Consider the following 60,948-nt stretch of genomic DNA (forward strand, 5'->3'; position numbering starts at 1 on the left):
CACTCATAATATCCTTAAACAATGTAGCAAACGCAAATGTCTTCATGTTTGGCTTTGTTGTATTCTGTGGTTTGTAAAATTATATGAGGTGCTACTTTGGGCTTTTTTAAATCACTTTTCAGACATTTGCAATGTCATACAGATTGCATTTTATCACTATCCATTTTTTCTGAAATTTTTTTGAATATTAAATCATTTCAACAAACTTAGATGCTTGTACAACAATTGATTGGTCAAATTTGCCTAATTTGACCAATCAATAGCTGAATGAACAAGTTTGCTGATAAACATAAAAACAGTGGTCTTGGATGTGGCTATACTTCATCAGAGTTGTGAGAAATAATTCTTATTGTAGCTAGACTATTGTGCTATTCTGTTTGCTAAGTACCTTGCTCTTGTCTTAAATTCCTCCAATGGTTCTTACAATGGCTGAGTTCAGACTCGGTACTAACATACATCATGAGCACCTGATCATTGCAGCAAACAAGCCCTACGTTTTTGGATCCAAGTTACCAACACTAAATAGGCTGTTTGATAAGCAATCAGCTATAGTTTTCTGTAGCAACCAATACACAACACACGCCATCTGAACTGGGTTATCATTCAAAGAATAACATCCCTGAGTTAATTAAGTGAATTTATACTTACCACTCAAAGTGAGTTTACACAGTCTCATTCACCCAGCCTTAATTAGAAAGCCATACACAAATTAATCATAAGAAACAGGAAAGAAACTGTTAGTAACAATATTGGATTCAATCAACTAGAGAAATCAAGAATAAACTGTGACTTGGTTTTTCAACTGGGGAGAAATCTAACTTTAAAGCTACAGTGTGTAACTTTTAGCGACATCTAGTGGTCAGACTGTAGACTGCAGCAACATGAACATCTCCCCCCACCGCTTCTCCCCCCCAACAGTACGGCGAGTGTTACAGGACAAAATGTCTTCCACGACGTCCGCATCACCTACCTTCTCAAGTGATGAGGTTTGTTTACATAGATAATTTTACAGATAGTATTTCATTAGTCTGTGTAGGGTATAGATTTCATGTAGACTTAAGATAATAAATATACCCGTTATTTTTTCTACATCGTTGTGACATTTTGGCGATCTCGCAATCACTAGTTTGTTGGCTCTGCGCTGCCGTAGCGCAAAGATGTCTGCCTCCATGGCTGCGAGACCCGCTCCTATGTAATTATAAATAACGAATTCTAAGGCAACGCAAATATTAAGGTTAAGAGGCTGAGCTCGTAGATGATGATAAAATAACATAGTTATGTATAATATATTACATTTCTGACTGTATATCCCTGTAATTATTACACACTGTAGCTTTAAGCATTCAAACAGAAAAGCCTGTATTTAGAGAATTCTAGACCACTGTATAACTATGTAATCAGTCACAATTCTGCTTGAATAGCATACATGTAACTAAAATTAAATCTTCAGCTCATTAAGGTTTAATGTAAATGTGCAGGCTTTCAAATCTAAAATACATTCAAAACTTACATATTTTTCACTGAATGATTTGACAAGATGCAGACCACCCACACTTCTTATTGTGTTGTTTGTGCTAAACTCCATAAGAACATCGAGCTGCTCTACTTAGATGACATAGATGGAAAACATCAACCAGCTCAGTTTCTCTCCTGGAAATACCTTAATGTCAGGAACAAATACATCACATCTCAAAGTATTTTTTTTTTTATATTTTAAGATATATTTTCCTCTTTTGATTATGTGCCTATAATCCTGCTCCTTTGTTCATTTGATCATTCACTTATTCCTCTGATCATTTCTCCCTGGGCTATCAATCTGTATGTTGCTCTCTCTCACTGTCGTTTCTCCTGCTCTGTGTGCTGTGCTTTTAGAATGAGGGGGCGAGAAACCCCAAAGCATGAATCATTAAAAGATATGAAGAGAAAATACATCACTGCAGATGCACCTGCAAAATAACAGTCCCATAAAGGGAAAGAGAGGGAGGGGGATGGGCTGGGGGAGGGGAACATTTGCCTGCTTCCTAACACAGCAACACAAATATCTGCCCAAATCATCGCTGTGCCAATTTAGGAAGGAATTCAAGATAATCTAAAAACTGTATGTGGATTTATAGTATGGCAGTTCTGTTCCTTTTCTAGTTTGAAACGTACACCTGATTGGTCAAACTAATGCAAATATTCCTGACACAATAACATCCCAGCAAAAAAAAATTATTATAAAATCCACAGTACAGGTGCTGGTCATAAAATTAGAATATCATGAAAAAGTAGATTGATTTCAGTAATTCCATTTAAAAAGTGAAACTTGTATATTATATTCATACATTACATACAAACTCATATATTTCAGATGTTTATTTTGTTTAATTTTGATGATTACAAATGACAACAAATGAAAATCTCAAATTCATCATATCAGAAAATTAGAATATTGTGAAAAGGTTCAAAATTGATGGCCCCTGGTGCCACACTCTAATCAGCTAATTAACTCAAACCACCTGCAAAAGCCTTTAAATGGTCTTTCAGTCTAGTTCTATAGGCTACACAATCATGGGGAAGACTGCTGACTTGACAGTTGTCCAAAAGACGACCATCGACACCTTGCACAAGGAGGGCAAGACACAAAAGGTCATCGCTAAAGAGGCTGGCTGTTCACAGAGCTCAGTGTCCAAGCACATTAATAGAGAGACGAAGGGAAGGAAAAGATGTGGTCGAAAAAAGTGTACAAGCAAGAGAGATAACCGCACCCTGGAGAGGATTGTGAAACAAAACCCCTTCAAAAATGTGGGGGAGATTCACAAAGAGTGGACTGCAGCTGGAGTGAGTGCTTCAAGAACCACCACACACAGACGTATGAAAGACATGGGTTTCTGCTGTCGCATTCCTTGTGTCAAGCCACTCTTGAACCACAGACAGCGTCAGAAGCGTCTTGCCTGGGCTAAAGAGAAACAGGACTGGACTGCTGGTGAGTGGTCCAAAGTCATGTTCTCTGATGAAAGTAAATTTTGCATTTCCTTTGGAAATCAAGGTCCCAGAGTCTGGAGGAAAAGAAGAGAGGCACTTCATCCACGTTGCTTGAAGTCCAGTGTAAAGTTTCCACAGTCAGTGATGGTTTGGGGTGCCATGTCATCTGCTGGTGTTGGTCCATTGTGTTTTTTGAGGTCCAGGGTCAACGCAGCCACATACCAGGAAGTTTTAGAGCACTTCATGCTTCCTGCAGCTGACCAACTTTTTGGAGATGCAGATTTCATTTTCCAACAGGACTTGGCACCTGCACACAGTGCCAAAGCTACCAGTACCTGGTTGAAGGACCATGGTATCCCTGTTCTTAATTGGCCAGCAAACTCTCCTGACCTTAACCCCATAGAAAATCTATGGGGTATTGTGAAGAAGAAGATGCAATACACCAGACCCAACAATTCAGAAGAGCTAAAAGCCACTATTAGAGCAACCTGGGCTATCATAACACCTGAGCAGTGCCACAGACTGATCGACTCCATGCCACGCCGCATTGCTGCAGTAATACAGGCCAAAGGAGGCCCAACTAAATACTGAGTGCTGTACATGCTCATACTTTTCATGTTCATACTTTTCAGTTGGCCAACATTTCTATAAATCCTTTGTTTTTATTGGTCTTCAGTAATATTCTAATTTTCTGATATGATGAATTTGAGATTTTCATTTGTTGTCATTTGTAATCATCAAAATTAAACAAAATAAACATCTGAAATATATGAGTTTGTATGTAATGTATGAATATAATATACAAGTTTCACTTTTTAAATGGAATTACTGAAATCAATCTACTTTTTCATGATATTCTAATTTTATGACCAGCACCTGTATATAATCAATTTAGGAACATCTACTTCAATCCTTGGAGAACATTTGATGCAGTCGGTACCAAGTGTGCAATTTCAGTGGAAGATGTGCCAGAAAGTTTACAGGTTTAACCTCTCACTCGTTTACTGGGAGCTTTATCTTTAATAGACACTTCCCCCACCATCAAATGTCATATATAAACCTACATCCGCAACATGTGTTTCTATACATATAGGGCTTTGCATTGCCTTGATGGGGGCTCAAAAAGTGGGCGTACACTCTACAAATTTTTGCCATTTTGGGACGATTTTCCAGAAAATGTTTCGCTTTGGGATGAGTTTCAGCTTCATCTGGCTTCCTGCGTTGTGTAGTATAAGGGCGGGATAAAAGGGGCAATTAGCTTGTCATGACAACCTCCTGATTGCGAATCATACAGTCCAATAGAATTCATTCCGTACTTGTTAGGTGATTCTGATCTAACCCTGCTGTTCAAGCACAACTACAAGCTAATTTACCTTAACCTTGAGTGCTATACATGTGAATCAAGGGAATTATTTGTCTGTGACTTTCCTTTCGGTGAATAGGTCCAACAAGTGCCATCCCTTTATAGCACTGATTCTCATGTGTGGTTTCTCAATAGACAGTGTGTGCAGTCAGATCGCAACACAGCATCAAGCCATACAGTGCAAGAACATATGAGCTTTGAACTTTTAAACCCTCTGATTTCTTTGTACAGTTTGAGCTGTAGCTGATTACAACAATTCAAAATATTGTACAGTGTATACATGCCCTAAGGAAAAACTATAAGTAAAAACTATTTTCCATTCATTTCCTTAAACTGGACCTAAACCCAGTACATCAAAAAATAAAAAAAGAGTTTTCAAGTGTCCATAATTCAAAAAAATATGGTTTAAGCTTGTTGTAAAACAAAACAAGACAGACAAAAAAGAAACATTGATAATTAAACATTTTAAACGTCACTTCAGCGGCAGTGCAATGTAATTAGATCCATCACTGATATGGATAACAGCGATCCCACAGTGAATAAGAATTTCAGTTGCACTCATGCACGTAACCTTGCTTGTCAACTACTATAAAACAGAAGAAGAAGAAGCAGAAGAACAGCAAGTGGATGAGTTTAGGTACTGCACGAATAGTGCATTGCAGCTGATTGTTTAAATTTGCCATAAAAAACCTTGAGTTTCATTCTTCCTCTTCACGAATGATAAAAGACTTTGACAGACTTAGACAAATCAGCTACCACCAAGAAGTTGCTATCCAAATTTAGATCACTGCTTGTATAGCGACTATTTTAAAGAGGAATTCTTGAAATCTTTTAAAATTTGAGTCAATTTGACACATATTAAAAATGCAGAAGCTTTTTCCAAGAGCTGTCCTGACGGTTTTGTATACAAAAGAAAGACAAATAAAGAGCAGAATGGGAAGAGGAGGATGGGTCCATAATAATAATATTAAGATAAAAAGAAGGGTAGGACACCTCCTGTGTAAATGTGCTTGGAACATACTCTAATGATGATAGGGGAGCACTTATATAGATGTATAGCATTACAAATTCTTGTATAAAAATTGAAAAATATAACAATAAGAGTTCTTGTTTCCAAGTCATATACATAAACATATCTTTTAGGGCACCATGCTAAACAAGTCTGTCCACTAAATCCACACATTGAATGGAATCTCTCTGTTCCATAGTTCCTACTCTGTCATTGGCCTCATGCTCTTGTCAGTCCTAATAATTAGATTCTAAATCTGAATCCTTTTTTGGTTCCAGAGATCCAGTCAATTCAGCTTTGTACCGTTATAGTATTACATCCATTACATTTACAAAAATGTTTTGTATTTGTTTTCCTTTTGTAGAAAAGCTTCCTCTCCCAGTAAAACTAAGCCATTGGAAAATGAGGTCTTTTGGCTATTTTCTCGATGTATGTATGTATGTATGTATGTATGTATGTATGTATGTGTGTGTGTGTGTGTGTGTGTGTGTGTGTGTGTGTGGGTGTGTGCGTGCGTGCGTGTGTGCGTGCGTGCATGCGTTATGGTCATTTGAAGGAACATTCCTTCCCAACAAGTCTTTACTTTGTTGACTCTAAATGCCTTCTGTTCAGAGTGTGTCATTTAGAGAGAACATTTGCTGCCCCCGCAGCTTCCATCCACCTCCTCAGAATTAAAGCCATAAAGCAATTGGCTTGCTGCATGTATTTAAAGGTAAATGAAGCCCTTCCTAAAGGGAAAACAAATGCTTTATTAAAAACTAATTTTCATAGAGTAAGTTTTGTGCAAGTCTGCATGAAGAATCAGGAGGTCAAGAATGCCTTAGATAACAATGAGAAATGTTACTGAAAAGACAGTTTTGAATGACTAACTAACAAATCTTAAACTGGCCTATTTTGTAACAATCAGTAACATGAGCATTATAGCACTTTAAAATTTGAAAAGGTTCTTGCCCAAAAGCTATTTCCTGCATATTTCATCAGATTATTTTCATGTTTCTCTAAAATATTCTGCTCCGCTATGTCGGCACCTTCAAGAGAGTCTGCCATTTATCAGTTTTGACCAGGCAGAATACATACTCATTAAAATGAACTTTAAAGGGATAGAAGATACAGCTGGATTATATGGTTCTGCCATTGCATCACCTTGAGTCCTCTACATTCAGCTGCCTAATTAGTGCTAATGCGCCGAGTGTCATTTAACTGGTTTTGGTGCAAATTTAGTCATCTATGAATGGCGAGTCCAATTCAGTCTTCGGTCCTTTGGTTTAATAAGTTATTCTATCACATGTCCCTGGAAAACGATGACAGAAAGTTGTCAGATACAGCCTTAACACTTCTCTTCCTTGCCTGTGCAGGCTAAATAGTCTTCAATTTTCCTGCAATGGACTTTATATGAATGACTTCTGTCTGTTGGTTGCAATTCCTACTTTCCAGAACCTTTAGTGCGTGTTTATTACTGAAAGTCCCAATGGAGGGTTGCTAAAGAAATACTTGCACACCATGAGTAAAATCAAAACAACTCGCTCCAAGTTGTAGGAGTCCATATTAATGAAGCAAATCCAATTTTATCTCCCATTTTTTGTTCATGAGGTGAATGCAATATAAACAATAACTCTATATAAAAAATATAATTATAAATTGCTGAAAAACGCCTGTTTTGAATATTATTAAAAATTTACTTATTTTCTGATTCCTTAATTTAAGTGAGAGATCTTTTTTTTAGCACACTTGATTAAATCTCATTGAAGAAAATAAGTAATCTGGCATGCAAATGAGGGTAGATGTTTATCTCACCCGCAGCAGTCCTTTTCTCGTTAATTCTTTATCTCTACTTAAATAAGGTAATCCATTTATGCAGATTAGGTTAACTTTTCAAGCTTTAAAGATTTCATTCTTTTCATTTATATATGATAACGGTTATGTTTTCTTTTTTAACTAATGCTGACATAATGGCATGACCAATCCAAAACGACAGCATTCATGATTTATTATGTATTGCCTGAAAAAAAGAATGTCACAAAGCCATGAAATTGGGCACAGATTTTTCATGTTGCAATGTCATCTGACAAGGATGGTGTGATTATTTGTGAAGAATCTCTATTCCTTTCTGTCCCTACTTGACGATATGTCTCACCAGCAGGTGCTTTTCCAACTTGTCATGCAAGGCTGTCAGCTGTTGTGACATTCAATTACTCTTTCAGTACCTGCCATCATGAAGGTGCCTCAACTGGGGCAAAGGAGGTCATTTAATTCCTCTGCCGATTGGCTGATTTGGCCTGGTCAAGGGAGCAAGTTTTGCAGCCTGAAATGAAAAGCTGAGCACATCTGACAGGGATTACGAATACAGTGGAGCAGGACATGCTCTTTTCTATCCATCCATCCATTTTCTGTCATGCTTATCCCAAGCACGGTCGCCAGGGGTGCCTTTGCCTATCTCCAGCGAGAGGTGGGATACACCCTGGACAGGTTGCCAGTCCATCGCAGGCCAACACAGAAACAAACAGGATAAACCATTCACACAAGCACTCACACATGGGAATTTAGAGAAGCCAATTAAACAGTCATGTTTTTGGACTGTGGGATGAACATACCAACTCCATGCAAAAAGGGAATTGATCCTGGAACCATCCTGCTGCAAGGCAGCAGTGCTAACCACTTCAACACTTTTTTTTTTTTGACCCATTGAAGAAATCGAAGCTATGGAAATGTGTGAAATCTTGTTTATGTTGGTCTACTAACAATTTTCCTCAGTCACAAAGAAAACCCAGCTGGATATCTATCTACATATATTTTTTTCTTCAGTGATGACCTCAGCAAGTGCAAAATCCTCTCTTACTGCCAGTTTTAAGTATTAAAGTATCCTGGTGGTGAGACACTGACATTCAATTATAAAAGTTAACCACACAGTCTCAAGAACTGCACCAATACCTGTGTGTTTTCACCTCATCTTTTGCATGATTGCCCAAAATTTATGACCCATATTATCATAGCTGTTAAGTTGGCTGTATAGAAAGGTTGGACAATATTTTTCAACTATTATTTGTATGTTTGTCTGAATTTCCTAAAAAATCTGAAAATATTATTACAGTGTGTCTGTCAAACTTCACTTAATGTAGAAAGAAGTGTGTCTTTGCTTTAATTAAACTATCTAAGCTGCAAATGATGCTGACAAAGCTAAATACAGACATAGAGCTATGTTGAAGTGAATCAACAAAATAAGAGGACTTCAGAATACCATTACTGAGAAATAGCTTAACCACATGACATTCATTTCCAAGGATCTTTTTACTATGCTATCCTAAATGTCGGCCTGAAGTTCAGACTTTGCTCACATCCTCTTTCTTTTATAATGTATATCTTCAACTGAACTTGTTGTTTTCTTCATGTTTAATTGTATCTTTTCCTCTGAATATAATATTTTAGAGTTGATAGTTACAATATTTGCAATTTTATTACAAATGTAATTTCACTGAAGTGTTAGTATACATTGTAAACACATGGAAATAAAAGCTGCAGACAACCAGAGATTTCAGTAGAAGACTAGTAGAGTGTAATGACCGTCATCTTAACAGCTTCTCTGCCTGTACCACCAACGCTAGATGTGGATGAAGATGGATGAAGAGTGCAAATAAGGTAGCAATAACAAAACACCATCTGCAAATAGATAAGTAACAACCAAACCCAGTATTTATATGTCTTTAAACAAGATAATACAGTTATATACCATGTTCAAATTCAGACAGTAAGTAAAGGAAAAAAGATGCTTAAAAAAAAGTCACTTCCAGATAAGAACTGCATCTGTGTGGAAGATTTTGTCAAGAAGAATAAAGAACAACATAGGGATTGAATGAACCTCTATTAGCAGCTTGGAGTATAGAAAATTTGCATAAATTGATAACTAAAATAAATTACATAATTAAGCTTCTATAGAAATTAAACAACATAAGATACATTAAGGGAATAATATTAAAGCTGTTCACAGCGTTGATTTATTGGTATTGGTAAATGTTTTATTAGTGATCTAAGAATGGGTACATTCTACTTAAATTTTGAAGAAAGTTAAAATAAAGAAAAATAAATCAAATTTTTACATAAAAAATATAAATAACATATTCCACTCTGAGTGATCCCATTTATGATAAGAGAGATACAGAAATTGTACGGATAATGAAAATGTATGGAAAGGCATTAGATTTATCAAGAAAAAATGTGTTCTTAATTTATACTTACAAGATCAGGATCTTAAAGATGAGATAAGGTGTTAGATATACAAAATAAAAAATGTGATACTGACAGGAGAAGGTGCCATAGTTCCAAAATAGGATGAAAGAAATTCTAGACATTCAAAGAAAATATGTAATTAATGTCAATTATCAGAATCTCATAATCAAAAGTTAACTACAGTCAAACCTTACCAAGGCTTTCAACACAGAAAAAATCTACAAAATGACAGCACTCTTGGATTTGAAATGCTTTTATATCCTCTTGGATATAAAACCCGGGGAAATATTGACTTAATGCATGCAGAATTAATATTCCTATCTCAGCATTAGTCAGGTGAAAAGCTTCCTCTGCCCTGCAAGAAGCAATTAAACCAGAACAGGATGCTTCCTGGATATAATTAATGCATGTGAAATGCATTCTGCAGCAGTCACCAGTAAAAGGCACCTTTCCAGTGATCTAATAATAACAAGATCCGGTCATCATGAGATCTGTTTTCATTATAATCAGATTGAATTTCATAACTATGACATCTTATGCATGGATCATGTAATGTATTTGAGATTGGCTAAGCAAATCAGGCAATATCACCTAACACCCACCCACACAAAAGAACACCAGATTTCAGCTAATCACATGATACAAGCTAAATCCTTGTTAGACATCAGAAAGCATAGGTTTCTCAAAGGCAGTTGTCCCTGAGTATGATAACTTTGGGTAACATAAACGTTGCAAAAAGGGAAGGAAATTTCTTCCAGCTGGGAAGGGTTTGTGTTAGGACCTCAGCTAGGCAATTGGTTGCAACCTCCTTACCAATGGTGTCTCCATTGTGGCACAGCAACCAAAAGACAAACCTCTAATGGCATTATCAATGATTCAGGCAGGCCACACCTAACCTGTGTTTTATCTTTTTGTTAGTTTTTTTATAAGGTAGTGTGATGTAGTTAAAGTGGGCCCAGTGTGTGGCTTGTGTCCCTCACCGGGGCAATATCTGAGAGCAGGGACACAACCACAGAGGATGTTTCAGCCAGAGGAGATCTAGCACACAAGGCCCTCCCTAGTTTGTTGTTGTTGGCATGGCACTGTCTGGTAGCCAGGTGTCCCCTGGCAAGAGCCATCATGATGGGAGGCATAGAATTAGGTCACCAAGGGGTGAGCAACATCAGCCTCCTTTACAATAATGTCTAAACAACTAAAGCATTTGCTATCATCACATTTGTCATAAAAACAAAGTTTTGGTAAATAGGTGTACTGGAAAGATACATTTATAGAACTATATAAATTAAAATCCTAAAATCATGATAAATATTCTAAAATAGTAGTAATAGGAAAATGGTAGCGACAAAAGCAATGATGTATTTAAAATTAATTATTGAATAACGATTGGAATTATTGTTGGATTTTTTTTAGTTCTTTGTTTTATTATCAATTTTTACCGTTAAAGTTCAGATTTCATTTATGAGAGGAAGAAGGGAAGGAATGTGTATGGTTTCAGACCACTGGTGTCTGGTGTAAGTTGAAGTTATTAAATAACAGATTCCTGATGTCGCTAAAAGTGGATGAGTTTTTAATATAGATGTACCTGTTTATCTCCAAAGTGATGCATTCTTAATGTTGGATTTTTGGATTTCCAGTTTTGAATTATAATTTTCATGGAGAAAGTTAGGGAAATGAGAAGTGGATTTTTATGTTTAATTGGAAGGTTACCGATTTCTAGGCTATTCCCAAGTAAGCACAGTAATGGGGACATACAGTGGGGACTCTGAGGCCCAAAACAATGGAAAGCGTCTGAGTCACTGTTTTTCCAGGAAGAGTGAATGGGGGAACTGATTCATTTAACATTACATTACAAAAAATAATAATAATAATTTTATGTCTTAATCAGGGTCAGTGGGTGGGTGGGGGCCGTACCCTAGTGCACTTTATGGGACAGCTGCCATTGCTATATATTATGATCACATATTTAAACATTCCTTTAGCTGTTTCATGCCTTTCTCACAATCGTTTTGTTTCTGAAGTGTTTATGTGGCTTACCTAAATATGTATGCATTACTTTGAGATATAAACGGTGAGGATTGCATGCACACAATTTTTTTTCTCCAAGTAAAAAAACAGCAACCCTGTAATGTATATACCAGAACCCTATTTAGTAAAGGGCTTGTTATACTCCTGCAGCAGTGTGTCGCAGTGAGCTTGTATGGCACAGATATTTTTGATTTATGCCCAATGTTGAAGCGTGGACTGCGCTATGTTATTCCACGCCACAGCGCAAAAGGGAAAATCATGAACTAGCTGTGGGTCTAGACAAGGCTGAGGCAGTGGAAAAACACAAGGGGCAAGTTAATGCGACAACGGAGGGACATGAGGGCGAAAAAGAGTGGGGATCCAAGTGGAAAAAGGGTCCAGCATTCTCGCGCACCTCGCTCTTCAAGCTGGTCCAACTTCACAAGTGGTTTTCCACATTGGCGGACATACAAACAAAACAAGCCAGTACAGTACAAAACAGGAAATACGCATGGTGTAGAGCGGAAGTAGAATTGACCAATCAGAGGGCAACTGTCTGTGGCACTGTCTGCAGTCACCTACAATTTTAGAGAGGTGCACCAGAGTATCTGTGTTAACACCGATACATACGTAGATGACCTGGTTTCTGAGTATAAACTATCCTTATGGAGGAAGGACGGTGTACAGGCAAAGTTTTTACACCTGTTGTCTAGAAACACAGTTACAGGAAGGGTGGCAATTTCTCACACTTACAAATTAGAGCAGAAAGAAAAGCATTGTTCTCCTGCTGCTCTCATTAACATCTTAACAGACGAGTATGTACCAGAACTCATTCTGGAAGACCAAATATATCATATACAGAGGTCCATTAAGCCTGTGAAGTCATTATTCCTATTTATCACATCTTTGACCAACCAAAGAGACTTTACATTAATTCTTGTAATAGTCATGTAAGGTTGGAGGCAGTCCAGTGCAACTCGTCGTTATGGCTTCTGGCATCTTTTCAAATATGTTTTGTACCTTTGCCAAATTCATCCATAAAATACATTCATGGATGATTATCCCATTCAGAGCTTTACAACCAAACATCTACAATATAGAATGGCATTTTCAAAACAATGTTCATTTTGTAAACTCCTCAAATTTGGATGTGCAAGGTGGCAATGTCCTTTCAAAGCGTGGGTTGGTGATACAGAGTAGGCATGCCTGACAAAGTAATGGAGATAACATTGCATGTGGATAACTGAACCAATTACAGCTTTGGAGTATTTGTTTTAGGGTTTTTACAGGTGGCAGAAGAAAGGAAAAAAAAGACTGCAAATAAAACAAAGAAGCTGGATGGAGGGAGCAAGTGACGATGTAGATGAGAGAGGAGGAGTGAGCTCCTAGACTAGCCTGTGAAAAATCAGAAGGCCCCTGGGAGAGCAGCTGAGCTCAATTACCAGGAGAATACAGTTGCAAGGGGAAGCCGAAAGGATACAGCATCGATCTGTCACACACTGACAGTGGGGAAGGAGAGTGCAGGCAGTGGGGGAGGGTTGGGAGGCAGACTAGAATCAGAGAGAGAAAAAAAATTTAATTGGAAGAAAAATAAAAGGGGGGGAGACCGAATGAATAGGGTGTGGGAAGATGTGAGAATTAGCTCTAATCATGTTCTGTTTTATTATTATAAAAAGTAATTATCGTCATGTACATAACATGATATATTTGAGGATAAAGCAAGGTAAGCAGTATTATTGAAGAGCTCAGTATTGTTTTGTTTTTTGATAGGGTGGGGGGGTATTCCATTGTACAATCTTAACACAGAGAGTGTCTTTAACTTGATAAAATAAAACAGGCACATTATTTCCACTGTTTTGCAATTGTGGCAAACCCCCCAAAAATCTGATTTGTGTCACGTTTTCATTGTTTGTTGAATATTGTTGCTAAAATTTGCTGATTCTGTTCAAAAACAATTCTTAGAAAGTGTGTATAGAAAATGAAAATTATTACAAAAGATATGTTGCTTGACAAAAAAATATTTACATTTTTACTTTACCAGTAGATAATAAAACATTTTATACATTGTTGATGCAATAATATTTGCCTTTTTTCTGTGTCTTTTTTAGGCAATATACCATAACTCTAGAAATTAATGATCCTGCTATATAACAGCCAAACATAGTTAGTTCACAAATAGATCTGGTTGGTACCTTATGGTTTAGCTTAGTAATTACGTTTTCAACTTTATTAAATGGTTAATGGAATAAACTTGCAAGTAATGGACATGGAAATTGAAATGGAGGTGGAAAGGGGATATATATACACGTATATATATATATATATATTAGGGCTGGGCGATATAGAAAAAAAGCTTATCAATAAAAAAACGTATATATATATATATATATATATATATATATATATATATATATATATATATATATATATATATATATATATATATATATATATATATATATATATATATATATATATATATATATATATAAAACATATTGAAAATATACATAAAAAATATGTACATTTTCAATAAAATATCGGCAGTTGAGATTCATCGTGCAATTACATCATAGCATGGCACAGAGGTCTCTTTGGATTGGAAGACTCATTGTTATGCTCCCGCCAAATGCAGCCTTCTTTTTGCCCCTTCTACATAACATTGGGTATCCTGTGATTAATAGAGAGTCCAAGCAAGCCAGCTGCTCCGTGCTCAGTGGGAAGAGGTAAATGGCGCCAAACAGTGATGAATATTGGAAGTTTAGTTTAATGTAATACAAGTATATGAATAGTTCCTTCTGAAATTAATGAAAATACTTTTAAATGATTATTGAGTCAGATTTGTGGTTATCAATGTTTGGTTTATTGAATGTTTTTTATTTGTCCCTGCGCAAATGGGTTAGGTTGACATTTGAGCACAAATTCTAATATATCCTCATTGTAGGGACTAAAAATCTGCTATTTTTGACGACGGTACTGCTGCTGAAGTTCCTCAAAAATGTTATTAGCACCCAGAACAGTAGCGAGAATTTCGGTATCCATTCTTTGCCTGCTTTGTGTCATGTTGGGGTCTAGGCGTCTAACCCACATGCAGAAAACACTCTTCAAACTGGGAAAAAGTTAAATGATTTATTTAACAAAGTTCACAAGAAAATGTTCACAGGTTCTTGGTTCGTCAGACTGGTCACGGGAGGGAAGCCACTAGAGGAGGACAGATCTGTTAGAGTGGATCCAGGAATCTTGCAGTTTACAGAAGACTTGGATTAATACCTGCTCAAAGGGGAAGCTGATCAGCAGGGGGGGAACCACGTGGGTCCAGAGGCTAGTCGGCAGGCTGAGGGCAGAGGCAAAGACGGAGGCGGAGGGCAGGCAGGCAGGTTCCAGACAGTGATTGTTTTCTCCAGGATGACAGATATCCAGATAAGTCAGGATCTGAGAGGCAGAAGAACACAGGGTGAGATTCGTTCACAAAATCAGACTAACAGATCAGAGAAGCTGGCTCAGGTTTTGCTGGTACCATTACTGGCAAACACTCTGGCAGGGAAGTGTCAGCCTCCTCCTCCTAAAGTAGGGCTCTTGATGAGCAGATGGGAAACAGATGTTGAAGTCAGCTCATGCCCTCAGGAGGAAGGTCTCATGCGCCCTTTGGTGGAGAAAGTAGACAAGCCTCCAGATCCCAACAGTAGCCCCCCCTCAACGACCGCCACCTGGCGGTCCAAAAGAGCAAGAAGGCAGAGAAGAATGCTAATCGTTAATAAGTGAAGGGTCTAAAATGAACGAACCAGGAACCCACGTCCGGCCCTCCGGACTGTAGCCCTCCCAGTCGACCAGGTACTGCCAACCTCGGCTCCGACGACGGGAGTCCACGATCCGGCGAACGGTGTAGGCAGGATGCCCATCAATGTCACGGGGGGGAGGACGGGAGTCGGAAGGAGGGCAAAGTGGACTGGTCAGGACGGGTTTGATCTGCGAGACATGGAAGGTGGGATGGATGCGGAGAGAAGGAGGAAGATGCAGGCGGACAGCAGAGGGACTGATGATCGACTCGATCTTGTATGGGCCAATGAAGCGAGGAGACAACTTCCTAGACATAGATTTTAGAGGAATGTCTCTGGTGGATAGCCAAACCTGCTGCCCTGTCGAATAGGTGGGAGCTGGACGTCTTCCAGTAGACCGGGGTCCGTAGAGGATGCAGCCTCTGAAATCAAACACACCCACTGCTCTCCTTACCAGTCAATTAAGAATCTCACTTGGGCTGTTCTAATTATCTCCACCTAATATCTTAAGGATATAGGCCCATTTAAGCCTTACCTCCAGTGCCACCACAACACCCCCTCCATGCTGAGGCACTATCTTGCCTTGCATGAGAATAGGAAGGCAACTGGAGCCATCCTTAGCCATGGTACATTATTAGAATAGTATACACATGACCCCCATGTATTCTGAATAGTATTTTGTTTATTGTGCAAATGAGTAGCAACCAAAGCAGAAAACTGAAACTGCATTTATTTTTCTTCTAACAAGCCACCAAGAAGGAAGAGTTGGATGAGCTCCTAGTCCACCTTGTAGTGATGAATACAGCTCTGCAGCATTGTGGATGGGGTTGAATTTAGGCCATTTGTGTCCTAATTATGTTCTGCCAACTAGGCAGGTGTTTAGGGATGCATTCATTGTAATGAAAGAGTATTTTGTTTGCCTCATGATTTGGTTTTATGATTATTTTTACTTTAGGCTCTAAAGTTCATGGTGGAAGAGAAGTTTGAGTCTGCTAAGGAGAAGGCTAAGGCTAAAGTAGGAGAGGTTGCTGATGTTAGCCTAACTACTTATATCTGGAGCTCCTTCAACATTAGTGCTGGCTGTACCGTAGCATGCCATTTTCTTGATGACAAAATTAGGCTCAATGCAGCACTGCTGCGGGTGACGTCATTCCCCCAATCACACACCGCTAAAAGTATAGCTCTTGTGAAGACATCCCTGATGGAGGAGTGAGGAATCACTAACATGATGACGGGGAGTGCTCCTAAGATGGTTGCCTGTGTGAGGGAGCTGAAGCTTCAGCACCACATCTGCATAGCCCAAACGGTGAATCTGGTGGTAAAAAAGTAACTTGAAGCACCCTGTGCTCTCTGGCATCCGGGCCAAAGCTGGTCGGCTACTTTAGAAACAGCACCACTGCTAAGGAAGGCTCTTACCCATTATTAAGTTATAATACATCTAATAGTTTTTATGTTCTTACTACAATGATTTTATCTGTGTATTTAACACTGGAAGCTTACACAAGTACAGCGTCCTCTGGGGCAACAAGAGCTGAAGCTGATGCAAGAGGCGGCAACCAGGTGGAACAGCACATAATTAATGTTGCAGTGTTGATTGAGTTAAGGGAGTTGGTGGACCAACATTTGCTGGCCTGCAAACTGACATCCTATATTAACATCAGATGAGTTCAACGCTGTTGGAGGGTGCCTTTCTTTGCTGTGTCTATTTTATGATGCTACTGGTGAGCTATCTGTAGAGAAGACTGTTTCTGCCTCATGAAAATGCTGGAGTCAAGCTTTCAGGAAGAGCTGACAAAGCCAGTACCACCAGCTTCACTCAAAGTTAGAGAATAACCTCATAAGGCAACTACGGGAAAAGCCTCAAATGTTGCAATCCATGATCATCCCATCTATAACTACCCTCCTTAATCCCAGATTCAAAGTGATTTTGCAGCCACACTAAAACCACCAAGAAAATAAAGAGGCTGACCACCGAATGCATCACAATGTTGTGTTCTAGACATAGATTTTATGAAACACCCTAGGCCTCCGTTTCTCATGATACCATTTGAAGTTATCTATTATTTATATTAAGATCAGCTATTTCTTTTACATGTTACACTTGCTAGCATCTGCTTTTCTCTCTTAGGTAGCAAGCTGTGGCCTCGTTTAGATGCAAGTGTGACTGCAGCTGGTGCTGTTAAAGTCCAGTTCTACCTTTCTGAGGCCAACAGAAGCAGAATGGAATCCATTGGAGAACCAGTAAGGGAAAAAAAAAACAGTATTCCAATTTATACAGACTTGCACTTATGTTCTTATGCATGTTAGCATATTCAGTGCCTTGTTAAACAGTATTTTCAAAGGCTGGTGAAGTTGTGTCAAAAAAAAAAATGTTGAAAAACTATTATTTTTGAATGAAAATTTGTAACACTATCTTGTTCATTAATTTCCAAGTTGCACAAGCACTTTATGGTCTACCTAAGCTTATGTTTGTCAAATGACAGAAAACAAACAGTTTACCTTAAAAATTATTTCCTAAGGAATTTACACACAAAAAACTTACAAAATATTTTATTATTATATACACTAATCATAAAATATTTCAAATTAACTAATTAACTTACACTACCGTTCAAAAGTTTGGGGTCACCCAAACAACTTTGTGTTTTCCCGAAAAGTCACACTTATTCACCACCATACATTGTGAAATGAATAGAAAATAGAGTCAAGACATTGACAAGGTTAGAAATAATAATTTGTATTTGAAATAAGATTTTTTTTTTTTACATCAAACTGCTTTCATCAAAGAATCCTCCATTTGCAGCAATTACAGCATTGCAGACCTTTGGCATTCTAGCTGTTAATTTGTTGAGGTAATCTGGAATAATTGCACCCCACGCTTCCAGAAGCAGCTCCCACAAGTTGGATTGGTTGGATGGGCACTTCTTGCGTACCATATGGTCAAGCTGCTCCCACAACAGCTCAATGGGGTTCAGATCTAGTGACTGCCCTTGCCACTAATACTGATACTGATAGAATACCAGCTGCCTGCTTCTGCTCTAAATAGTTCTTGCACAATTTGGAGGTGTGTTTAGGGTCATTATCCTGTTGTAGGATGAAATTGGCTCCAATCAAGCGCTGTCCACTGGGTATGGCATGGCGTTGCAAAATGGAGTGATAGCCTTCCTTATTCAGAATCCCTTTCACCCTGTAGAAATCTCCCACCTTACCAGCACCAACGCAACCCCAGACCATCACATTACCTCCACCATGCTTAACAGATGGCGTCAGGCATTCTTCCAGCATCTTTTCATTTGTTCTGCGTCTCACAAACGTTCTTCTTTGTGATCCAAACACCTCAAACTTGGATTCATCCGTCCACAACACTTTTTTCCAGTCTTCCTCTGTCCAACGTCTGTGTTCTTTTGCCCATCTTAATCTTTTTCTTTTATTGGCCAGTCTCAGATGTGTCTTTTTCTTTGCCACTCTGCCCTGAAGCCCAGAATCCCGCAGCAGCCTCTTCACTGTAGATGTTGACACTGGTGTTTCTTCGGGTATTATTTAATGAAGATGCCAGTTGGGGACCTGTGAGGCGTCTGTTTCTCAGACTAGAGACTCTAATGTACTTATCTTCTTGCTCAGTTGTGCAACGCAGCCTCCCACTTCTTTTTCTACTCTGGTTAGAGCCTGTTTGTGCTGTCCTCTGAAGGGAGTAGTACCCACCCACTGCATGAAAAGTGAGATTTTCGTCCCCGTAAACCCCCGTAAACTCCCGCAGATCTGCCTGATTTTCGTCAGTTTCCGACACTTTGCAACCCGTGCTTGTCCGCGTTTGTCGTGCCACAAATAGTCGGAAACGGACTCTGACGTATGTGGAGAGCGATCAGCTGTACTAATGGCCCTAATTAGCATATGAATGCAGCAGACCCGCGCGGCTGGCCAGGTCTGGCTTGAATAACCTACTCAGTATTGGCTGAAACCACTATTCTCAAACAAATGAAATTGCTCGTGATTGGCAGCAAAACCACACGTGGCCACACCAGGCTTAAATTTTCTTACTGAGTATTGGACGGAACCACTTCTTTTTAAACAAGTAAAGTCGCTCGTGATTGGTTGGCATATATATATATTTACATATAAATTTACATATATATATTTATTCATATATATATATATATATTTATTCATTCATACATTTATTCATTCATATGGTGTGTATTTATGTTATCCTACACTACTACACAATTATTATGCTACCATCAAGGACATGAATGAATTTATACAGGAAATGAACATTTGCCAGGAAGCTGTTTATGCAAAGAAAGAGCTTTGTTGAAACACACACACACACACACACACACACACAACTATATACAACGCATATCCAAACACATGCGTTTCTAAAAATTAAAAGTCCGTGAACGGTCCGTTTGCTTCCTCGGGGTTGGAGGTAACTGGCAGCATTCCCTCCGAGGCAGGTCCGATGTGCAGACGCCTACTGTGCGTGGCCCTGTACTAAGGCATCGCTTCTAACCGGGACTGCAGCTTAACACAGAGTTCAGTGAGATCCGGCCTACGAAATGGCGGCGACCGTACAATCCATCCAGAGACACCGCTGACGACGGCGGACTTCCAGAGTTCCACTTCCTCATCTGCTAGCACACTCTGCCTCGCTTTCAGCAGCTGAAAAAAAAAAACAATTAATCAGCACACTGCGTATGGACACAACACATCTATCAATGCACCTGAAAAATAGTCACCAAATAAAGTCTTACCCTCTTTCTTCTGGCCCGACTCCGAGCAGATTGCCTCCGCACACAGCGTGTTGGCTGGCTGCGTATATCTGAAGCTCCTGCGTACCGTCTGAAAATACGTCTTACAGGCAGCTGGAAAACAATTAAATGAGAGTGGTATAAATAAAAAATCAAACGCAAGTCACAGTAACAAGGAAGGAGAAAACATTAAAACAAGTCACTTACACACAATGTCGTCTTTATCAACATCGTGCAAATCTGGACTTGCTGATATGGCTCAGAGCAAATAGGTCACCGCCTCATTGTGAGGCGACAGTAGTCTGTGAAAACAAAATGTAAAGCTATGATCGGTATCTATCCGTATCCATTGCCTTTTACCGCAGAATGAAAGCATATTCTTCAAATCTTACCCTTGTTCCGGTTCATAGCGCCTGCAATTAGTCTCCGAGTTGTGAAGACGGCGTACTGCTTCCTGTGAATCACAAAAAATACACTTTAATAAAGCTTGTTCTTGCAAGGCTACTATTAGGGGTAGCTTTAGGCTAGGCTGCTATTAGCCGTAGCTTAGGCTAGGCTGCTTTTAGCCTAGCAGGCAGTAATCGAACATATATTTACCGCTAGCATCTCTTCTTTGAGTTCGTCTTGTTCGATGCAGAGTCGCCATCGTGTCCAAGAGGAGTTTTACCCCGAAATCAAGACGCTCCAGACCGCCTGCACAAAGCAAAGCATACATCCTCCACTGTGGCTGCACACCGCGCCGCTCTTCTTCTTCTTCTTCTTTTTTTTTTTTTAATGGCGATTGGCAAACAACTTATAGGTGCATTACCGCCACCTTCCAGAATGGAGTATGGTTCAGACAAACTTTTATATTCTCCCTAAAATACCCGTTCTTCTTAGAAAATTAAAAATACTCCCAAAAACTACATCCCCAGATGACCTTTGAAACAATTTCCTTATATCTAGTTTACTTTATTCCTGTCTAACTCTCTACACAACATTTCTCTTTCCTGAGTATATTTATTACATTCTAAAAATATGTGTTGGACAGTTTCTAATTTCCCACAAATACAACACCCTGTATTATGCTTATTCATTATTTTAAGAGTACTATTTAATCCTGTATGTCCAAACCTTATTCTAGATATAACATCTTCTTCTTTTTTAATTCTATTACATTTTCTTAATTCTCCAACCTTTTTTTGAATACTATAATAAAATCTCTCCTTTATCTAAAATCTAAAATCCCTCCTTTATCCCACTGTTCTTGCCATTTCTTCTTGAAATACATTTTTATAATATTCTTTAACTCATTTTTACTAATGTTAATGTTTAAATCAATATCCTTTTTTACAGCACTCTTAGCAAAACTGTCAGCTAACTCATTTCTGATAACACCAATATGAGCAGGAATCCAGACAAATTTAACAACAGAACCACCATTTTTAATCCTAAAAATTTTGTGAAGAATATCCAATATAATATCTTGTCTCGACTCTGAATTAAATTCTAGAATACTTATTAATGCACTACTTGAATCTGAACAAATTAAAAACTCCCTGTCTTTTGTTTCCTCAATCCATTCTAAAGCCATTAAGATAGCCATTAATTCACCTGTATACACTGCCAATGTATCTGTTATTGTTTTATTCCTCATAATATTTAAATCTGGGATTACAAATGCTATACCTACTTTTTCATTTAATGTTTTAGAAGCATCTGTATAAATTTGTATATACTCTGAATATTCTTTTTTAATATAATTTTCCTCCGCGCCGCTCTGAGTTTCTTGGAGATCGTAAAGAGCATGCGCGAGATGAACCAGGGTTTCCGCGGATCAATAAAAATAATTAAAAAATCATTCATTTTTTTAAAATCAAGGCCTTAATTGGCACTAAAATTATTTAAATATGTTTATCAAAGTATTTATAATTCTTTAATAAAAAATGCTTATAAAAACAATTTCGTCAGATATATTATATCGCTCCAGGCGGAGAAAAAGCTAGAGGATAAATATATACGTATATGTGTGTGTGTGTGTTTACATACATACAGGAGTCATGGAACTGTGCTTGCAGCTCCTTCATATTTCATGTACGCTAATAACTTGTGTACATGGTTCTTGTTGATGGCATTAAAATCATTTCAAATAGCATTAAATTAGAGTCACTCATTCCTGTATGAACCCTGTGAGCGCTTAATTTAATATGACATATTAAAAAAATCTCACCATCATCCAGCATATGTTCAGTTTCTGCCCAAATATATATTTATATTTTTGTAGATTTTTGTAACTGGGATAAGGATAATTCAAAACTGCTTTTTTTGAATGAACTTGTTCTCTTCTCCCAAGCATCTCTTTTCATTCCTGTAATAAGAAGTTTCTTTTGAATGGATTTGATTAAAGTTTAAGTCCCTCGGTATAAAATAAATATTTTGATGGAGATGAGAAATCTGCTTCATCGTTGGTGAATAACCAATAGTTTGGATCCAATCATTTAAATAAACGGTGTTAGTTTTTTTTTTTTAATATATAAGAATTGTGCTATAATTTCTAGTCACCGATCTGTTGCTGCTATATTTTAATTTGACGAACCGGAATTTGTCGATGTTCTTTTTCCTGTTTGGTGCGATTGCAATTGCGGATCTTGACCTAGCCGGACCTTATGACCACAGTGTACCAATCTTCTGATGGCTACTTCCAACAGGATAATGCGCCATGTTATAAAGTGAATCATCTCAGACTCATTTCTTGAAACTTTTCCACCTAAGTAATTGTGAATTGAGCATATTGACAGACAACATTTTATTTTTTTATCTTAAATGCAATTTTTTTTTTTTTTTATAATTACTGCTCTAAATGTATTGCTCTGTCAGCTAAAGATCTGTTTTGGTCTCTATACTTTAATTAAATAAATCAATTCAAGCTAAAATGTAAGAGGCTATACTGAGCCTGATCTCTTTGTATCAGAGATTTTCTTACCTTTTAGAAAAATGTCACTTGGAGTAAAAAAACCCCTGCAACCCTGATTTGCATTTGTATAGCTCACAGTATGTTCATTTACATGTTAAAGCCTCCCCTAGAATTCCATGGGGGGGAGGCATGGGGGGAACACTGCCTAACAAAGTCCACGTCAATTTCTGACAATTTACGGGAGTTTTCGGCGAAGCCTGCAAATTGTCGTAAACTGCCGCTAACCTGAAGTTCCACGACAATCTACAGTGCCGCATATTGACGAAAATCCCACTTTTCATGCAGTGACCATGTAGAAAATCTTAAATTTCTTAGCATGGAGTGATAGTTGCTGGAAATGGGCCTCTATACACCTATGTAGATATTGCACCAAAAACCAGACATTTTTAGCTTGATATATATATATATTTTTTTTGATTATATTAAGTGTTAATCCATCTTTAGTGGCGCAACACAAAAAACAACAGTGTATCGAATTCCTATTAGTTTTCTTTAAAGGGAAGCGCCGGTTTTTTGACATTGGGCCCTTGATTTTACGTTATTACATCATGTTCTACTCACCCATATGAGTTTTGTGTCATTTGGAGCTGTTCCGAAGATATTCCATTAGGTTATATCCAAGTAATGTCTTCCTATGGGCAAACGACTTGAAGGCACAAACTAAACTTTTCATAATTTATCATTTAAGGTACGCGAGCATTCATAACATGTAGGGGAATCACTGTCCCCCAGAAATCCACTGTTATATTTTTTACATTTATATCTTTTAAAAACAAAGCAATGTGTATAACGTCATACATAGCATTTGAAAATATAATTTTATTTTTGCGGGCTAGCTATTCTAGACTCCATGTCATAGGATTTTGCTCTTACTGTTGTATGGAAAAGTGCTTAATTGTCCTCCCATCCATTGATCTGTATGCCAGCCACCTAAAAGGCTTGAACAACAAAGTGCCTATGTGATTTGATAAATGTGTTTTGTTTAAAAGCAGCTATATTGCAAATGCAATTAAATAAGTCAGCACTTATTCTTATAGTAGAGGTATATATTGTAAAGTAATATGTTAACTGCGTTGTTCATAATATATCCTACAAGCAAATATCTCTGTCTTTTTCCCACTTACCTGTCCTTGGGTTACATAGTTTGATATTTTGCTGAAACTACAGTTGCTGATTTAATCCATTTGGATTGAAAATATGTGAGTAAATCTGCTAGTGTCATTCAGTGTTTCCTCCCCATGTGCAGGGTTATCGATATCAGATGTAACCTCCACTCTGATAAGAGGGGATGAGGGTGAAGAAAGGTTATGCTTCTTTTTTCTTTTTTTTTTTATTCAGCAAGATACTTCAAAGCTCTCTAAAAGCTATAATGGATATAAAAAAAAATCAAAAATCCAATATATACCACAAAATCCTGTCCAGAGCTTGCACTTGGTGCATTTACATGTTTGTGTTGTTTAAACGGACTCTCTGCTTTTTTATAGATTTGAAATATGACATGTGAAAAAATTAGCATGACCTATGGCAGTTATTGAATTCAACATTCAGAATGGCTGTTAAATAAAGCTGTCGATTACAAATTCTTGGAGCTGTCTTATAAACTTTGCCCAGACCAATACACCTGTTATTTCCAGAATTAACTCATATCAATAGAGTAAGGCAACTAATTTCAGCTTAGCTATTTATTGACTAATTTTTTTCAGGATTTTTTGTGCTCTAATTGAATTTATTAGTAAATTTAATGTGACTGAATAAAAGTATTTTTTTATCTTATAGAGTATATTATTGTCTTTTTCAATATGTCTGACAGAAAATGTAATGCTAACATTACTTCATTTTGAAGATCCCTTCTGGCAAATACCTTAAATAGCACCAGTTCTGTTTGTCCATGGAAGGTATATACTTGCCTATAAGTGTTTTCAAATATCACTATTGCTTTTACCAATTCTATTTAAAACCATAACAGAGCTTTTAAAACAACCTACTAACTAATGCTCTGGCTGTGTATGAATAAAGTCCCCCATACGATGAGACAGCACATTAAGCCTGTTTGGCAAACTAGCAGATCAGATGCTTATTGCAATTATTTACTGTAGCTTAATTATCATCAATACCATTTTCTTACTATTTAACACTACTTCTTTTGCACATCAACTGCATGAATAGATGTTTTATAATTCTGTCCACATGTCCAGGGAATTATTTTGACAATTTAGACTACTACTGCACATTTGTAGCAATCCTGGTTGTTCATATCTAAAATAATCTCTATGATTCCCCCTAATGTTTATCGATTGTAGTGCATCTGACTTTAAATCTGTATAGGTGATGGCTATTTGAAATCAGCAAATAGCCAAAAAACTATTTTGACTTCAAGCAGAAAAACTGGCATGAGTAGCTCTACTGCTGTGGGCTTTCTGACTCTGCATGTATCTGTATCGAATATAAATACAGCCCTAGTTTTAACAGTTTCATCTATTTGTAAGCTGTCACCTAAAATGCTAACACAACTTAGCACTTAAAAATGGCCCCATTCTGTGGTTTGATGCCTCTGGAGGTTCAGGCACACATGTAGCCTCAAGCATCTCTTTGGCCAAAGGCTAAAACCAATAGTGGCTGGCCTCCACTGAATCTTACCCCACCTTACTCTGTCTCTGGGGAAGAGGTTGGAAAAAAATCCTCATGCTCACACAAATGCTAAATCACATAAAAATTATTATTTTACAGTGTTGCTGTTACTGCCAGTGTCATTGCCGCTTTCAATCTATCTGCCAGTCACAGCCTATGATTAAGCCTGTTTCGCAAACGTGAAAGCACTTATAGGCAACTATATACCTTCCATGGACAAGCATGGTCGTCACATCATGCTTGTCGCCCCAAAGGCCCCGGACTCTCATCAGGTTATCTACAGAGTTAGTGTAGGAAATGGTTGTAAATATTTGTATTTAATTTATACATTTCGATTCAAAATACTTTTGCATCAAAATCCTTGAAATGTTAAATTCATTGTTTTCATGGAGTGTTTAATTTGTTTAACACCAAACATGCATCTGTTTGATTATCTAAAAACCTCAGTCTGAGACTCATCTGTGTAAAGACCATTATTTAATAAGTTAAGATGTTTGTCTTTGCTTTAATAAATAATAAACTTTATTTTAATGTCTCTGTTAACAACAACATTTAAGAGGCCATGTTCTAAATTTTAGCTTTGTTTCCTGATTTTTATTTTATTGTTACAACTGATAATACTGGGTCAGTCTTATGTTGCATTAAAGCCATGCTTTAGTCTCTTTATGCCCATGAATTCCTTCTTTGTATGAATAAAGCATATTTTAAAGTATATACAAAAGAACACAGCTTTTCTTTCAGTTTTCTTCTAGCTGCATGTTTAACATAAAATATTTTTTGAATTTTTTTTATTTTTTTTCCTTTAGACTGCTGCAGTGATTAAGATTACTTGTCTTGACTGACAAATACAGTAATATCTGGACAGTATGGCAAAATCTTTGGTGTTCAAAGACCTTCTTTTATTCTGTTGTGGCATCAGCCATCTTCTATGGAGCTGTCTGTTGGAGCGGTGGCTAATCTGTAGCTGAGAAAAAGCGGCTGGATAAGCTGATCAGTAAGGCCAACTCTGTGGTTGGATGCCCTCTGGACCCAGTGCAGCAGGTGAGAAGCAAAAGGATCCTAACTAAATTAACATCTCTTTTGGATAATGTCTCCCACCTCATACATGAAGCTGTTGCAGAACTGGAGAGCTCCTTCAATGACTGCTGCACCGTAAATGCACCAGGGAGCGTTATCACAGATCCTTCCTCCCAGCAGCTATAAGACTCTATAACCACAGCTGTTCCAAACAACCTCAACAAGTTGTTACATTCATGTTGATTTTGCACAGTTTCTATCTTGATCTGTTAAATAACATGCTGTCATTTTGCATATCTCTCATGTTGCTGCCATTTTTCAAGTATCCATTACTGTAAAAATGTCCATATCTGTGTATTGGTTATTTATTTTGCAGGTGCACAGTTTTTATATCGTTTGAACACTTTACAGTACAGTATTTCATTTGTAAACTTTTTTTTAACTCTTCACTATTAAGTTATATACTTATATACTTTTTTAAGGTCCATATTTGTGTGACATTTTTTTTCTATAATCTTTTTGCTGTTGTAAACACCAGAATTTCCCCATTTTGGGACAATAAAGGGATTTTCTTTTCTATTCTATTCACACTCTGTTAATGGTTTAAATAACATATTAGTGTAATTAAAACTGTATGGTTTGTGGAAATGTATGTGGCAACCTATAGACTATGGAAAGATAGACACGTTTTGTATCTTCTGCTATAAAATAGTTTGGGCATAAATGTCCCTTAAAAGCTGATTACTATGCTTTTTTTAACAGTGCATTTTTTAACAGTGCTTTTAACTAGTATAAAAATATTTTTTGACATTCAAATCTATTAATTACATAGATATTGAAAACAAAAAGTTACTATTTGTTGTCACTGAAACAGCATAATTTAAAAGAAACAAAACTCCTGGGTCAATGTAAACTGTGAAGAATTGTGAAGCATTTTATTTCATTACTGGGTCTATCCTAACAAAAACATATGGATTTCTGCAAACTACTCCACAGGGTACAGATATAAAACACACATGTATAAAATATAAAACATAAATAATTCCATGTGTATGAGAACAGGTAAGTCTGTTTCAAACACTCTGAAATGTCTTTGTAATTTTTTTTTTGACGTGACAAGCTTGACATGCTTCTCTCTCAGCTGTCTCTAGAGAATATCTACCATTCTAGTTATTTTTTAATATCACTGCTGAAGCAAGTCAGGACTTTCTTCAAGGACATAGTCTCTAGATATTTTAAGCTAAAGTTGTTGTTTTTTAACAAGATATATGCATATTTATCACCAAATGTTTAAATGTTAAAAATAAAAAGTAAAAGCATTTTTAAAATGGTTCTCTCCAACAGGAGCTTATAGCTAATTCAGAGAATGAATAGGTCTTTTATAATAACGCCTTATTAAATCAATATTGCCCATTGCATATTTAAATCCCTCAAACATTTTTAAGCACAACCCTGTCAGAAAATGCATGCTCACAGGCTCTCAAGAGACCATAAAACTTTAAAAAGTCGTGATAAAATTCACTAAGTTTTCCTACTCCAGTGATGCATTATACAGTATTTGACCTTTATCCTTTAAATGTGACATAATGACATACCTTACCCCTTAATCAGTCTGCCTTCACATCTCAACTAATCTACAAGCTAAATGTAGCATATACATCACCTTCCAAGTTGATGGAAGTTTATAAATTTGTGACAAGTTAATCTACCATTTAGTAGTTTCTTCTGGACAGACCTAAATATGCCTAATTTACTAAAACATTTTTTCTAATTATTAAAGGATGCTGAGGCATGTTTATTGGAGAATTAAGGTAAAGTGAGTTTGTCAAATACTTTGACAGGAAAGAACTGGAATAAACTTGGGGACCTTGTTATTGTTTTCAAAGCCAGAATAGGATACAATGTGTTAGTCTTTATTATCCTTTTTTTTTTTCAAATCAAAGACCAAAACTCTGTTAATGACATAGGCAGTTCAGGATAGGGGCTGACAGGAGCCAGTGCTATTATAGATATGTGGCTGGCCTATGTTATGGTCTCTTTACTGAAGACATAATATCTTATTAATTTCTTCTAGTTGTAAGGTTTTTTGTAACTTTGGAAATGCTCTTTCAACTTTTCCTCAGACTCAAACTTCTCTCAGCAGGCTCCACAAACATTCTGAGGGTTAGAGGAATAAGCTCTACCACATAACCTAAATGTAACTGATTGTGTCATTAGAACGGTTTTACCTTATACCTCTACAGGTTCACTTAAGGGGATTAAAACACTTCTAGGCCAATATGTTGTATGTGGACATGTATGGTTGTCATGAGTCAACAGCTTTATTTAGGTAAAAAAAAAACATATTAGTGTTAAGGACTTGGTAAAAATGAACTAGGGTATTGAGAGATAATCCAGTCACAATCCTGAAGCAGATCATTGTCCCAATAATCATAATCATTGTCCTACAGCAGGTTTCTGTAAATGTGGGATAACAGTTTAGTTACTGACATATTCTGGCTGACCTCAGAATAAGGTACAAAAACCTAAATAGCTAAGTGGCAAACAGAGATTCAAAGAGGATATTGTAATTAATGTAAGGGTTGGGGAAGACATAATCACATTGAGACAAAGGTTGGATTCATGCAGCGGAGAAATCCGCTAGTTGTGTTTAATTTTAATAAAGTTGGAAGACAGTCTTATAAAAAGGACTAATATTTAGCTATAAATGGCACACAAGAGAAGGACAAGATCAGACAAAAAGTATTACATCTAATTTAAGGACTGGGGTTTCATGTTGGCAGACAATTATGTTTTTATCACTTAAGAGATCCTTTTACAGTTCTTTTATGTCCCATGGGAGAAGAAATAAATGAATAAACAAATCCAACGTCTGTCAGATACGCTTCAAAAAGACTATTGCCGTTTTGGGCTCTCATCCAGTGATCATCCTTAGCAAATTACAGTGCATACATTTATTACTACTCTGCTATCTTGTTTAAGCTTCATGCTAATCAACTTATCTGGGGTGACTAAAGCGTTAAGAGCTGTACAAGACTGATTTACAATCATCACTAGGAAATCATTGTGCGCAATATTACTGTTAAAGAGGACTGATGCAATCTTTGGTCTACCATATTTAAACTATCCTGCATTCATGCTCTGCATATGGAAGATTTAAATAGCCACAGAGTTGAGCTCTGATGTTTACAGTTTTCTCACTTTTGCTTATATTTTTTGTGACTGAGATGCTAAACACATAAGAGGATAGTAGGGAAATTTTTATGTTAATTAGGAGAAGAGTCAAAAAAATAATAATAAATTATATATTAATTTTTCAATCAATTTTGAGGGAAAAGCATGATCTTTTTTCCTGAGCACAGAAATCCTTAAATATTTTTATGACAAATGTCAACAAATGACCTGACACTGAAGATAAAAAATTGACACAATTTTGCCAGGTTTGATCCAAATTAAACTTCCATCTTTTTATTATGGTTTCACTTTTACTACAAATTGAGTTTTGTTCCTGAGTAAAAATGATAACCAATCATGTTATACTGAAATAATTTGAAAGTTAAACTTTCCAGCTAAAAAGGTATTTTGCGAACTAGATGTAGAGCTTATCAATCACTTGATACCAAAGTTACCACAGCACCTTTTCCTTTCATTATATCAGCCACACAACAACACACTGCCATTAAAGATATAACATTTTATAAAAGCTTTTTTAATTAATAAAAAATGCCTGAACCTCATATATTTTTACCTACTGGGTAATCTTAATCCTGCTTGTATTCTAAATACTTTTTAAAAAGCTATATGAAACAACAAAAAAACATATTTGTATGAAAAATGTACACTTTTTTAAATTCAGGTCCAGTTTTTGACTTATTTAACAAAGTTAAATAATAATTAAACGTATTTTTTAACAGCATACATTAGAATTGATTCTGTTCCTGTCCTTTTCAGAGACTCTTTCATAATCAAAAGGCTTATACATTTATTGTTTTAATAATTTTTGACGGCTCTTCTCAAACAATTAAAATGTAATTGTGTTTTCTTGTGAAAGATGCAATAGAAAAGCAATTTTCTTAACAATCCAACCTAATAGTCTTATTGTTTTTTTTCCTAGCATTTCATTACATTGTTACAACTAAAGCAAAGAACATTATTACACAGCAAATTGCTTTTTAGATCCACTGGCATCCGGACAGCAGCAGATAAAGAGAGGACTCTGAGTTATACAATGATCAGAATTGACCTCTAATATATCCTTCCCTGTAGTCCTTAGAAATGTTAGCTTACAAAAGCACATTCTTTCTTAACAGTAGTGTGATAAATAATACATTTTCAAAATATGTTATTTCTGTGGTTTAACCAAGTCCTTCAAAGCAATGTTATATAAAAGCTAGGCCATGGCTACTGGCTCAGCTTTTACTCTTGACCTGGGAACTGGCTCAGAGCATAACTGCTCAAGTTTAAATTGTAAAGTGCCTTAAGATGACATGTGTTGGGAATTGGCGCTATATAAATAAAATTAATTGAATTGAACTCCTTTCCTTTCCTAGACGAAGAAACCGCTGGAGCTAGTCTGTGTTTACCTTCACAAATTTAGAAATGATTCTTAGATCAGTTCTACTGCGTTCTTTTTGAGTGTCTGCCTTGTCTTCTAAACCCCCAAAGAGTTGTGACAGCGGGCAGTTCACACTGAGCCTGGTTCTGAGTGACGTTTCTTTCTGTTAAAGATCAGTTTTTCTCTCCACTGTCGCTACATGCATGCTCAGAACAATGACTTGCTACAAAGTCGATATGTGTTCATTTAGGGGGGGGGGGTTCTGTAAGTCAACAACACAAGGCAATCTGCTGGGTTTTCCTTTCTATCCATTTGATTTGATTTGACCTAACTGATTCGGTAATGTGCTTTCAAATGAAATTGGTTGTGCACTTGCTCTGGAAAGATAAGTTTAATTTAATTCAATATCCAGCTGGGGTTGTGTATGCATGGGCTCTCTGTGAGTACTTGGCCTTAAAAACTACATGTAACATTAGTCTATTTCAAATTTTCATTTGTCTCCTTCCTGATAAATGTTGACCTGTTAAAAAGTGTTAGAAATGACTAAAGCAAATATTTCTCATGAAATGAAAAAAATGTTATAAGGGAAATACAGTATATATACTTCATATGAAAATTGCTTTCAAGAGATAAAAACACTCAGTTCTATTTGTTACAAAATATACTTAGATTCAGTTTAAGCTATGTGGGAGTTGCAAAAACACAGAGACTTTTCTGTCAATAATAACAAGACACCAGTCATTCCCAACTCTTCCCCTCAGGCTTTGTTTATAAGTGAATTTCAGTGTGCAGCTGAATGGTCACCATTTCCAGTAAACAGAATCAAGACTGTGACCTTGTTCACTAACCCAGACATGGTTTTTAAAGACAAAGGACATGATACACAGATAACAACCACAATCACGCGCACTCACACACTTACTGCAGTCCTCGATGTCTGATTAGGCATGTGGTCGATGATCACCAGTGCATGCCTCTGTATCTAAGGAAGGGGAAAAAAAGGTTAATGATGGGGCAAAAGGGCAAAACCTCTTTTCACTATGTGTGGCTGAGGCACATTTTTTACTGGAAAGGAAAACAGACAACTCATTTCAAATGACCAGATATTGATGCACAGAGGCTGTGTCCTTACTTTGCCTGAAAGCATTTAGAAGATTTGGTGCTAACAACCTTTATCCATCAATAGTCATCATCACTTCATTCAGAGTGTAGATAATTCAAAGATTTCACACACTCAAATTATTTAATAAATAACACTTAAAATTGGCAAAGAAGGGTGTTGTCCAGGCTTACATCCATCATGGACAACAACTTATTACCCCCTGCACCTGGCTCTAGAGGAGCTGAGCATCTCCTGTAGTAAGAGACTTATGCATCCCATGTGTAAAAATGACTGCTGCCGCAGGTCAGGGGTGGCAACGGTCATCCTTAGCCACTCACTGGCCGACCCTGTGGCCCTGCCAACAAGGTGATTTGTCTTTCCCATGCAAACGTGATTCACTTTCTCAACATGCAGTTAACATCTAAACCAGAGGGTGACAGCAGAGATACTCTCAACTGGAAATAATAACACATCCTAGATATGATTAATTAAATATTTGCACTCTGTAGAAAGTTTTATTTGCTGACAAAAATAAAAAAATGACCAAAAAAACATCAATAAAAATCAAATGTATTAACCTATTGAGGCCTGGATTTGGAGTCACACACACATTTAAAGTAGAAAAACACAAGCTGATGTAATGTCCTTAAAACTAAAAATAAGGCTCAGTATTCTGTGTGGCCTCCATGTGCATGTATGATCTTCCTATAATGCCTGGGCATGCTGCTGGTGAGGTGGTGGATGGTCTCTTGAGGGATCTCCTCCCAGACCTGGACTAAAACATCAACCAACCCTTGGACAATCTGGTGTAACTTGACGTTGGTGGATGGAAGAAGACCCGATGTCCCAGGTGTGCTCAATCGTATTAATTTCTGCCGTATGAGTGTGCCAGTTCAAAGCTTCAATGCTTTCATCTTGCAAGAACTGCTGAGTCACTCCAGCCTCATGAGTTCCAGCATTTTCCAGCATTAGGAGGAACCCAGGGCCAACCGCACCAGCACGTGGTCTCAAAAGGGGTCTGAGGATCTAATGGTAGTCATGCTTCTTCTATAGGGCACATGGAAGGCTGTACAGCCCCCCTCAAAGAACCCCCCCCTCACACACACACGCCATTACTTACGCACTGCCAAACTGGTCATAAAGAATGATGTTGCAGGCAGCAGATAGTGTCTCCGAACTCTGTAATGTCTGTCATAGTACTCGCCATAAACCTGCTTTTATCTGTTTAGAGCACAGGGTGCCAGCAGCAAATTTATAAATTCTGGTGTTCTCTGGCAAATGCCAAGTGTCCTATGCTGTTTTGATCTGTGAGCACAACCCCCATCAGTAGATTTTAGGCCCTCATACCATCCTAATTGAGTCGGTTTCTACAGACAAATGCACATTTCTGGCCTGCTGGAGGTCATCTTGCAAGGCTCTGGCAGTGCTCCTCCTGTTCTTCCCTGCACAAAGGCGAAGGTAGCGGCCCTGCTGCTGGGTTGTTGCCCTCCTATGGCCTCTTCCACATCTCCTGGTGTACTGGCCTGTCTCCTGGTTTTGCCTCTGCAAACTACACTGATAGACACAGAAAACCTTTTTGCAACAGCTCCATTAATGTGCTATCCTGGATTAGCTGCACTACCTGACCCACTTGTGTGTGTTATTGAGTCTGTCTCATATTACCACATGTGTGAAAGCACTACCAACATTCAAAAGTGACCAAAACATCAGCCATAAAGCATAGGTACTGAGAGGTGGTATGTGTTCCCCATCTGCAAACCCTCTCCTTTATTGAGTGTGTCTTGCTAATTGCTAGTAATTCCTACCTGTTGTCTATTCCATTTGCACAACAGCACATGAAAGTTTGATTTCACAGAAGTTTGATTTGATTTTAGTTATATTGTGTTGTTTCGTGTTTCCTTTATTTTTTTTTAGCAGTGTTAATGTAAATATGTGCACATGTTTATTTGCAAACGTTTAAGGAAGATCTATTATCTTCCTTAAACGCTATTTATTTGGATAATATGGATTTTTTTATTTGTTCATTCTCTTGTTGGTATTGTGTGATTTGTGTAGATAGACCCTAAATTGATTCTGGCACATATACATTTGCTGTTATCCTTTAGTGCACATCTGTCCCTGCATTTGGCACCCCTGTGAAAATAATCTGGCTAAACCTCTGTGCTACACTGCTTCCTCTGGATCAGAAAGGGGCTAAGCAATGATTGGAAGCTATTCAATTCAATTCCGTTTATTTATAAAGTGCCAATCACAACACGTCATCACAAGTCACTTTACAGTTCACCAGATCATATAGTCAAATTGATTCAATGTTTTCTATCTAAGGAAAACCAGATGATTGCATCGAGTCATTGATTTGAATTCAATCCCTCACTAAGCATGCAGCGACAGCTTACAGGATTCTATATGCACAATGCACAATGCTGGCCCAGCTTCTATTCATGAGACCAAAGAGCAACACAGATATATGGTGTGTCATGTAATACTGACCTCAATCTGAAAACATACCTTTTAGATTTAGAAAATTGTTAGGTATTGCTCCTTAACCTGTTAAATTTTCATGTCCTTTCTGTGGGATGTATTATTGTCCCTCCAAATCTGCACTTTAATACTGCCACAATAAGGCTACTCTCCACCCTTATATGATAGGATAGACCAGTGGTCACCAACCAGCTTTTTACAGTTGAGGGCTAATTCAGGGGCACTGAGTCACAGGAAGAGCTACCAATAGTGACTTATGAATGGCAAGGGTCAACGTTCACCTAAAACTTCATACATTATAAACATATCTTTATCGTTTAAATTTCTAATTTTCTTTCAAATTTTTCATTTTGAAATCTTTATTAGAGTATGTAAAATAAAATAAAAAAATAAAAAAATGCCATATATGATTAAATGATGAAATGTTCTATAGCTGATTAAAAAAAGAAGAGCAACAGAATACAATGAAATTTCAAACGTAGCTCACTGTTGAGTTCTTCTATTTTCAGAAGACTCTAAGGGCACCCCTTTTGGTCCTTGAGGGCCCCTTGGTGCCCGCGGGCACCATGTTGGTGACCCCTGGGATAGACCCTCACAAAATTTAGAGAGCAGCTAAATCAATGAATGCTTCTCCAAGCATTTTAGGTGATTTGATGTGACCAGTTAACAGAATAAGGATACTTTCAGTGACTGATGCCGTATGGCATTAGTGCTCTATATGTCATGATTGGCTTAAGAGACTTAACCCACATGCAGAACACCACTGGAAGCAGAGTAAAAGTTTAACAGAGTTTATTGAACGGTTTCACAGAGAGAACATGAACTGGTTCAGGCACAGGTCCGGGACTGGAATCACTGATGTCTGCAGAGACGGATAGTTTGATTAGCCAGGCAGTCAGATGATTTGTCGAGTGAATTAATTCTGAATATACCTTGAAGAGGTTTTGACAGATCTTTATGAGGGAGAGAACCGGTTGGGTCCAGAGACTGTAGGTTCAGCAGAGAGCTCAGCAGCAGCAGCGTCTAGCTTCTGGCTTGTGAGTTGCAGACCTTGATGTGAGTTTCCAGCTCTCCCTTGAGAGCAGTTGGAGAAGTCCAGACTGAAATCTTCAGGTTTGGCTTCCTTGGGCAGGCAGGCAGGTTTACAGGCAAAGCTCATCCAGAGCTTCAGACTTCAGTCGGGTTTTCTGTGAGCAAGAAGACAGAGGCAGGTTAGAATCAAGTTTCTCTCAAGAGGCAACTAAGATTCTTCAGATTAACAGAGGCTCAGGTTCGCTAACCAAACTTGGTCAACACTGCGGCGTCGAAGGAAGGTCTCACTGCTGCTTATGAAGGAGGTCTCCTGATGGGCTGATGATCCTCAGGTGTGCTGAGGGCTCCAGCCCAGGAGACCCACAGCGCACTCTGCTGGAGAAAGGTGGTAGATCTCCAGATCCCAACACTATATTGCTTGGATTAAAAACAATCACTACTACTATAAGCTTGTGTATTATGGTGTTGTTCATGACTTCATTGATGTCATTGATCTCATATATAGGGTCCATTTTTGGGCATGATATCTGGTTAACCTAAGCATATTAGTTCTATTTGAGCAGCATCTTAATTAAACACTGATCGGCACATTTTTTTGCTACTCTTTTTCTTGATTTTTTTTTTGGTTTTTTGTTGCCGATTCTCTGTACCTACTGTATGGGTGTTTTCTTGCTTTAACATGCAGTGCTGTCGGGATCAAATAAAATAAATGATTCAGAATTTTCTGCAGCTCCCAGCCCCAAAACCATCTCTGTTAATCCCTTTACATCACTATGCACAAAAAACTGCTAAATAAAAATTCTAATGCACACTATGAGCACTGAAGGGGGAACAAACATAACTTTATGCAGTATTTAGAAGGGTTTCTAATGCAGTAGAAAAAAATCTGATAAGATGGAGGTGGAAGTATAAACTAGGTAGGAACTTGTTTATCTTTTTCTTTGTTGTTATTGGAGGGACCTTCATGTTGAGTGCAGGCCTAGTGGCTGGGGCATTGAGCTTAAAATCTTGCGGTTCTGAGTTTGAGTCCCACTCCAACAGACTGCCACTCTCTGTCTCTGAGCAAGACCCTTAACCTCACCCTGCTCACCGCGCGCCCACGATTGCAGCCCACTGCTTCTAAAGGGGATGGGTTAAATGCAGAGGTAAATTTTTCCAATGTGAGATCAAACTGTTCGTTAGATAACTGGTGACTGTGAAAGTCATTTGACAATAGAAAACTCAAACTCATTGAAATTTTCAAGAAAACAGCTTTAGATTATGCTTCCATGAGAACATTACTATAGTTAACTGTAACATTTGTTTGAGGCTCAACTGGTACTGAGGTGCCAAAGAGTGCCAAGAAAATCCCCTTTAATCATTTACACTGGCAAATCAAGCTACCAAAAAAATGACCAATCATTCCGCAATCGGTTTGCACAAAGTTCTATAGCCTTCCACCTAAATATTTGAGACCTATTATAACTAGGAAATGTTTGTTCAGTCGGTTAATGTCCAATTTTGGTGAACCCTTGTTAACTGTAGGCACAGATGGGTAACAGAAGGGGCATTTAGTGGGATGCTCTAGCCCAGGGATGTCCAATATTGGCCCTCTAGGGCAGCAATTCCCAGGTTTATGATTTTTTTCAGCTTTAAAATACCTAATTCGAATAGCTGCTGTTCAACAAAACCCTTTTAACCAGCCATCAACTGAATTCAGCTGTGCTGATGTTTGAAGTCCTAAAACCTGAAGGACAGCAGCACCTGAGGACCGACTTTGGATACCCCTGCTCTAGTCTGTCTGAGTGAAAAATGAGTTGCTACATCAAACAATTAACCCAGATAAAGTAGCTGGTGAGTATGTGTTATTTTAATATGACATAAAACGGCTGTAAAGGAAGCAATGCCTGTGTTTGAGAAAAATGAGCTACGCTTGACATTGCCAACAAATGAACAAGTAATTTTGGTCAAATCGCCCAACGGCTGTAAAAATGTCCGTAGCAGCCTCATCAGGTAATATCTTAATATTGTTTATGTAAATATATTGCACAGTTTTTACATTTTTCTATTACCTGACTTCTTTTCCTGCTTTTCCTTCTTTTGAGCGTTAATTTTTCTAATTGTGACTTGAGTTTCTTTTGTTTAGGGCCAATTCTCCAGTCATGCAAGAATATTTTGGATCGGGAGAAGTTTCAACCTGATCATGCATCCTGCTTTGTGTAGTATACAGGGGTAACAATGGACAATTTGCCTCGCTCGATCACCTACCAATCAGGAAACCTAAGGTCAGGAAAAGATCAAACCTCTGAAATTCAGTCGGCCCTCATAAGGTGTTCAAGAGAAAATCCTGCTTTTAAAGCAGAGCTATGAGCATCTACAAGCAGATTTACCTGAACCTTATACACTTCCTCTTCTTCCAAATTGATGAGTCCCACCAGTGCCATCTCTCGGCTCCGAGTCCACCGTCTGGTTTTTGGACGTATAGTGTGAGCAGTTAGATCGCATCAGAGCATCGTACAGTTTGAATTGTAGCTGTAGCTCGACAGTGTAAGCCAGGAGTGTCAAAGTGATTCCAGAAAGGGCCGTGTGGCTGCAGGTTTTCTTTCCAACCAAGCAATAGCACACCAGACTCCATTCATCTCATCAAGTGAGTCCAGTCTTAACATGATGACTTGATGAGATGAATGGGGTCTGGTGTGCTATTGCTTGGTTGGAAAGAAAACCTGCAGCCACATGGCCCTTTCTGGAACCAGTTTGACACCTGTGGTGTAAGCTCACCTTTAAACATTTAAAATTTGCTCCTACATATTATCTTAATTTATGTGGAAATCTTCTCTCCTGTCTTTGTTTTAGTCACACCTGAATCTTCCCAATATGGAATAATAAAGGTATTTCTATTCTCTTCTATTCTATTACAGCACACAGCTGAGCTGCTCCTTCAGAAAAGAGAGCAACAGAAGCTGACTCGTTTTATCAGTTTTAGGGTTTCTGATGGCTTTTAAGGTCAGCTTAGAGAGCACTGTCAACATGTATCAGAACTTGAGTGCAGTCAGTTACTCTGTTCATTCAAGTTGCCATGATTTGGACCCTAGGCAGATGCTTAGGATCAAATCAGGACATCCCCATTTTATTCATAAAGCCACATCTGCTTAGCAATACTCACTTTTTCAAAGCAGAACAGTTAGCCAAGCTTGCACCTGTGCTTCCCTCGGCTGTTGCCTGTTTTATATAGAGTAAATTTGTATGTATGCTTTTATATTTTGTGCTGTTTTGTTAGCAACTGGTTTTAACAATTGTATCTCTGATTTATAAATGTTTGGTCTCTGTGCCACATCAAAAAGTATATGAGACACTTTTTTAATGACTGGGAGAGCATATACTGTAGTAAAATTAGAATAGAAATTTCCACAGTCTTAAGTCCATTTCTTTCTTACCTGAAAACATTTGATTACACAAAAAATGCGCTTCAGTTATTCCAAAGTAGGAATTCATAGCATGTTCGATCCAGCTTCAACCAGGTTATTTAAGGAAGTATTCCCTTTGATCTCATCCATTATTTTAGATGTAATTAATCTATACCTATTAAAGGGATATGTACCAAAGAATTTTTAAGCTTTTTGTAACTAAACCTTTACTTAAGAAACTATCTCTTGACCCAGATGACCTGGTCAATTATAGAGCTATATCAAATCTTCCTTCCTTATCTGAAATTTCTCAGAAAGTAGTTTCCAAACAAGTGTGCGACCACTTACACCATAATGAACTTTTGGAAGAGTTTCAGTCTGGCTTTAGAGCTCATCATAGCACTGAAACAGCTCTGGTGAAGGTTGATAATGATATTCTCATGGCCTTAGACAATGGACTTGTGTCTCTACTTGTCCTGTTAGATCTCAGTGCTGAATTTGATACAGTTGATCATAATATTCTTTTAGAAAGTCTTGAATATTTTGTAGGAATTAAAGGAACACCACTAGACTGGTTTAAATATTATATATTTGTTTGTTCATGTTAATGACAATTCTTCCTCATGTTCAGGGGTTACCTGTGGAGTACCACAGGGATCAGTGCTAAGACCATTTCCCTTTACTATATATATGCTCCCAATCGGTAAAATTATTAGACAGCATGGGATTAATTTCCACACTTATGCTGATGATACTCAGCTATATCTGTATATAATTCCAGAAGAAGCTAAGCCGTTACATAGATTACAGGCATGTCTTGAAGACATAAAAACCTGGATGACTCTTAACGTTCTGGGGGGGGGGGGGGGGGGAGTAGTAGTATTTGTACTTAGTTACTTGACACCTCGGATCCAAATAAAATATTTAATTTCATTCTGTTTGGTGAAAAGGTAGATAGATCTTTGAATATTTCTTTCTGATTGTTCTTGTTTCTGTCTATTTAAATATGATGTAAATGTTTCCTTGTATTGTCATTAATACATTTTCTATGTTTCCTTTAAATATTTCAACATTGAAGTTAGTATATTCATTCAATTTACTGTAGTTCTGTATTGTCAAAGCATTACAAGGCAATTATGTAGGTTCTCTCTGTAGTTTTTTTATATCAAAACCCTGTAAATTTAAATCTACTTTGGAAGTAGAGCAGCAGTAACCAAGGGGCAAATTCTCAGAAATAAAGCCAAAATTGCCAAAAAAGAAAAAAGAATGCTTTTGTTCTTTGTTTTTTTTAGAGCAATGAAGCTTTTATTGATCTGTGTGGATAATGCATAATTCATAATAGATCAGGAAGTGTTTGCTTTATGATGGCAACCTTGTATGTTAAAACCTTTCCTCTATTGCACATTCTGTTAGCTTGTCTGTCTGCTATATTAACCAATATGATGTGTCGAGCTAGATCTGCTATTTTCACAGCTTTTGTGAGACAGTGTTTTATAAAGTAGAGCATTAATTTATAAAAACATTTATTTGAATTTTGTAAATCAAAGTTTTCTGTCCAACAGCAATGATGAACTGCATGGGAGCATTCTATACCCAGCAATTGTAGTATATAGGAAAGAGCTGTCAGTCTGTTAAAGGATCTGGTTGTTATTCAAAATTGTAAAGGTTAACTTTTTTTGCAACATAAAACTGACTAGAACTAGACTAAAAACGTTTTAAATTTTAGTTGACTAAAAGCGACTAAAACTATCACATATCGTAATGACTAAAACGTGACTAAACCTAATAATAGATTTTGTCCTAAAGACTAAGAATAAATCTAAGATGGCTGTCAAAAACAACACTGGTTTGAACTCTGTAGACGAGCTTGTATGACATTAATTTATGAATTGTTGTATTCTTTTTTCTCTATTGTACATTGCTGTCTTTTTAGAAGCACTTTAGGACACTTGTCTAAAAAACAAAAAAAAACCTAACTTCCTTTTAGATGTGGAATAATGAAACTAAACAGTACCAACAAATATTGACAAATAAAATGTATATGCTCTGTCTTTGTAATAACTTGTGGGTGTTCCATTGAACCAGTTTAAGAAAGTATTAGAACCATGAACTGACAAAATGCAGTGTGAAGAAAAAGTAAAAATCAATGTGTCCTCATACCATCCATTCTGTTGACCTCCAAAGATTGTACATCATAAGATGTCATTGGTTAAAAATAATGAAATACAGTTATCCGACCTTGATTTCTTCCTGCCAAAAATAAAATAAAAAATGTATTGGTTACTATCTAGTTTAAAACTGTCAATGCAATTTAATAAACATCATTATACTATCTATTAAACTATCAAAGCATTTCCTTCCAAAAACAAATTAAGAAAGCAAAAACATGTATATACCCCCTTGGAAGAGCAAAGCATGAAACTAAAACTACTGTAATATTAGTCATTATTATGTACATATGTTAAAATTTACCTATGGCTTCAAAGGGTACAGTACCTGACACTCGGGGCACGGACCCCCAAACTTGAGGAGTGGAAATACATCAGACATCTCGGTCCAGAAAAGTGCAGTTTTGGGAACAGCAAAGATACTGCGCAGAACTATGAAGGTTATTTTGTTTCAAAACAATTTGTACATTCTAAGTGTGAATTTGAAGTTGTAAGGAGATGTACATACAAGTTTTGTATTTGTAGAACAAAAAAATAAATTCACAAGTGCAAATGTTTTTTACAGCTGTTCAAATTTCAAGTACAAGTACACAAATTCTGTTCTACAACTTACACATCAAAAACCTCGTACATTCTCAGTTTCGCTCCAAATGGTCCAGGACTATTTTTGCAAAAATATTTGTCCATTGTAATTTGTAACTGTAGATTTTTGTAATTGTAGATTTTTTTTATCTGTCAAAGTTACAATAGAGTTAAACCTCTTCAAAATCTTGAGTAGCCTACAAGTACACAAATTGTGTTCTGTGAGTTGCACATTCAGTCTTCCATTCAGTTTTGCTACAGTTGATCTAAAACAAATGGTGCAAAACAAATTCAAACATGTGTATTCAAATCTTTACAAAATTTTCTTTTTTTTTTCCTTAACACAAATAAAAATCAATTAATACCACTGCATGAATTGCATTCATTGATGATTGCTAGCCCCAAAGAATTAGATGGCAAAGAATTGGAGACCTGTTGAGAATTGATAGACAGAAATTTTGTTTTAGAATAGATTACATATTATATACAAAAAAATTATTATTAGTTATTTGTTGTCGATTTGGTTGCCATTTTCTTATTTTCATCATTGATTGGACATTAAGGAGAATCATTGTCGGTACTACATTAGAAAAAACAACTTTTTTATTTATTTTAACACTTGGTTTTATGACACTTTGGTGATATAAAACAAAACAAATAAAACCTTGATTTGCCAAAACCAAGTAAATAAAGAATTTTGAAAACAAAAAAATTTATTTTACAACCAACAAGAGTATTTTGGCCGTATTTTATATACTTACTGTTTTACCATCATAACAATACACCAGTTTAATTCTAAGAAAAAATTGGCTTTTGTCTAAAACAGACCATTTCTTCTACAGGGTCTCTCATGTGAACACTTAACAATCAGTGCCCAGATCCATACCCTGCTTATATTCACAAATTCAACCTTTTCTTTCTCTATTCTAAATATACTGTATACACAATATAAAGATAGCATGAAAAAGGAACAACTTTTATTTCCTTTTTTACATATTTATATTGCAAGTGCCTTTATTAAAGAAAGTATTTTTTTATTTGTGTGAAAACAGGTTGAATAAAACTAATTTGCACATTTCCTCTATTTGCTGATCATAAACAGCTTCACTTGTAATATTGATGCATTATTGCTTTATAGATGAAGCATTGCAAAACTACATTAGTTAGCTTTCAGTATTTCAGCTGCAAAAAATAAATATTGGATCTAATAGTGTATATACTACTCTTTGTACTCCTGCAAAGGATGAGGAGAGCCCACCTTCCCCGTCCATCCTCATGACCTTCTGCAGAAGCACCATAGAGAGCATTCTGACCAGCTGTCTCACTTCGTGGTGTGGTGGCTGCAGCGCCTGAATTTGGAGGAACGTGAGAAGAGTGATGAGTACAGCAGAGAGGATCATCAGTTCTCCTCTTCTCTCCATTTTGGACATTTATCCCAGTTCTGTGTGTCCCCATAACATTATCAGGTTCTGTAACAGCTTTCCCCCCGCTGCCATCAGACTGTTGAAGTGTTGAAACTCTAATCAAGACCGAATCACGCTTGAAAACATCATATTTGCATTACCACCGTGGCTATTTTTTTTTTTTTCAAAATCCCTTTAAATAGAAACAACTCAATGTTCTACTGCATTTTGCACCCTATTTATTTATTTTGCACTGCACTGAACCTTTCCATTTCAATTACTTTAAACTGGTTTTAAATTTCCCCTACACTGTCTACATTCTTGATCACGGCTGCTATTCAAAAAATGGTAATGTTTATTTCACTGTTGTAAGCTGCTCATTGACTGAACGCATAGAAATGTCATTTTATATACACTCTGTGTATACAAGATGACAATAAAATTTGTCTAAGTCATATAGTCAACACTGTTCCAATGTTGCCATCTGGTGGATAATCTTTGTCAGTTTGTACTAAACTTACTTTAATTTGAATTAAAATACACCTGTTTAACTGATTGTATTAGAAATAATTAAAAAAATATAAAATGAAGTATAAGGCCACATGAGTCATTGGCTAACTGGTTTCCTTCTTGCTGCCTCGTGTAAGACAAGTCTCACAAGATCTACTTTAATTTCACCCTTTAGATTTTTGATTCACTTTAGGTCATTTGGGCATTTATTTTATTTTATTTTTGTTATCATTTTAAGAAGCTTGATGACAGTTTTGATTTCAGCAAGCGTCTTATTGTCCAGAAATTTTCTAAAACCTTTCATCCATCTATTTCAAATTTGCTTTAATTATGTTGCAACAACAAGTTTTTTAATCTTGAGGGGAAGATACAGAACATGAATAGAGTCATAATCTGCTTGACACACATTGGCATCATCCACACTTTGACAAAGTTGGTGATGTGTTACAGAGCTTTTCTGGGAGACTTGAAGTCACACACTTTCTCTGTGATCTGGGAGCAATATCCCTTCATTGGACCTCTAATCTTCTTTTCCTCTGCTCAGCCAAACATAGTACAGGACTTTCTCTACCTGTGCATAGACCTAATTAGCTTAGAGTAGAATGACCTGGTTCTCATTCCATCCCTTTAAAATAGTGTCACTTTTTTCAGGAAATTTACTGTTTTCCATGTACTTTTTATTTAAATTTTAATGTTTATCTTTTATAAGAACATTTCATTTTTAAAAACAAGACAATTGTCTTTTGAGTGTACATAAATGAAAGGTAGACTTAAAAAGCTAACATATGTTTTTGGTGCTAGAGCTTAATTACTGACCCTTGCTACTATATTTCTATTATTCTATTATTCTATTATTCTATTACTATAATGTCCTTGTAGAAAAAAAATATAAAAAAAAAATAATGTATAGTTAATACTGCGAACACATTAACTGAGGTGATACTATATTAAATATTTAACATAAGAATGCAATTAGATGGGTGATGGGTTTCCTTCTCTTACCTTCTTAAAATGTCAAGACATTCACAAAATATCCTATTACACTATCACACCTTTCCCTAACTGCTGCTAATAATTACTTAAACAGAAAACCTGAAAACCTAGACTGTCCTAGTTTCAAATTAATTGAAATGATTATTATAATCTTACTTTATACCCATAGATTTATAGTATACTACATTGTCATGTCTATAGTCCTAATCTTGGGCTGCAGTTAAGCATGAGACTAAATCCTTTGCATGTCATGTATGAACATACATGGATCAGAGGGTTGTTGCCTAATGCGGCCGCTTGTCAAGGAAGTATTGCATTCCTTGAATACTAAATATTTAGTACAGACAATCAAAAAATAGTGGTAGAGAGAAAATTAAAGTTGATAACACTTGACCCATTGCAAGATAAGGCAAGATTATTTACTGATTCAGAAGAACTCAAGCTTTCAGCACCCTAACAGTCTGCTTTATCCCAGCCTTCAGCGTTATGGATTCAAGTCTGCATAATATAGTACTAGTTCTCTGATTTTCCTATTAGGATTTTTTCCTGATATATGTTCATTGGCATCATTAAGTTAAAGACATGATTTGAGCCTACATTAAAAAAGGCTACATTGATATAGTAATTGTTAGCTGTCCCACAAAGGGGAAGACAAATTAGGACTTTTATACAGCTCTTAACAAATAACTTATATTTATCAGGAGCTGGTGTTATGGCCCTAGCGAGGAATCATCTGACTGAGAAGGATTTAGTTTCTCACAACATATCTTTAATCTGAGAGATTGATAAAACAATTCCCTATTAGTCTGACCTTGAGCATTACACCCTCTTAGCTACTTTATCAAGAGAAGCTACACTGAGACAGATTAAGGGCATAAACAGATTTAGGCATAAGCCATTCTGATGATACCACTAGTTCGCAAACCTAGCCCTACCCAGATAAAAAATGTATAATAATAATAATAATAATAATAATAATAATAATAATAATAATAATAATAATAATAATAATAGTAAAACATTCAACATGTATTTGGAAATAACATGTTAAAGAAAAATCTTTACTATGCTAGTAAAAAGACTGAAGGTTCTGTTGTTAAGTTTCTTAGTTATTCTGAGAAAAAGTAAAAAAGAAAAAGTTAAAAGAAGACTTTCAACTGAACTGTTTGCCCTGAAGTCAAAATGCATAACTGCGAGATACATTTAAATAAAATACAATTTAATCAACTATTTATACAGACCCCACCTCAAAATTACATGTTGCAGTAACTCATAGATTTTTTTTTTTTTCTAGCTGTTGTGGGTGTTGTTATTTGTAGGCTAGAAGGATCTTATGTCTTGCACCAGATCTGGAGAAACCTCTTACTGAAAACTCTGTTGTTGTTCAAACAAAACATCTAAAGAGGAGGCTCACTGTTGTCCATGATCCTCTTCACTTTATGAAGAATTCTTCTTTGTGAAATAATCATAAGAGGTTCCAGATAAGTTCATAAAACAGAGCCAGCCTACTTTATTAGCTTGTTGAGCTTTTCTAAGTCAATTTTTCTGATGCTGTTACCCCAGCAAATGATGAAGGAAGAGATCACTTAGAAGATATATAGCATCTTGTTGCATATGCCAAAGAACCCAATGTTTTATTAGGTAATAATAATGATAATAACATTTTAAAAATTGTGAGGTAAGAGAATTGCTCTGTCCTTACTTGTAGACAACTTCACACTTGTTTCTATAGTCTAGTTTGTTGTGAACATCAAGGTATTAAGCTCCTCCACTACCTCAGATTCTTCTCCCATGGTGTTAATAGAATTCAGTTTGTTCCTGCCTCTTCTAAAATCCACAATCATTTCCCTTGATTTGTTCACATTCAGGATCAGATGATTGTTTCACACCATAGGACCTGGTGACTTATTATGATTCAATCCCTCCAGTTGCCTCTTCATCTAGAGACTGACAAATGGAAGATGGAGGGAGCATCATCATCTTCTAATCTGGCTGACAAAAAACTCATAGAAACAGAAGAGGATGCCAATGTGACTTTGAGCAAGAGAGAAGGATGAGTAGCTTGTTCCTGAATTGAACATATTGCAGAAAGTATTCAGTTCATATTTTCTCTCCAGCTGATGGCTCTGTTCTACTGCACTGTGATTACCAAAATCCCGGACAATTTTGAAATCCCCCCCTGACATTTTTTAGCTATGAAAAGTAGGACATGCCTGGGAAAACGAGGATACCTGGTCACCATAACGTATCAACAATTTGATGTTTCAGTGATTTCTCTAATCCTTGAAATAATTTTTGATTTATCCTAAATCAATTTTAGAGAGATTATAGATTTTTGTAATTGAATGAGATAACTAATAATCAAAACTAAATGATAAATTTTACTCAGGTGTAAACATTTTAGAAATTGTGACTTGATTGCTGTGTGTTTTGATATTTAGTTTGTTTAATTTCTAGCTACATTAAATGGACCTGATCTTTGGGCAGTGTATATAGAAACCTGCAAACAAGTTAGTACACACCTTCAAGCAGGTGCAGTTTTTATTGCATGTATGCAAGAAAAAAAAAAAAGCAGAAAAGTGGCCACAAAGTTTTTGCTCATGACTTTATAATATGCAGATCATATGATTATGACCAAACTGTTTAATAGTGATTTATCTTACCTGAAACTGATTGCAGGGGCACTTTTACATCTATTTTTATCAAGCCTAAAAAATGAAGTGCAGACTCTTTCTTTGTGTCTATGATGGGATAATTAAGAGAAAGTCTCTGAGTCAGAGATACACAATTTAGAATAATATTAGTAGGAAAAGGGAGTGAAGCAAACTGTCTCCATGCCAAAATCCCCTGACTGAACTAAAAATATTGCTGTCTGTTAATAGATATACAATAATTAACACACAGCAACTTTACAGCTACCAGAACAAACTGTCACTATCAGTGGTGGTGGGTATCTTTAATTATGGTTACAGGGACTTTTTTTCCTCCTTAGTGTTCCTCAAAGGGCTCTGTATGGTGCAGTTATTTATGTTGAAGAAAATACTCATTAGCCTACCTTGGTGTGCAATATTTTGGGTCAAGCAGGTGTTTTGAGGAGTGGGTGGGAGTACATCCAGCTGTTTAAAGCTTTACATATATCTGAATGTGCCTCCTTCTCTGTCAGAGGGGGCTTAGGGCTGATAAAGTCAGCTTTTCCAGGTTTAATGTTTTTTTTATATTTTAAATTGAACTTTATATTTTCATATTTTTGAATTTGAGATATTCATATATAAAGAGCACTATATACTGTATAATCCATCATTATTTTTTAATATAATTATAATAACAAACATTGCATAGAACATAATCTTTATAATACACCCTCTTCCAAACTGCCAGTAGCAAACCCACTTTACTGGTTTAAATGATTAGATACAACTAAACTGGTTATCATATCCATATCATATCCATTGCACATGCAATATTTGTGAATCATTCACAATATGCCTTCTTGTGCTTATATAAATTAGTACACCTAATTTGGGATCTTTAAAGATCAGGATTTATATGTGTGCAGTCTGAGCTTGGTGTCGAAACAAAAATCGTATTTTGGTCGTTATGAAAAGAAAGATTCTTGATAAGTTATTCATACTTTATTTTTATAATTAATGGATTTTCAACAAAGTTAACACATTAATTGGAAGCGCAACTTTAGTTATCGCTCTTTGGTCTAGACCAGAGGTCACGGATTAGTGGATCAGGGTCCGGATCCGGACCCACCTGCTGGCTATTCCGGACCAACCTGATTTAAAACATTAATGAATTACTGCATGTTGTCTGACGGCAATGTCTAAACGTCACTTGCGCCGCTTGACCTGTTTGTATGGTAAAGCCATCCGGAGCATCCGGCACCAGGCTACACATGATACAAATTAGCCAATGAGCTTCTGTCAGTCAGGGTTGCTGCTGCTGCTACTTTTAGACACAGCAAGCCAGGCGGTGGGAAAGCAGGAGAAGACGATGAGAAAAAGAGAGCAGAGAAAGTGTGGACGCAAAGAGGCGCTGTGAACTAGTGAAAGAAAAGTGAAAAAGTGGGGTGCTCAAAGATAACCCTACACATTTTGAGTACGTTTGGCTTATCTTGCTGATAAGAAGCATTATTCTCCACTATGAACATAATCAAAAATAAATATAGATTGAGGCTCAAAATGAGCTCCTTGATATGTGCTTTAGAATGGCTTTTTCGCCATTCAAACCCAGTTTTAAAATCCTTGCAGGTCAACCTAAAGCCCATTAAGCCCATTAAAATTCCATTAAGCCATAAAAAAGGAAAAAAAAAATATCAGTTCATGTGTTTTATAAAAAAAGAAGTAACTTTTCTATATACCAAACTAAAAGCTTTGTTCTCTACTTAAAAAACAATACAGATTTTAAAATGGAAAAACGTTTTTTATAGTTTTTATTTGAAAAGTAAATGTATAACATGGATGCATAAACACCTCATTTTATTTCAATGTTAAATGGTATTTAAAATAACGGATTATAAATAAAAATGTCTCCGGACCTTTACTATTTGTTGATTTTCTTTATTCAGACCGCACTGATTTTTAATTGGTTACCCCTGGTCTAGACTGCTGTTTACTGTATCAACTGTATAACCCATTGAAAGGAAACCCTTTTAGTGGATACGTCACTAATCCTGTGGCTACTCTAATCACTTGGCCGATGACCAAACTGGAGGATTCCAAAAGAGGATTCCCATGGCTAATACAACAAAAAAAACCACCTTGCAGAAAGAGATGCCCATTTCAAGTCAGTGCTCTTGGTTGTGGAGCTGACTGATATAGACTGAATATGGGCTGTTATGTTTAGCTATGGGACAGACACAGCAGACAGGGAATTGTGAGGAGATCGATGTCAAATCCCTTCAGGATATGTATAAGAAATTTGTCCTAGAGTGCCCAAGTGGAGTACTTTTTCTGCATGAGTTTAAACGTTTCTTTGGAGTGGACCCAACTGGGGAAGCATCTGATTATGCAGAGAACATGTTCCGGGCCTTTGACAAGAATGGGGTAGGAAGCAAAATTTGCTTATCTCTGTTGATATCATTTAAAGTATCGAAATAAAATACAACTCTTCCATTTAACTCATCTGATAGGACAACACAATCGATTTCCTAGAGTTTGTGGCAGCACTGAATCTTGTTTTTCGGGGAGACCTGGAGCATAAATTACGCTGGTCATTCAAGGTGTATGACAAAGACGGCAATGGCTACGTGGACAGGAATGAGCTGCGGTCGATAATTGATGTAAGTCAAAGAAAAAAACCATAAGTGCTATACTTAAATTACCTTGGATGTTCCCCTTTATGGAGACCCTTTTTAATCATTGCATTACTACATTGCTTTATTAGATGATTTTAAAGGGGGAAAAAAATCAAAATGACTATATCTTGTGATACAATGTCCAATATACAAACATTGGTACTCTACTTTTTATAAAACAGTTACCTGTAATCAGTGTAATTTGATTAATAAAATATATAGTGTTAGCTTTAATGTAACTAATTTATTGCTCTTAGTATGCAGACATGGATTGTTATCACTCTCACAGTATAATAAAAAAACTGTATTTTTTATGATTTTGGAATTTAAAGAACAGGTAAGCAAAAATATAGATGATAACACTTTTATTTAAAAGAGAAAATAAACAGACAATAGCTTTTTTTCTGCCACAATAAAACATGGTTACATGGTAATACAAGTATAAAAGCTGTTTTATTAGTCAGGCTACCTGGTCTCATAACCAGCTAGCAGTCAACTGTTTAATAGATATACCACCCGTAGCATAAATCTTCAACCCTTAAAGAAAGTTTGGATGTGTCCGAACATCTGCTCTAACCCCTAAACCCCTCAATCACAATATAGAGCAGGGACTATATTGTTGACTGTTCTCTCTCGCCCCCAAATTAAATCCTATGATGCTTTGCGGGGACAGCTTTCGCAAAGCATTCTGTTGTTTGTGCTCGTCTAGTGACCATGGATAGACACTACTTTTCAAAATGTATTGAGGGAAATTTTAAGTCCGCTAATTTTTCCACCACTAGCCTTTCAGACACTCCTTTAAAATGGGCAAAACCTCTATATCATATAGTGCTATATGTAGTGGTAAGGTGGGCCGTTCGGACAAAAGGCTTTATTTAATAAGAGTGATAGGCTGTTTGTCATGTTTGGGTTTTCAGACTCTGAATAGGAGCAATCACGGAGGCAATGATCAGTTAAGGGTTTTATTGAAGTTTTGTGGTGTACAGAGAGGAGTCCGGCAGGGAGGGTTGTCAGGATACTGCTGGAAGAGGTTTGGTGACAGGTGAGAAACTGTTCGGTGCAGGTAGAGGAGTGAGGGATGTGTGAGACTCACAGAGAGGAAGGCTTGGCGTCTGTTTGGGAGGATGGTGTCCAGTGGTCCAGGCTATTGGTGCAGGTCCGGTTGGTGAGATCAGATGGTGGTGTCTGAGGGTGGACAGGCAGGTGAGCTCAGGCAGGAGGGCTTCTTATGGTTCTGAGGCCTGAAGCCTCACTGGTTCCTAGAGGCTGACTGAAAACGCCTCTAACGGGGGTCCAAAGCGAAGAGGTCTCTGGAGTGGTTTCAAGGCTTGGGATCCTGGATTCTAGGAGAAGGGAGCAGAGAGGACAGGGTTAGATTCAGGGAAAGCTAAGGTGCTAGGCTTGGTTCTGGATCAGTTGTACCAACGCTGGAGCATTAACGAACTGACGCCCTCCTCCTGGTTCCAGCTCCTTAAAAAGGGTGGGAATCAGCTTGATGAGGAGCACCTGCCCGTCCAGCCCTGCAGAGAGAGAAAAAAGGAAAAACCCAGCCTGCACCCAGAACTGGGAGTATGACACTGTTTTAATTTTCAAATCATTGTCTGTGATATTTGTAGAAGATTGATTGTCTTTAAGCAGTCAGAGCCTCCTTTTTTTAAGAGAGTATAAACCTTTGTTGGATTGAGAAAGTCTGTGTTACATAATCCCTCAGGTGATACTGTAGCGTGCCAGTTTCCATCATGTGGAAATATTAAAACACAAAAACATTGCCATCCCATATGTTGCTGGAGTCTCTAAAAAACTCAAGAGGATTTTCTCCAAACACAAAATCCCAGTACATTTCAAACCTAACAAGACCCTTAGACAGAGACTAGTGCATCCTAAAGACAAACCCCCAGACCAATTATGAGCAGAGTGATGTTTGCAGTTCAATGCAGTGAGGAATGCTCTGATCTTTATGTTGGAGAAACAAACAACCTCTCTACAGATACATGGCCTAACACAGAAGAGCGACCTCCTCAGGACAAGATTTGGTGGTACATATACAGCTTATGGACAAAGGAAATTCTTTTTTGGACCAGAATGTTCTCATTTGGTCAAAGAAGATGGGTGGTTTGAAAGGGGTGTGAAGGAAGCCATCTATGATAAGAAAAAAACCAACCTTAAACAGAGGGGGTTGACTCAGATTTCAGCTTTCAAAAGCCTACAATGCAGCACTTGAGTAGATTCCTTCTTGCTATCATCGCAATCCCCACGCCATTATAGCAGAACAGAGCACCTCGCCTCTTCAGCCAGGCCAACAATTATCTTTAATGACCCCCATTTCTGAGAATTAGACAGGTTTTGGGTATTACAGGTTAACAAAGAAACCAAACGACCCCCCTTTCTAAAGCGCTTGCAGGTTCAACTTGCATGTTTCTAAGCCAAAACAAGGCTTTGTTTGGTCCAATCTATAAAGCCTCGAACCCAACGCTATTTTTGACATTTTGAATCAAAAAAAGTTTCCTGGATGGGAAGGGAAACAACTTGGAAACAAAGTCCAATGGATTGTTTTTTTGTTTTGTTTATTTTTTACTTTTTTGGAATTACATGTGGACAGCTGTATTCTTAATTGTTCGTATAGTATATGGCCTTTAAGCCCAGTGTTACAAAAATAACAGTGATCTAAATCATGCTATATATTGTGCATATAAACAGTGGATTTTTTTTTAATTTATAGTAGTAAATGTATATGACTAATATTTCACAAAAATAAGGAAGAACATTTTTCAAAGGGAGGAAGTTTTACTAATGTGTCATGATGGGTTCACTAAAAGCGACCCAAGAATGCAGAACACCACTGACGGACACAGGGAGGAAAGTTTAACAAGTTTATTGATGCACAAGCACACAGAATATTCTGGTTCAGGTTCGGGGCCTGGATACTGGTTCACCGGAGTCTGCATGAGAGACAGTTCAGTTAGCGTTGCCAACAGAGGTTTGATTTCCTGAAGTTTACTGATTGTACCTTGAGGGTTCTTGAGGTTAGCTTTGGGAGGGTCTCTGTTGGATCTGGAGATGAGTTCATCAGCAGAGTCCGTTTGCTGCTTCAGCGTCTCACGTCTAATATGAACAGACCTTGGTTTAGGATTTCCCAGCTCTAGTCCAGAGCTGCTTGGAAGTTCTCTGTGATTCTTCAGGTTTGGCCCTGAGGGTCGGCTCGGCAGGTTAGCTCTTCCTGAGCTTTCACAGAGGAGGCACAGGTTTCCTGGAAGACAGAGACAAGAGTTAGAATCCAAGCTGGATTCAAAAGTCATAGAGTAACACTGAGGATCTAGGCTTAAGCGCTGACCATCTGGAACAACACTGCGGCGTTGAGGCAAGGTCTGAAGACAGCTTAAGTAGTGGATCCTCTGATGATCTTGATGAGCTGCAGCTGTGCAAGAGGCTCCCTCAGAGGATCCACGGCGGACTCTGCTGGAGAAAGGTGGAATTTCTCCAGCTCCCAACAGTACCCCCCCTCAACGACCGCCCCTTGGCGGTCCGGAAGAGGTTGATGGGCAGGAACGCTCATACTCCTCGATAAGGGCAGGATCGAGGATGTACGAGCCCGGAACCCACTGGCGATCCTCCGGTCCGTAGCCCTCCCAGTCGACGAGGTACTGCCATCCGCGACCTCGTCGACGGGAGTCCACAATGCGACGGACAGTGAAGGCCGGATGACCATCGACCTCCAGGGTGGTGGTGGGGAGTCGGAAGGTGGGCACAGAGGGCTCGAGGTGACAGGTTTGATTTGGGACACGTGGAAGGTAGGGTGGATTCGGAGGGACTGAGGTAGTTGGAGACGGACGGCTGAGGGGTTGATGACTCGAGTGATCTTGTAGGGCCCGATGAACCTAGGAGAGAGCTTTCGAGACATCCCCTTGAGGGGAATGTCTCGAGTGGAGAGCCATACCTCCTGGCCCTCAGTGTACTCGGGGGCGGGGCGTCTCCTGGCGTCGGCGAAGCGTTTACTGGACTCTGTTGACCGGTTGAGGGTGGCGATGGTTTCTCTCCAGATTCTTTGGCAACGGCGGATGTGTTGGTTTACGGACTGGACCGAAATCTCTCTCTCGTCTGCGGGGAAAAGAGGTGGTTGATAGCCGAGACTAACCTGGAACGGGGATTGTCCGGTGGATGCAGATCTGAGGGAGTTGTGTGCGTATTCTATCCAAGGGAGAAATTGGCTCCAGTCCACGGGATTGTTTGAAATGAGGCAGCGAAGGGTTGACTCCAACTGTTGGTTCATTCTCTCAGTCTGACCATTAGATTGGGGGTGGTAACCAGAGGTGAGAGATGGTTTGCAGCCGAGGGCAGAACAGAAAGCCTTCCAGACCTGGGAAATGAACTGAGGGCCTCTGTCCGAGAGGATCTCTTGGGGAATGCCGTGTAGCCGGAAAACATGCTTGATAAGGAGCTGGGCTGTCTGGAAGGCCGTGGGAAGTTTTCTAAGGGGAATAAGATGGCAGGACTTCGAGAAACGGTCAACAATGGTGAATATGGTGGACATACCTCGAGAGACAGGGAGACCGGTGACAAAATCAATGGCTATATGGGACCAAGGACGCGAGGGAACAGGAAGCGGCTGGAGCAGGCCAGAAGGAGGTTGGTGTGAGGCTTTGTTACGGGCACATGTGGGGCAAGCCAACACATACTCCTTGACGTCCCTATGGAGAGTGGGCCACCAGAAGCGTCTTGAGATGAGGGCTACAGTTCTGCTGACTCCTGGATGAGCAGAGAATTTGGCGGCGTGCATCCAATGGATGAGGCGGGACCTGACAGAAGATGGAACATAGGTTCGGTTAGTGGGACCGTTACCTGGATCGGGTTCAGTGGCCAGGGCTGAGTTGATTAGGTCAGTTATTTCCCAGTTGACCACCCCCACTGTGCAGGAAGCTGGAAGAACAGGTTCAGGTGTCTCGGGATGATCGACGGAGTAGAGACGAGAGAGAGAATCGGGTTTGACATTTTTGGATCCGGGTCTGTAGGAGATGATGAGATTGAATCGAGAGAAGAAAATTGACCACCTGGATTGGCGAGGATTAGCCTGTTTGGTTGACTGGATGTAAGCCAGGTTCTTGTGGTCAGTCCATACAAGAACCGGATGCTCAGCTCCTTCCAGCCAATGTCTCCATTCTTCCAACGCCAATTTAATGGCCAGGAGCTCTCGGTCACCCACATCGTAATTTTGCTCTGCAGAAGAAAGCCTACGGGAGAAGAAAGCACAAGGGTGTATCTTTTATCTGAATCTAGTCTCTGGGATAAGACTGCTCCAACACCAGAATCTGAAGCATCCACTTCCAGAATAAACTGCTTCGCTGGGTCAGGTTGCATAAGCACAGGTGCTCTGGAAAACAAGGACTTTAATTTATCAAACGCTGCTTGAGCCTCAGGAGTCCACTGAAAAATGCGTTTGACAGAGGTCAGAGAAGTTAATGGAAGGGCGGTCTGGCTGTAGTTTCTGATAAACCGACGATAGAAGTTAGCAAAACCTAAAAACCTTTGTAGCTGTTTGCGGTTCTCTGGAACTGGCCAGTCTAATACTGCCTTAATCTTGTCCTCAGATGGTTTTACCTGGCCGCCCTCGAGCACAAACCCCAAAAAGGTGACTGAAGGTTGATGAAATTCGCACTTCTCGGCTTTCACGAACAGCTTGTTCTCCAGCAGTCTCTGCAAAACAAGGGGAACATGTTTCTTGTGTTCATCGAGGTCCTTGGAGTAAATGAGAATGTCGTCAATGTACACGAAAACAAATACATTGAGAAAGTCTCTGAGAACATCATTTACAAGGGCCTGGAAGCAGGCTGGAGCGTTAGTTAGACCAAAGGGCATTACTAGGTATTCGAATTGGCCCAAGGGTGTTTTGAAGGCTGTTTTCCATTCGTCGCCTTCACGGATCCTAAGGAGATGATAAGCATTTCTTAAATCCAGTTTAGAAAACACTGTTGCTCCCTGTACCGGTTCAAACGCAGAGGCAAGGAGAGGAAGTGGGTATTTGTTCTTAACTGTAATCTGATTCAAACCTCGATAATCAATACAAGGTCTCAGGGAACCATCCTTCTTTCCCACGAAGAAGAACCCGGCGCCCAAGGGAGAGGAAGATGGACGGATTATTCCAGCAGCTAATGATTCGTTGATGTATTTTTCCATGGTTTCTCTTTCGGGCTTGGAAATATTATACAATCTGCTGCTGGGTAGAGGAGCACCAGGTAAGAGTTCAATGGCGCAATCGTATGGTCTGTGTGGAGGTAGGGACGTCGCACTGACCTTACTGAAGACAGGGGCTAGGTCATGGTACTCAGAAGGAACTGAAGAAAGGTCAGGAGAGTCCATCTCCCCCCCACCTCTAGGAGACCCCACCAAGGGGGCAGCAGAACGGAGGCATGTCTAATGGCATGAGATGGAGTTAATGTGAGGATTATGCTTCTCCAACCATTCGAAACCGAGCACCAGCGGGGAACATGCAGAGGGAAAAACAAAAAATGTTATAGTCTCTCAGTGGTTACCTGACAGAAGTAGCTCGAGGGGCTGAGTTTGATGTGTAACTTGATGGAGTCTTTTTCCGTCAATAGCGGATACACTGAGAGGCTGAGTCAGAGGAATTGTTTCAATTTGGAGTTGCTGGACGAGGTTAGAATCGATTAGGTTACGTTCACAGCCTGAGTCGATGAATGCAGAAAAAGAGAGGTTTTGATTAGCACAGAAAAACGTGGCAGGAATTAACAGTCGAGGAGATTTCTTAGTGTTTATCTGGCCCGCCAGACTCCTCAGATCTTCTGGCGGGCCCAGGCTTTTGATTTAGCCGGGCAGGAAGCGATGAAGTGTCCACTCTCGCCACAGTAAATACATAGTTTGCTTAGAAAACGCCTTTGCCTCTCCTCTGGAGTGAGCCTAGTGTGTCCCACCTGCATGGGTTCGACATACTTTTCGCTCAAATGAGAGGCCTGAATAGGCAACGGAAGAGACTGGGACTTAGGCCTCTGAATGGGCAGCTGCTCTGTAGAGGAAAAACAATCAGTCACGTTATGTGAGGCAGAAGAAAGTGTACCCTGCTTCTTTGAACTGTTTCTGGCACGAATTCTATTATCCAATCTAATGGAGAGGCGAATTAGATCTTCGAGGGTAGCTGGTTCGTCGAGGGTTGCGAGCTCATCCTTAATGTGCTCATTTAATGCCATGAAAAAGGCTCCCTTTAGAGCGCTTTGGTTCCATCCGGAAGCTGCCGCTTTAACCCGGAAGTTAATGGAAAATTCAGCCACCGAAGAGTTTCCCTGTTTTAGGTTGAAAAGAGCTCTGGAATCAATAGTTTGGTCAGTTTCTTGGTTGAATACCTGGTTAAATTCAGAGATGAAATCAGAGTAGTAGCAGTTTAAGCTCTCGTCAGCGGCAAATCTTGCCTGAGCCCATTCCAAGGCTCTTCCTGTTAACTGTGAGAGAATGAAAGTTATTTTCTTATAATCCGTGGAAAAGCTGCCAGGGGAGTTCTGAAAAATCAATCGACATTGAAATAAAAATCCTTTGCAATCTTTCATGTTACCAGAAAATCTTTCAGGGAGACTAGGACGGAACTCAGATGACGTCACTGCTGGTGACCTAGGAGGAGGGACTGGACCCGGAAATGGTTGTTGTACCGATGCAGCATTAGCGCTGTTCACGTAGTTAGCATAGCTTTGAATAGCTTGATTTTGTCTTTCTATGTGGGTGTTTAACTCACGTAGAGCCAGGCCGTGTCCATGGATCTGGGCAGCCTTTTCCTCTAGTCGACGGAGGTAGTGATCTGCTGGGCCTTGTGTTTTGCCGCAGTGTTCTGTCATGATGGGTTCACTAAAAGCGACCCAAGAATGCAGAACACCACTGACGGACACAGGGATGAAAGTTTAACAAGTTTATTGATGCACAAGCACACAGAATATTCTGGTTCAGGTTCGGGGCCTGGATACTGGTTCACCGGAGTCTGCGTGAGAGACAGTTCAGTTAGCGTTGCCAACAGAGGTTTGATTTCCTGAAGTTTACAGATTGTACCTTGAGGGTTCTTGAGGTTAGCTTTGGGAGGGTCTCTGTTGGATCTGGAGATGAGTTCATCAGCAGAGTCCGTTTGCTGCTTCAGCGTCTCACGTCTAATATGAACAGACCTTGGTTTAGGATTTCCCAGCTCTAGTCCAGAGCTGCTTGGAAGTTCTCTGTGATTCTTCAGGTTTGGCCCTGAGGGTCGGCTCGGCAGGTTAGCTCTTCCTGAGCTTTCACAGAGGAGGCACAGGTTTCCTGGAAGACAGAGACAAGAGTTAGAATCCAAGCTGGATTCAAAAGTCATAGAGTAACACTGAGGATCTAGGCTTAAGCGCTGACCATCTGGAACAACACTGCGGCGTTGAGGCAAGGTCTGAAGACAGCTTAAGTAGTGGATCCTCTGATGATCTTGATGAGCTGCAGCTGTGCAAGAGGCTCCCTCAGAGGATCCACGGCGGACTCTGCTGGAGAAAGGTGGAATTTCTCCAGCTCCCAACAGTACCCCCCCTCAACGACCGCCCCTTGGCGGTCCGGAAGAGGTTGATGGGCAGGAACGCTCATACTCCTCGATAAGGGCAGGATCAAGGTGGAATTTCTCCAGCTCCCAACATAATGTTGATGCAGGTTGTACCGTAACCATCATGAGTACAAAACACAAAACTTTTTGTATTATCACAAGACCATACAACCAGCAAACTAGCAGTGAGATTTGAGGTAGGGACAGTGTTGCCTTTATGTTCCCTATAGCCGAAAACAGTGCAGCACCTGGAAACCCTTTAAAATTACTTTACGTTTTGCAGAAAATTGTCACAGTTTTGATACACTGGCATATTAATACAATATTCTGCCTCGGCAGGTGTAACTAGCACATACAGTAACTAGTAGCAATCACATCAAAACTCAGAAAAGCTTTAGTGACTAATAATAATGGGATTATGAGTAGTTAATGTGGCATTAACAAGAGACAGTCTGGTCTGAATCAGGTGGGAGTCAAGCCAGCAGCTGTTTTCAAATTTCCAATTTTTTTTTTTTTTACCAGGACAGTGCATAATCATGAAACATGCCACAAAAATACAAAGGCTGGTTTTATCTGTAGTCCTTAAGGGCAGTTGAAAAGCGTCACATCAGAAATTGTATTAAAAACTTGTTTACGGTAATATTTTTTTTTAAAGGCATAAAAAACACTTTTCTCATCAAAGAAAAGAGATTAAAATTGTTATGAGTATTTTGGTCTTATTTAACTAACAATTCTATTTCCTTTTTAAAAACAGCTTTATTGTTTAAATATACCACTTTTATGAAAATTAATGATATGAGTTGTGTTCATTTCTTAAGTGTATTTGCATTTAAGTTCAGGGTAGACAAGCACCGTCTACTGTACTCTGGCTGTTATCATTGTCATGAAATACCTAAATATAGTGTCTCCTGTTCTGTATTTTTGTCTTTATTTCAGAGCATCTATCGGATCAAGAAATTCTCAAAAAAAGACATGAACGAGCCCAGTCTGTCGGTTGATGAGGTCGTGGAACGAATATTAGACGCTGTTGACTTTGACAGAGATGGTGAGAAAAAAGTGTTACAACATAGTAGAAAAAGTACTACAAACAGAGAGCATTGAACTGGTATCTTTCTTCCTTTACAGGTCACATTACTTTGGAGGAATTTGTTAAAGGGGCACAGCAAGATTCATGGGTTCTTAATATGTTAAGGTTGGACATGAATCCGGCTGGATGGGTCCTGGAACAGAACAGAAGAAAGAGTGCTAACTTCTGATGTGTAAACTTTGCCTTTGCTGTGATGTAAAAAGGACCCAATCATGGAAAAAATTCAAGACTTTTTTTGCCTGATTTTCTTCCATACCTCTTTGCTGTTTCTTTAAAAAAAAACAGGTTTTCCTTGACAAATAGAGGCTTTATTGCTTCCATAATTTTTTATCAGTTAACTGTAATTTGGTTTTTCACACCATGAGAACCCATTGCAAGAATTATTTATAACTATAAAGAATATAAAGAAAAGCTGCTTATTAGTTTGTAAACATGTTTCTTTACACTGACTTAAGATGTTCTATTATTCTTTCCTGTTTAGTTTATATTTTATGGTGCATGTACATAAATCAACAGCCTTCTTTTCATGAAGTGTCAATGTGTAAATAAGTTAATATAATGTTTTTCTTTTTTCAAAATGCTTGTGTGCTTATTCTTTTATTGTGCGCCCATCAGCAACCCATAGTTATCATTGAAATAAAAATAACTAAATATATAAGTTAAAGAAATACCCTTTTTTTCTACTTTTTTCAAGATTAGGCTGCTTAAACATAAGTTTTGTATTTAGAAACTCCAATCAGCTTTATGGCCATCATTGCGTGAGCAATCAAGGAAATTGGCTTCAATTACAGAGATCAGACATATGTTCATATATTGATTTCTTACCCTTTTAGTGTTAGACTCAGACTGAGATTTATTTGTCATTTTGCTTACACAGGTGTAAAACAAAAAGAAATTTAGTTTGAAACAGATCTCTGGACATTTTCATCTTTTTTTTTAAAGTGCAGCTTTGAAAAATAGTAAAAAAAAGAATTATATATATATATATATATATATATATATATATATATATATATATATATATATATATATATATATATATATATATATATATATATATAAACAGCAATATAAACATATGGCTGTAAATCTACAATTCTAACATTTTTATTTTTTATCATT

At 38.0% G+C, this 60,948-nt stretch overlaps 1 protein-coding gene across 1 annotated transcript; it reads left to right on the forward strand.

Annotated features, from left to right (window-relative positions):
• Nucleotides 1-49,636: 49,636 nt before the first annotated feature.
• On the forward strand, nt 49,637-60,491 carry LOC119796328 (guanylyl cyclase-activating protein 2-like). The gene is made up of 4 exons (XM_038304833.1): nt 49,637-49,946; nt 50,033-50,182; nt 59,676-59,784; nt 59,865-60,491. Exons 1-4 carry the CDS (start codon nt 49,749-49,751, stop codon nt 59,993-59,995), a joined length of 588 nt encoding a protein of 195 aa, XP_038160761.1. The 5' UTR covers nt 49,637-49,748; the 3' UTR covers nt 59,996-60,491.
• The last annotated feature ends 457 nt before the right edge of the window (nt 60,492-60,948 follow it).

Source organism: Cyprinodon tularosa, unplaced genomic scaffold (assembly GCF_016077235.1).
Source record: "Cyprinodon tularosa strain WSP-4 unplaced genomic scaffold, ASM1607723v1 ctg543, whole genome shotgun sequence".
NCBI classification, from domain to species: domain Eukaryota; kingdom Metazoa; phylum Chordata; class Actinopteri; order Cyprinodontiformes; family Cyprinodontidae; genus Cyprinodon; species Cyprinodon tularosa.

Excerpts from the sequence above, each read along its gene's own strand:
- LOC119796328 (XM_038304833.1), top strand. The coding sequence starts at position 49,749 with ATGGGACAGACACAGCAGACAGGGAATTGTGAGGAGATCGATGTCAAA. Across the intron at positions 49,947-50,032 it reads GGGCCTTTGACAAGAATGGG|GACAACACAATCGATTTCCT; the intron begins GTAGGAAGCAAA and ends CTCATCTGATAG. Across the intron at positions 59,785-59,864 it reads TGTTGACTTTGACAGAGATG|GTCACATTACTTTGGAGGAA; the intron begins GTGAGAAAAAAG and ends CTTCCTTTACAG.